The sequence below is a fragment of the Columba livia genome, chromosome 21 (genome assembly GCF_036013475.1).
Source record: "Columba livia isolate bColLiv1 breed racing homer chromosome 21, bColLiv1.pat.W.v2, whole genome shotgun sequence".
NCBI classification, from domain to species: Eukaryota; Metazoa; Chordata; class Aves; order Columbiformes; family Columbidae; genus Columba; species Columba livia.
In genome coordinates this window covers 620,484-679,431 of record NC_088622.1, presented here as the reverse complement: position 1 = coordinate 679,431, position 58,948 = coordinate 620,484, and the positions used below count along the sequence as shown (strand labels likewise).

The window sequence follows — 58,948 nt, the reverse complement described above, 5'->3', positions numbered from 1 at the left end:
GTCTCGTCCCGCACGGGCACCGTCCCGCGCAGCGCCGCGTGGCTCGCCCGGGAGGTTCGGCCCTGCAGAAATCCAAACAATGAGGGAAAAGTGTCAATAAACATATATTTTTTACAGTCCATTATCTTACCCTTGCCAGCTTTTAGACTGTTATTGCACCAAGCCATTAAATCCCCTCCATGAGCGAAACATGCCGTTTGTGTAATACAGCGTAATGGGACCATTAATGCTTTCCCTCCCCCCGCCGCAGAGCATCTCCAGGAGAGGCATTAATATCCACATTCACAAAAACAATCCCTTAGTTCCAGGTTATTTGCACTTAATGCAGTGATATTGCTAAAATCCCCCCTAAAATTAGCACAGATGATTTTAACAAAACCAATAAGACGTATTCATTAATAATCTCTATGATGAATGCATGAATATAAATAGGACATTATATCTATCTAGCAGCTCTTTCAGGAGCAGGAGCACTCATGGTTTCCTGAGGATGGTCATCAGGGATAATTTGCAGGCTGGTGGCCGATCAAGTCACAGCTGACTTGCCCTGAGACACATTTGTTGCTGTAAGACTCGCAACACGCTCTGTGTTCACTGGTATTTCCATTTACTGACCTTCTAGAGTCTATTTTTTAAAAAATAATTAAGCGACATTTCCAGTTCAATAATGTTTTGCTCTATTAGTGGTAGAATCTCAGATGCAGAATTAAAATACCGAAGCGGAACAGTAACTGTGCACGGTCTGGTGAAACCAGCAGCCTCTCTGCGGGCTGCAGCCGCACCGCTGCGGCTGGTGCTGGGGACACGAGCCTTTGCCGAGGGTGCTGAGCATCCCCGCCCTGCCCGGCGGCTCCAGCCCCCGCTCCCCCGGCACCGGCTCCCTGTTCCACGCCGGTAGCTCAGCTCCAACGCGCTGCTGAGCCATTTTTGCTCTTTTGCTGCTCCTTGGGCAGCAGCTGAGGCTGCTGGCAGCGTTGAGGAGGAGAGCGTGAGAAGCAGCGTGCTGGGATTATTAGCAGCCCCCTTCTGAAAGCGGCGTGATTAGCGGGATGACGCGGGGACAGCCACACAGGGCGCAGCATGGGGACGTGCCCGGGGACGCTGGGCTTGAGCGCCACCCGGGCCAAAACCAGCTTGGGAAACCAGGCTTTGGGAAGGGCTGGAAGGAGCTGGAGTAGCTGTGCAGAGCCTGGGGCTGGGAGCAGAGCAGGACCAGAAGGTGACGTCCCCAGTGCTGCTCAGTGTGAGGGGACCAGCCGCCGGTGCCAGCCCTGGCCACGCCAGCTCCAGCATTGCCACTGCAGTGCTGAGCTCATGTTTGTAAATGTTTGGATACTGCTGAGATCTATATTGACAGCAGCAATTAATCCCTCGGTTTATTTGCTGACCTGCTGCATAAGAGGGGTCATATTCCAATCAGCTCCCAAAATACACTGTTATTGTTGGAGGCAGCGACTTCACTTCGTGCCTCATGCCAGCTTTTAGATTTTATTCTTCCAAATCCTGGCACTAAATCGTAACCGCGGGCAGCAGCGAGGCTGGGGCTCGGGTGGGACGGCGGAGCTGGGGAGGCGCTCTGCAGGGGACGGCGCAGGCAGGACAGCCGGGGCAATGACACCCTGTCCCTCCCGGCCCTGCGCCCGCCAGCCCGATCAGCACCATGGGGCTTTGCTCTGCTCCTCCTTCTCCTCCCCCCCCTCCTCCTCCTCCTCCTCCTCGGACCCCCGAGGTGCCAAGAGCGTCCTGGGAGCACAAACCCTCATGTGCCGCTGGTCCCAGCTCTTCTCTGGCTTTTCCTTCCAGCACCATCACTTACACATTTTCTATTACGAATTGATTCCTAATCTCCTTTTAGAGAAAGATCAAACAAGCCCTTATGCCTTTGTTGGCTGCTTCCTTTGCCTACTTTTAAGTCATTACCCTGGTTTTGAAGTCCAATTAAAAGGGACATGTGAATCCCTCCCAGCTGGGTGAAGCAGGTTGGAAGCACAAGACCCCGCAGACCCCGTGTTCCCTGGTCCCTGTCACCTCCTGCCCCTCGTGGGACCCTCCATCCTGCTCACACTGACTGCGCTGCTGCGGGGGGTCAGTGCCCGTGGCCTCGGCTCTTTGTGCTCATGTTCTGTTTCTCCTGACAAGGCTGTCGTTAGCGTTTCCCCTCTGAGCCGTGCTGAGCAGCCTGGGCAGCGGAACGGGGAATTCACAGCACCGTGGTCGGCAGAACTCAGGTCTCGGTTTGCTCCGGTTCAGCCGCGGCACCGGTGCTGCAGATGAGCCCTTTGTGCTTCGTCTGGACATCGTGTTACGAGTGCACAGCAAACCCCTCTGCCGCCCCGCTCCGCAGCAGCAAGCGCTGTGTGTTAGATAACACCCGTGTTTCAACCTTTATCCCCTACTGTATTGTTAAGGCCTGATTCTTAAACAGCAAAGCTGAAACATGCTGGAATTCAGGGGATTTTTATGTACATGCCATCATCTTGAACAATTGACAAGAGCTGGAGAAAGATGATGCTGCTTTTCTCCTGTGGCATCTTGAGGATGAGCTCAGAAAATGAATTGTCTTGCCCAAGACAATGCCCTTGATGCATAATAGCAGAGCCATCTCCGAACAATTGGGGTTTGATTTTTATTTTGGCTTTAACTCAGCTTTCTCAGCACAGGTGTCCAATTTGTTCCTGGCTGTATAAATTCTACCATTTAAATGACTCAGCTGTTGGCACAAATCAACCCGGGAGATATTTCCCTGGCCGGGTTTGTACCTTGTGAAGGCAGAAACATCGCGCCTGTAAACCAGCTGGTGCTGATATATTCACGCCCTGAAGGAGTTTTACTGGAAGAAATTGCATGTGAGGTTAAAACAATAGTGGATTCCTCCAGGCTGTCACCCTGCCTGCCCAAACCCTGCCTGCCCGAACCCTGCCTGGCTAATCCCTGCCTGCCTGAACCCTGCCTGCCCAAACCCTGCCCGCCTGAACCCTGCCTGCCCAAACCCTGCCTGACTAAACCTGGCCTGCCTGAGCCCTGCCTGGCTAAACCTGGCCTGCCTGAACCCTGCCTGGCTAAACCCTGCCTGGCTGAACCTTGCCTGCCTGAACCCTGCCCGGCTAAACCCTGCTTGCCTGCCTGAACCCTGCCTGCCTAAACCTGGCCTGCCTGAGCCCTGCCTGGCTAAACCCTGCCTGCCCAAACCCTGCCTGGCTAAACCCTGCCTGCCTGAACCCTGCCTGGCTAAACCCTACTCTGTGTCAGGGCAGCAGCTGCTGATTTACTGGGGGGCTGGCATTGGGTTAAGTGCAATAATCTGAAGCAGCATTTCTGTAACCTTACGACAAGGGTAATAAAACGGAATGAGATGCACGTTGTTCCCTGGAATTTATCGAACTGAGATCGTCTTTCTCTTTCAGGAAAGGTCATGATACACCTTATTTTATGGCGCACAGCAGATCAAGGGCAGCTGCCCTGGTGCGTGACTGAGTGTCTGCTTAGAAAACTTGTGGGTGCAAGGCGTTGCTTGTGGCGAGTTCACAGTGAGCCGGTGGAGAGCAAGGCCAGGCCCTTGCAGCAGCTCTCGCCTGGTTTTAGCTGGGCTGGCCTTGCACGTCCTGCGGTTCCCGTGTGCCCCGGGCGGATGGCGGGGGCTGCTCTGCCGTGCTGACCTGTGCGGATCGGCGTTCCCCAGCAAACCAGGAGAGGCAAACACTGCACGTCCTTCCTTTTCATCGAAAATATTGACATTTGAGCTCTTGTGTGTTGTTGCTGCTCTCACAGCGTTTGCAAACATCCCATCCAGCCGGCTGGGGACGCACCGCCACCGGGGGAACGGGGGCACCTCGGGGCAGCTGCTGCTCCCCATCGCACCCCCAGAGCCACCAAAGCCTCGTCGGGACCCGCGGCTGCCTGGGCCCCGGGTGCTGTGCAGGTTCAGAGCGTTTCTCGGTGTTTGAGGCTGCAAAGCAAAGCCTGCATTGTATAAAGTAATTAAATGAAGCCATCGGTCTTCCTTCTGAAGTGGCTGGTGCTGGCTGTTCCATTACAGTTTTCACTCTTTGGAATACGACCCGGACAATGCTTACACCATCGCAACGGTTCGCTTCAAGGGTATTAAAAGGAAATCAATTATTTTTAGAAATATAAATATTTTATGAAGCTGCTGCTTCTTCTAATGACGGAATAAAGGAAAATACAGCCATTTTGGTCTTTAGCGATAAAAAGCAGCGCAGCAATCCAATCTCAAAGCCTGCAGCACTTCACCTGAGTCACCTTCTCCAGGCGCCTTAGGAAGGAGCCTGAAACACGATATTCGCTGTTAAATTAAAGATGCTGGAGCCGGCCGCTCGGCCGTGCCCTGGCTCTGCGGGGACACGCTCCGGGACACCATCATGGTGACAGACGCACTTGAACTTGCCACCGTGGGTGGGCTGGGGCACCTCCCCCCACCCCGTGCGCCTGGAAAACGCCGGCATTTAGGTTTTTCTATGGTTATTGTTTATAGCAGATGAGTGAATTCCCAGCCGCTTTTGCTTTGCTCTTACATAATTCAGACCAATCCGCGCGCTGCCCGACGCAACATGCTCTTAACTTCGCTGAGCCCTAAGGCAGCCAATTTATATTCTGCTCTGCTGCTGGGAAAATGAATGGTGTGACGGTGACAAGAGGGAGAAAGAGCTTTAAAGAAAGAGAAGAAGCCAAAGAGAGAGAAAGATAGTTGAAAGAAGCAGAAAGACAGGGAGAGGGGAAGATACAGAACAGCAAAGTGGTTTATAATGGAAGGACTGTAATTTATTTTGACACTAATCATGTATTATTCATTCAGAACAAAAATAAACCTTATTAACCAGGAAAAACAGATCTCCCATCTCCAGCCCACGTTGTGACGAGCGAGTGGCGGCGGTGAGGATGCTGACAGCCGCCGGGCTGGCTCGGTGCCGCAGCCCGCGCCGCGTGCGAGCAGCCCTGGCGCGGGGCTCCCGCGGCGGCACCGGTGCCTCCTGCTCTCGGTCAGCGGGAGGAGAGACGCCTTGGGCTGGCAGGGCGGCCAGATAATGCACTCCTGTTGTTTCCATCCCCGGCCGCTGTCCCTCATCTCTGAGGCTCTCGGCACCCTCGCCAGCCTATAAATAGCCGGGTCGCTCTGTCCGTGCGGTGATGGGCGCAGCAGCACTTGGAAACCCGGAGGAAAACCAGACGTCCCTGTGATGGCAGAGGGCACGGTGACAGCCAGCCTGGACACCGAGCCGGCGGTGCTTCTGCCGGGATGGCACGACGGTCCCACCACGGGGCTGTTCTGGGTGTTTCGGAGCAGCATGGCGCTGCCTGGGGTCAAGGCGGCGGCTCTGCCGAGGGAGGGAGATCAGCCAGGCTGAACTCAGAGCGCAGCTGGGAAATTCATCCTCGCCAGCCGGGGAATCAGGAGCTGTGTGTGCATCCCGCATCTCCCGCGGTTCCTGCCCGCAGGCCGCCTCGCCCTGGGGAAGGAGCAGCTCAGGGGGTTACGAGGGCACAAAGCCAAATGACCTCTGCTGCTCCAGCTTTGGGAAACCCATCGGTGCCAATGGCTCTGCGTGCCTGCGCGGTGAGGAGAGGCACACGCTGTTATTGTGCACTGCTGAAGAAGCTTTTCTTGCCGGTGGCAAACAGCTGCGTCCTACCTGGGTGGTGGGCGATGCCAGCACGGTCACATCTTGCTTCCCCAGTTTGCTTGCTGTGAGGTTCTCGGTGGAAACGTCGCTGTTATTTTGACTGGCAAAGCTCAGAGGATGAGAACTAAATAACCATGTGGCTTCCACACTTTAGACACCAGGATGACAAACCCATGGTCCCCAGGGCTTTCCTGCTGGTGCTGCCCGTGAGCCCCCATGCCGGGACATCACCGCACGTTGCCGGCGTCCCGGCCGGTGCAAACACCGGGGTTTCTCAGGGCCTGTCCCTTCCCCAGCGCAGCGTGACCCGTCACTGACGCTGCTCTCCAGAACACATAAACTGTAGCTCATCAGCTCCCGGCGTCAAACCCGCCCTCCCCGGCTCCTGGCAAGATTTAGAGTGGATTTTGGAGCGTTATTACTGACTTATGAGGCTTTAAATAATATTGGACCCTGCGTATCTTTCAAATCTACTTTCTTTTAATATCCCTGATCAGGTTTTAAGTTCTAAGCCCGGGGATTTATGGGGCTGTCCTCTCCCTAATTCAGAGTCATGCGTGGCTTGCGATTTCAGTGTTTCTGTTCCTGGTTTTTGAAGCAAGTTTTGCTTCACGCTTTGGAGCTTCTGTTGTAACATGAAAAGCAAACACATTTTCAGCAAAGCTTCATTCCTGTCGCATAAGGAGTGCTGGCGAGGGAGCCGCGTGCCCCAGGGATGCTGTTCCCCGCGCCCCGGGATGCGCTGAGCACCGGGAGGTGCCGCGGGGCAGAGCCGGCCCGGGTTTGCAGCACCAGGTTCCCTCGGCAGACGCGGTGGGTTGGGACATGCCCGACCAGCTGCCACACAGCCTGGTGAGGCTTTCGAAGGATCAAACAGCAGCAACGTTTGCTGTGAACACGGTGAGAAGACGTCCCGTCCCGCTGCGGTGCTGGTACACGTGCTCTGCCCCCGCGGGGCCGTCCCAGCCCGGCTCCTCTCCCAGTGCTGGGTTCTGTATTCACCCCCTTGTCTCCAAACACTTGGGGTCACCAGCTGACAAGTTTATTTACCTGTTATAACACAGGACAAATTACGAAGGGGCTCCCTGAAACCCCTTATGCAGGAACAAGAGCAACCAGCGCACGTGGTGAGCAAGCAGCGCTGATGGGGTCAGAGCAGGTACGAGCAACAGGACAACACGCTTCGGGAAGCAACGAATTATAAATAGAGGTATTCAATCTCTGGAAAGCTCACACATTTAATTATCTAGCCAGACCTTCGGGGAAAAGAATTAGAACAATAATTATCAATTTGTTCTTTGTATCCAAGGGCAAATTTAGCGTTTGGAGGACAGAGCTGTTGCTGGGTTCTTTTTCCCCCTGCTCTTTGTGATCCTGATTAGCGAGATGTGCTGTAGTTTCTCGGATAGATGGTTCCCCCTCTCCGGCCAGTGGAGCCGCTGCCTTGGAGCTCTGAGCATGGAGCCGGTTTTGCCCCAGGGGAAGCTGAGGCAGGTTCTTGCTCACCGGCCTTATAAACCACCTTCTGCGCCTGTTTCCATTGCACAGCACATTCCCCGCGCCTCGTCTCATTATTGATTACATTTCCTGTTAATAGCCCCCTGTCATAAACCACATCGACAATAATGAGGCATTTTATGTTGATTGTTGATCTATGGGAATTTCCAGCAACAACATTCTTTATTTATTCAGCAGCCTAATGGTAATTCAATATTGTAGCTATGCAAATTAAGGGTCTATTTTTTTCCTCTTCTGGGCAAGGTGTAATGTTCCAAAGCGGAATTGCTCTGAGCAGAGAGCCCGGAGGGTTTGTGTCCCGGGGCTGCCAGCCCGGCGGTTCCCCGGGGAGGAAGGCGGCTCCTCCTCCTCCTCGGGACACACACGGAGCCGTTTCCCTCTCACCAGCTGTGGCCCTGCAGACCAAGGAGCTCAGCCTGCAGCCCTTAGTGCCGCGCAGTTATCTGCTCCTGGCAGGCCTTAATTTATAGATAATGGACATTTTTTTACAGCTATTATTTGGATACACCAGTTTCCACTTGACCTGTCTGAACAGCCTCTCGATGGATATTCAACCTCTTTCATAAACGGAGCTTATCCTTCAGCTCGAGGGGAGAATGAACATTAACAAGAAATATAAAATGCAATTTGGCCTCTTCACGAGCAGAATAATTGGCGGCCGGGGCTGGATGTACGGGCGGGAGTGGCACAAGGGCCGTGACAACGGTGTCACCCGCTGTCCCCTCCTGCCGGGCCGGTGGCCGGAGCAGGGTCTGCACCCACGGACACTTTGCTGTGCCTGCTGAGCCCCAGCAGCTCCACTTTGGGTCAACTTTGAAAGTGCGGAAGGGGTGAAGATGCCGAAGCTGGCATGGAAAGCCGCTTGGAACGAGCTACAATGCTCAATTTAATTCAGATTGATAACTGCATTAAAGTAGCGGGTTTTCCCTTCCATAATTGAGTTACACCTACAGCATTGAAGTCAGAATGATTTTAATCACCGCCAGCGTTAGGTGCTGTATGCTAAATTCCCGGTGTCAGTGCAACCGCTTGGAAACATCAATTAAAGACGGTGCTTTCGCTGCCTCCCCGTGCGGGTTCGGACGGCGGGACAGGGCTCGGGCTCACTGGTGGCTCCGACCTGCTCGCCATGCCCTCCCGGCCCCGGCCAGGGACGCTGTGACAGTTTGTGGCCTCAGTGACAGTGCCATGGCCTCGGTGACAGCACCATGGCCTCGGGGACAGTGCCGTGGCCTCGGGGACAGCGCTGTGGCCTCGGTTTCCCCACCACCACCTCATTTGGGGCCCAGATACACTACATGAACACGCACAAACACACAGCGTCCCCCAGCTAGTGACAAAAGGCCAGACGCTCTTTCATTTTGACATCAGATAACCTTGATAAATTCTCTTATTAAATTTAATATCTTTGATCAATCACAGTAAAACTTGAGGAGATGAATTATTAAAACGAAGAATTGCTTTGTAGGGTTTATGGCTATTGTGCTACCTAAATTAAAAATGTAGGTGCTGTTATTTAAAAGTAAAAACATTCCCACTGTCCCTAAAGCGCCGTATATCATTTCAGCTGCAGCCAGAGATCTCTGATAAGCAGAAACCACATCACTCTCTTTGCACACGCTAATTAAGCAGCCCCTGCGTTCCTAAGGCTGAATGATGGGCGCGAGGTGACACGCGGTTCCACTGTGTGGCACGGCGGAGCTGGGGGCGGCTCGCGCTGACCAGGGTGCTCCATACAGGATAAAACAGTGGCGCTGGAACAGCACAGACGCTGGCGGGGTCTGCATGCCGGAGGGAGGACAAGGAGGCTGCTCGTGGTCCAAGAGCCTGAGCTCCAGCACCCCCATTGCACATAGCATCCTGCCCGCAGGTGTCACCCTGCCCACAAGCGTCACCCTGCCCACAGGTGTCACCCTGCCCACAGGTGTAACCCTGTCCAGGTGTCACCGTGCCCACAGGTGTCACCCTGCCCACAGGTGTCACCGTGCCCACAGGTGTCACCCTGCCCACAGGTGTCACCCTGCTCGCACCCCAGTGCCGTTTGTCGCGGCCGGTCCCCGTTTGCTGAACTCTCCTCCTCCTCGGAGCGCGGTTGGACAAGGTGTCATTACAGTGATTGGAACTCAGCTCAGTTTCCTGGGTGGCTTGTCTTCGCTCCGTGCTGCTGTCACGCACATGCTTCCATTTCCCGCTTAAGTGCCCCGGTCTTTTCTTGGCTATTATTCTAATTTGATACCATTATATATTTTTTGAGCCTAATTGTACAAAATGTAATGAAAGCAGCGAAGACGTCAGCACCCGCAGTGCAAAAGTGGCCGCGAGCTGCCCTTGAAGAAACGCTGACCGAATGGAGGGAGCTCGTGAAGATGCAGCTTCACAGGCTTGCAAGCTGGCAGATTTACATCTTTTTCCCCCCTAAACTACAGGGAAAGACAACTAGAAAGGGCAAAATCAAATGTTTTCTAAAATAATGTGCTATTAGGTGCACATGGCGCTGCCCTGTCAGGATGAGCTGTGAGGGACCAGCGGGTTTGGGGTGAATCCTGTGTTAGAGGGATGAAGAGCAAAGCGATAGTTCTGCGCAAGGGAGAATGCACCAGCATTTCAGTGTGAGAGGGAAGAAGCCGAGGTGCGGGTGGGCAATCGGAATTACCTGCTGCCGCCTGCCCTGGAGCGTCTGCGGCCCCAGTGCCGGGTTATTTTGGGAGAGAAGCGGCTGAGCGCGTTGGTGGCGGCTCCGGCTGGGCCGCCTGCGGAGGGGCTGGACAGCGGCTCTCGGGAAGGGGAATCTGCTCCCAGCGTCGCTCCAGCGCAGGTGACACCGGCCATGTCACCAGAAATAACGATGGCCCGGCTGCCGGAGCCGGGAGTGCAGCGAGCCGCCGTATTTCAGGCTGCCAGTTAATCAAAGTGAGCTTCTGCACATCTCGCCCATCACAGATTTCCTCCGTAGCCTTAAAACCAGCTCCAAAGTGCCAGGCTGCGGGTGTTTTCCTCTCGCCGCTTCCCCTGCATTGGTTCTTCCCCTCGGGTGGGACATCCCAGGAGGTTTCCCATGCGCTCCCTGGGTACTTTGGGCAGATAACGGAACCCAAAAACCGGGGCTCACCTCCATCAGCGGGGGTGGAAACAGCAGCTGAGCAGCCGGCCCCCGGGAAATATTACTGTTCTATTGACTCCTCCGTTCCTTTGGCACCTCAAATTAATTTAGTATTTGTTTGGACCGTGGTGGGTTTTAACCTATGGTAGCAGCAAGCTTCTGCCAACCCCAAGCAGTTTAATAGCTAAAGCGTTTGATTAAAAAATTTAATAGCCCCAGAATGATGGAACAGCTTCTGTCCACAATATATTAAGCTTCTGGCATTCAGATTTATATGCAGTGTAAACTTCCTTTATATGAAAGCATTTGTTTCCTTCCTACACCCACAGCAGAGCAGACTCTCCTCCAGCTTCATTTGCAGCCCCCGGTTTAATTGCAGGTTTTCTGAAGCTGCCCATGCAGGAGGCAGGTTCCAGCCGCGGTTATTAAAGGAGCAGAAGGAACTGCTGGTTCTGGGCAGTGCGAGCAGTGGCTGCGCAGGATCTGAGCCCCAAACGCGGAGCAGAAGGGCTCTGCGGTGCAGGGGATCCAAGGAACCCCGAAGTGAGCGGCTTTGCAGTGGAAAAGCCACCGGGGAGCCTTGCACCAACATTGATTTCTCGTGTGGCCGGTTGAGCTGCCTCATCCAAGCTGGGCTGAGGGACAGGACCGGTCACCTCTCTGCCATCCCATGGGGTTTCACGGCCATACCCCTCTCTCGGAGCACCTCATAAAAACCTAAATAAACCCTTACCAATGGCACACCCCATAAATCCTCATTACCATTTGCCTTGACCAATCTGCCCAACATTTCTCCTCTCCCCGAGCGTTCCCAAAGTGGCCATAACTCTTCTCCAGGTCAGAGAGTTAATCATATTTTACAGCAGATGGATACGCTCAGTTTATATTGTATTTCTCAGCCTCACGATTTTAGGCAAACGTGGTCTCTTGGTCCCAGCTTTGGCCTGGCAAGAGCTGGGCTGTCCCGGGAGACGCCCAACCCGGGGGGCTCAGCAAGGGGTGCACCCGAGGGGGCGATTCGGGGCGCCGCTCAGGCTCCGCGCCGCAGGAAGGACGTTTTCAGCTGGGCGGGCGCCGCAGAGCTCTCCTCCTCTCCCCCTCTCCTCTTCCAGACAAACTGGCATTTAATTTCTCATCGCTCCTAATCCTCTTACTCCCGCGGACTTGGCGAAGCTGGATTTTGAGCTGTTTCTAGCGATATCATAATGTCAGGCGGAGACGTGGGCTCCAGGCTCTGCTGTGGCACTTAATAGAGGTTTTTGTCACCGCGGAGAAGCTCGGGAGGACGGACGAGCCCCCCCGGCAGCGCGGGCAGCGGGGCCCCCGGGGCCCCCGGGGCCGGCAACACCAGCCGTGTCCTGTTCTACAGTGAAAGGAAATTGCCGATTATCTTCTGTGACACTTTATTAGCGAAGAACAGTTTGTTCTTATACTCTTCTGACTGTCTGCCTTTTTTTTTTAGATGAGGAACTGTGTGAACTATGGTGTAAAACACCTAATGTGCCTTTTTGGGATAATAATTCATGGTATGTGTTCATAAATTCACGTTTTGCTAAAAAGGGGGATAAAAGAAGCAGGAGCTATCAGGTAATTTATACCACTTACTCTGTGCTATTGCTCCCCAGCTGCCCCGATGCTGCTGCTCAGGGATTTGGATCCTGCGCGCAGACGACAGCTGGTTTGCGGTTCTTCATTTGGGCTGCTCAGGCTGCATTAGGTTTTCAAAGCTGAAAAACAATTTGGAAAGCACGTAAGCCCAGTTCTGAGAGCCGGAGGTGAGTATCACATCCTGGGAGTGGAACTGCATTTAGAGCAGGTTTGATGCACTGGCCAGTCGAGGATTACCAACAGAACGGGGAAATCTGCATCCAAACGTTGTTTCTGTCATGACAAATAGGAGTTTCCTGCCCGCTCTCCAGCTGGAGGACAATCTCAGTTCATTTAGAGTTCCAGTTTGTCACTGTGCGAATGATTTGCAGCATTAATCACTCAGCGATAGCAAACGCATTTGTTTCTCCTGAGCGGGTTTTCCTGCCTGCTGAGGATCAGTCGCGGGCCTGTAACTGGGGACCCACAAAAAGGCTGTTTGTTCGTTGCTGGCTTGTCTCAATTAATGGCTATTTCACCCGGGTCTGCAGAGAACACGAGCAGAGAACGGCTGCTGTGCGGGTCCTGCACACACAGGCAGGCAAAGAGAGAAGCTGCCGATGGGCAGGATGATGCCCCGCGGTGCTGGAGGAGAGCAGAGCTCCCCAAACAGCCCCAGCTCTCACCGGGGTTTATGCACCGCGGTGGTTTCAGGTCTCGGTTCCTGGGTTGAGCAGACGGAGGCTCGGGGCTCAGCGGCCGCAGCCCCGCGCTCTGCCAGGCAAACAGCGGGACCGTGTCTGTTTGCTTTCTCTCCTGCTCACTAAATTGAATTATTATCCCCACAATGATATTCTTAAGGTTAAGAGCAAACATATATAAGAACATCGCAGAAAATGTGTCCACTTCAGAGTCGGCAGAATAGCACAATATTTAAAGCTGTCTTAACCGTTTCTCTGTCTTAACAGAAACGTTTTTCATTTCATTAGCACCAAGTGCACTCTTCAAGCTGTTCTTTTAAGATGAATTTCTGTGTGGAATCTGAGGAGCCTCCACTCAAGGCCACAAGATGAAGGCTGCACCCATCCAACGCAGCAGCAGCAGCGCTTGGTGCTCGCTGACGGGCCGGGGATGCTCCAGTGCCCGGTACCCGGGGCGGCACAAGGGGCAGCAGCAGAGCCACCGTAATACACCCGAATCAGGACTTATTGTGCCAGGCAGACATTTCTTCAATACCTCGAGTCAATGACCTCAGTGTTGGTTTTGAACCATTGTTCAATTTGCACTCATTGCAATCTGAAACTCAGCACCGTGATTAATCGTCAGCCCGGAACATCGCAGGGCTGCACAAACGGGGATATGGAGATTAATTAGCAAAGAGTATGTGAGCGCACGGTTCAGCATCACAAGTGATCAGAGCTGCTGCATCCCGAGTTCTGCCCACGCACCCCTGACCTGCACAGCAATGTTCCAGTTCTTCTGCACAAGCTCCGAGCTGCAGGAAGGACGGGATTCAGCTCCTGGGGTGCAAACGGGGTGCAAGGACCTTCACGTCCGTAACATCACAGGGGACTTTTCATCTCCCCCTCATCACCTGAGTCACCCACCAAAGCTGCGCGTGTCCCACACCCAGAAGCATCTGAGCTGCAGCTCCAGCTGTCCCTTGCTCTGGGTAACACGCTCGTGCAACACGAGATGTGTCGCTTTAGCGTTAATTGCAGCTTTCCTTGTGTGCGGGTTTCTGCATCTGCTGAGCTTTGTCAGAAAGAAAAACCACGAGAACTGAGGAATTGCTAAATGAATCAGCGTGGCTGTGTACCTGCCAGAGCTTCCGGGAGCTGTTTTCTCCAAGCAATTAACTCAGATGATGAATTGAGATATGACGATTTAAAAAATAAAAAAAGGAATATATTTGTCGTTTGGATTTGCACTTGAAAGTCTGGAAGTTGTTCCAGGTTTCTTCCACCTTCAAACAAATCCCCCTCGTGTTGTCTGAGCCTGAGGTGCTGGGAGCTGGGGACAAGGGTGTCGAGGGACATGAGCAGCGGGGCTCCAGGTAATGAACGTGAGCTCCCGCTCAGCTTTATTAACCAGATCCATCATGTGCTGGCGCAGCCGGGCGGGTGGTGGGAAATCAATCGGTGAGGGCTGGAGCAATGGGAACAACCTGGAGCTGGGTCCTGCCGCCTCCCTCAGCCCCGCTCGGGAGCCCCGAGCAAACAGCCTGGGGGTCTGCCCAGCAGAGCCCCATTGGTGGAAAATGTCGTTTTACAGGGGTTTGTGGACGCTTTTGGGGAGTGTGGAGCCTTTTCTCCACTCGTAGCCTGGCAGTGGGGATGCAGGTGAGGTTTGCTCTGCTGCAGCATCCCAGATGGACAGAGCTGCAGCATCCCAGATGAACACAGCTGCAGCATCCCGGACGGACACAGCTGCAGCATCCCGGATGGACACAGCTGCAGCATCCCAGACGGACACAGCTGTAGCATCCTGGTCAGACACAGCTGCAGCATCCTGGTCAGACACAGCTGCATCCCTGTGTCCATCCGGGATCCATTTCTGTGTCGCTGCCCCTCAGCTCTGGGACCAATAACCACACCAGAGCCTGAGTTTGTCCTCCCAGCCCACTACAAATCTCAACTCTCTTTATATAATATAAATGATAATGAAAGGTAATGCACAGGCACGATGAGAGCCTGGAGGTGGTGTCAGTCTTGACGACTTTATGAAAGTTTTAATATTCCTCTCACCTCTAGCAAATCTTACGGTCGTTATGATTGGGAAGATGAGGAAACGGGGCGGACGGGATGATCGGCCCCTGCCGGGAGCAGCACCAAGGGCTCAGGTCTCCGCACCCCAGTTTGGCCACCCCGGTGCCCCCAGTTTCTGCACTGGGGCAGCTGAGGGGGCACCTGAGCTCGGCTCAATCCAGCCGCGCTACCAGAGCCTCATCGATTGCTGTGGATGTTAATGATGCCGCTAAAAAACAGTGCAACTGGAATGTATTGATTTGCTGCAAACGTCCGCACCTCCAGCGGCTCGTGCAAGGACGTATTTTGAAATGGAAATGAAACTCTGAGCAAAACCTAATTTGCTTAAAATAACTGTAAAGGTTGAATTGTTTTGTGCTGGAAGAGCAAATAAACAAATGGAAGAAACAGAGTTTGAGTAACGAGTGCAAGCTTCATCTGACACTTTTTAATATAGAATTATAGATGGAACCATCACAGGAGTACACCCTATTTGTATTGTAAAACATGCCGCTTGTTTAAACAATTGCATCACAGCCCTGAGACCCAGCGGTCTGTGCAAGATTATTAATGAGCGCTTCGGCGTGACTTTCTTTTGCGGAATTTCTAATAACTGCTTAATAAATATGTAAATCCGCACCCATCCATTTCAGCGGCGGCTGCCGATAGAGCCGGGCGCTCTGCTCTTCCCTCGCTCCGCTCCGGATGCCGTTGGCAGGGAGAACGGATTGTGCGTGGGGCTCGGCGGGTCCCACATCTCCGGGTGTCACCGTGTCTGCCGTGGGTGACACCATTACCGTGCCACTGAATGCTTGTCCGCGGCCGCAGCTCCAGGCAGTGAGAGGCCGACAATAACAATAATTTGTCGGAGGGCTGTTGATAAACCTGCTTATTGCGAGCCATAAATTTGGCACAGGCACTTTCACCTTTATGTGTCACCCGGGGAGCAATATCCCCCCAGAGCAAAGCGGGGGGAGCCGGGAGGATATACTGTGATCATTCTGCTCCACCAGCCTGGCCAAGGAGCTCGTAAAATTAAGAAATGGTTTCTATTCAGCAAGATAAGGGCTCCATGGTTGCCAAAAATGAAGCACAAAACTGCTGCAGCCTGAGGAGACGATTGCAGCGTAGCGAGCTTTCTTTTCCGTGTCCAATTTACCAAATTCTTGTAAACTACAATTAAAGAAGCAACAGCAATTCCAGATGTCTCGTTAAGCTTTTCCTTAACCCTTAATTTTGTCCAAGGAGGATAATTTGACGTGAGCAGCACGCTGGTTGTGTGCGGGTCCCGCAGAAGGCTCGGCAGCAGCTCCCGCCCCACACTGGGGGCAGAAATGGGGAAACCAGCAGGTTCAGGTGGTTTTTGACCTTTGCTCATTCTCCAATGCTCAGGCTTTGCTGAACGGGCAGCAGGCACCAACGTGGCCGCGCTGGTGTTCCTGTGTCCAGAGGGAATTCAAAGTGTGATTTTGGGGCGGCTGCCGGTGCCCAGGGGGTCGGTGAGTGGCTCAGGGTCCCCCGGGCCCGTGGCCGGGCTGAGCCTTTCACTTTGCAGCGCTTCCAAGTGACTAATCAATTATCCTTTATTAGGTTTATTTCTCTCATTAGTCATTTCTTCAGTGCTTTCAATGTTTCATTAGTCTCCTCTCAAGTTACAGTGGGTTTTGAGAACTGTGTGGAAGAGGATAATTCATTTTATTAGGTCATTTATTTTCTGGGTACATTTTTAAAGGTCAATTAATCCATCTAAATGGAGGAGGAAGTATAGAATCGCATACCATGCCCCCTCCCACAGCGGCCAGGGACATCCCCGTGTTAGTTTACTTGCCCAGGTGGGGAGAGATACATCAATAGGGGTGAGTGCCGGGTATTGGTGTGACATTTGAACAGGGAATTACGCTCCCAGAACCTGCTTGCAGGGCCATGTTAACCGGCTCCTTCCCAGGGATGAAGAGCTGCTGGGTCTGAGGGAGAACAGCCAGCGCCTGCCGATTGTTCGGGATGAGCATCCCGGTCCCCTACCCAGAGCATCCTGGTCCCCTACCCAGAGCATCCCTGCTCCGGGATCCGTCTGGTTTGCCCAGTGCAGATGGATTTAGGCCAGGGATGCTCCCTGGGTGTGTTGGAAGGGTTTATATTCCATCTGAGACTCCACTGGCTCCTCCCATCAGTAACGCTGCCATCGATGAGACTCAATATTGTCATGCAGAGATTCAAACCCATCATTTTACAAATATTTCCACCAAAGCAAGCCATTTATTCCATTCAAGGGCCATGATCATGGTGGAAATTTGGAAGCAGCACGCTGCTGGTCTCGCTCATGCGAATCATCCCCTTGATTTCCAGAGGAGCGGAGCTGGCAGGGTCGTGTGTCGGGCAGGGTGTCACCAATGCCGGGGAGCGGGGGTCCCCAGCCCGTCCCCGCACTGTGCCAGGTGCCGTCACCCCCCGCAGCTCCCCAGCAATAACCAGGGCCCCGGTCCAGCCAGCAGCCGCGGAGCAGCGTTGGCAATGGGGCTCAGCCGAGGAGCCGTCCCACTCAGACACTCCATCATCGCTCCTTAGGGGAACCGGAGACCGGCCCGTTCAGCTGAGGGAGTGAAAGCCAGAAAATCCATTGCTGCCATTGCCCTTCCTGGTTGTATTTACATTTTTATTGATGCCTAGAGTGTCAAACGCCCATTATTTTAACTGGAAAATCCATTGAGCAGTCTAATAAAGCTTCCCTTAAAAAAAGGACGGAAAGCACGAACAGCTTGATGCCTCCACTGAAACATAAAAGGTGCATTTTATTCCAACTGGGAAATACTTGGAAACCTTTGAAAAATCAAACCCTCCACATGCAGGAGCCGGAGAGGAGCCCACGTCCCACCTGCAAAGGGAAGGCACTGGCTCCCACCCCTTCTGGGGGCCAAAAACCTTTGCCAAGGGCTCTTTAAAACACCAAACAGGCCACCAGACAGATATCTGAAGCTGGAACAGCTGAGGGGAGGTTTCTGTAACTGAGAAAAACCCCACAATATTTCTTTCTTCTTCCAGTGCAGGAATGATTTTAAAAACTCTGCGATGCAAGTCAGGTTTCAAACCACTTATTAAATAATACAGAGCAAGAGTTAAAAATTGATGCTAAACTTTATTTTCTTTGGTCCCCTGAGAGGCCACTCGGCTTGTTAGAGCCTGGGATCTGCACCGTTTATTAGGAGCCGCGAGGCCAGCAGCGTGTTAACCCCGTCAAAGCTTACGGGAAATCTCCTCCTTTCATCTCCTTTCCCTTCCCCGACTTTTCCAGTGCAATAAGATGCTTTTTCCAGCACAGCCCCCGGGGGCCGGCAGGGAACCCCTCGCTGGCCGCATCCCCATCTCCTGCCGCCCAGACGGATGCTGGGGACGCGTGGGACGAGCGGCCGGGTGCAAGATCAGCGCCCCTCGGGGTACCCGAACCCCCTGCAAACACCTGCTGGGCTCCCGGGGTCCCAGACAAACTGGAGACACGTCACGAGTCTCCTGCAGCACGATCAGGTTTTAAACAAGCTTAATAAATATTAATAAACCAGAAACAACACAGGCTCTGTTAGAAAAGTAGAAGGTAGCAGATGGTCTGTAGTTAACCATAAGATTATTTTCAGCTGAGGAGCCGGGCTGGTGTAAGACGGGGTGAGCAGCGCTCAGCTCCTCGCAGGGCTCTTGGCCTGGGAGATATGAAGCTTTGATGGACTCCAGCCCATCTGGATGCTGCCACCGCTGCTGTCACTGTCACCAGCGCCCAGGACACCCAGCGCCCTGCCAGCCGGTGACAACCAGCTCGGTGTTTGGGGTGTGCGGCTGCAGAACAGCAGCCCTGACCGTCGGCTGCAGTGACGGGGGGGCGGTCGCCTGTTGGAGCCCCAAGCAGGTAAAAACCGGACCTTCCCCTGCAAGCGGCAGCCGGGGCCGAGGGGTGGGCAGGAGGGTCGGTACGTGGGTGCTGTGGGTGCAAAAAGCAATTAACAGGGAGGGGAAAACCACCTGTGACAACAGAGGGGCCGGGAACCAGCGCGAAGCAGAACGATCTTCAAAGAAGCTGTCGGAGCAAATGAGAGAAGAAAAAGCCGTGAAGCTTTTTAATATTTTGTGCCAGGCTTGGAAGAAAAACCAGTAATGTGAAAAGAAGCATCGTCTGAAGTAGCAGGGGAGCCCGGGGCGCTGGGCGGGGGGCTCCCGGGGGCTGGTAAAGCCCTTGGTGACATCTGGGGCTGCCGAGAAGATGAAAAGGGAGGGAATGCATCGAGGCTTTTCCGAATTTGTTTTCTGTTTTCTTTTAGTGGGGTAAATAATGCAAGAAGAATGGTCTGAGCACCTCCAGTCATCACTGAGGGCCGTCAGGAGGCTGACGGGTTCACTGCGAGCGCGTAGGAGACAAGGAAACAGGAGGGAAGGATGGCGTTTATAAATTGTAGCTGTTAAATCTAAACAGGGGAAACAAAACAGGAGATAATTGAGCTAACCAGCCATGGCAGGAATAAAATTCAGATTTCACCAGTCAGCAAGAAAGTTTTCATAAATAGAAGAACCAACTGTTCAGGTGGAGAACTTAAAGATCTCTGCAGAAGTGAATGATAAAAGAATTGCTTGAATACATTCAGGGCCCATTGTTCGGAAAAGAAAGCAGTAAAGAAAAGCAAAATAGGGCTCCTCAAAGTAATGAGTGGAGCAGATGAGGGAGAACAAAGGGCCGGCAGCTCCCGTATCCAGTTAATTTGTTCCTATCTCATTGAGGAGAGTGAGCAGCGGGCAAGGCAGAACGTGGCTGTTTGATGCTACAGCAAGAGTGCCGTTATTAAAGCTGAGATAAATTACCAAACAGGCTGATAAAGCAGATCAGGCTCCAGAAATTCAGTTCGGAGTGCAAGCGCTTCCTAAGAGGGTTTAACATCTCCGGTGTCCTTGTGATGGATCTCATTTCACCTATTCCCAGTGCCCCTGGCACCGGGGATGCTCCTGTCTGTGCCGCTCAGAGCTGCGCCGGCAGGTTGTGCCCAAGGGTTGTGCTGGTACCGGTGATCCTTGCGAGTCCCTTCCAACTCAGGACAGTCTATGAGTCCCTGCACTCCAGAACGCTGCCCACAGCCTCGCCTACCCCGCTGTTTATTGTTCTGGCCTGCGTTTCTTTCCAATTATGATTCAGTTTATCCCAATTAAATGCCACTTATACTTCAAGGTAGTTATCCAGTCCAATACTCTTAATTAGTTTGTAAAGTGTTCAAAGTCAATTTTAATTATTTCCAGTGGGTTTCAGGGAAATCTCACTTGGATGTTTTGTGCTTTTGCTCCAAGCAGCGGCTCTTCCTTCACCTCCCCACGTGTCGTTCCCTTCCCTGCGGTTCTTCTCGCCCATCGGCAGAGCCTGGCGGAGCCGCGGGGACCCGCTGGGGCTCGGTTTGCGGCAGGGGGTGCCGAAAGGGGCTTCACCGAGGGGTCAGTGCCATGCCATGCCACGCTGTGCGGTGCCACGCCATGCCGTGCCATGCCATGCTGTGCCATGCCGTGCCGTGCCATGCCATGTTGTGCCATGCCATGTTGTGCCATGCCGTGCCGTGCCATGCTGTGCCATGCCGTGCCGTGCCATGCCATGCCGTGCCATGCCATGTTGTGCCATGCCGTGCCGTGCCATGCTGTGCCATGCCATGCTGTGCCATGCCATGCTGTGCCCCAGCCACCCATGCACATAACACGGGAACCTCTTCTCAACGTGCCAGCAAGTGCTGAAGAAGCAGTTACAAACAGCAATGACTCCTTAAAATGATGCAGAACAACCCCCCGAGTGGCCCGCTAAGCGTTACTCAGGCGCAGCCGTGCTCTGCAGCGTCTCTGCGGACGGACGGAGCCACCGGGCAGCGGCACGTTGGGATCCCCGTTGCTCCGGGTGCAGATGAGCAGCCGCCTGGCGCCGACGCCGCTTCACGTGCGGGTCAGTGCCGCTCACTCGCTCTTTGGGGCTGGGAAAGGAGCAGCACAAGCCCTCTTCAGGGTAACAAAACAACAACACCAAAATAAAGGTAAAGCAATTCTTGGCTCTGACTGGAGATGAATCCTCCTTTTGCTCATTATAAAATACCTATTATCTCCCTTTATCTCCTAGCCAACAGTGTTATTTCAGTTTAACAGTGTATGAGAAATGCAAGAAAATACAATAAAAGAGCCGTGGATGCACTATTTAATGTCAGAATGACAGATGCTTCAATTAGGCAGACAGGGCTATTTCTCCCCAAAATAGATAAAGATGAAATTTGTATAAGATCGCACTGTTTGTGTTTACGATACGGTACAGTTACAAGCTTTCAGCACAATAGAAATTAAAATAAAAGCTTCTATTTCAGTGGAGATCCAAACAGATCTGCCAATAATTTCACAGGTGGCCGAGCCGGCTGTGCAGGTGCTGCCGGCGCCGTGTCCAGCCGTCCTGTCCCGGCACCGCCGCGCTCTGCTGGGTGACACGGGGCTTCTCCCGCGTGTCCCGCACCGAGATCACCGGAAGCGGCTCCCTCTGGCGCTCGGGTGCGTTGATGTCCCCTTGGCCACCGCGGTGACCGGCCGGGCTGTGCCAAGGCTGTGCCAAGGCGCTGGTGACACCGGTGATCCAGGGCTCTGTGTGTGTGGTGAGCCCTTGAATCCCTGAAGGTCTCACCTGGCCGGCGCTGCTGCATTCCCGGCGTGTTTGTGCAGTATCTGGGTCAAGGAAGAGTCAACAGGAAAGTTATGTCTGTGTCTACCCTGAAACTATATATATATATATTTTGAATTATGGATTAATTAAAAAAGTCAACACGAGCTACACAGTAAACGCTTTGGCTTTGGCGGCGGATTGAAGAGGAGGGATTGAGGGGGGGATTGTGCGGGGAGATTCCCGGGGTGCCGGAATCAGAGGTGGAGCTGTGCCGGGGCTGCCGGGATGCAGGCGCCGTGCCATGCTGTACCATGCCATGCCATGCTGTGCCGTGCCATGCTGTACCATGATATGCCATGCTGTGCCGTGCCATGGAGCAGGGATGGAGCCAAACCAGGCACGGAGCAGCTTCAGCAACCGTCTTTTCACTCCCACTGTTGCATTTGCAACGCTGAGTTTATTTATGGCTTAGGCCCGGCTTTAATTGTTTCCATCTTGTATGTTTCAGCCATTTAGTGTGTGTCTGGTTTGTCACATAGTGCTGAGGATGTTTTGGTAACTAAGCACTATAAACATTATTTATTATTATATTTCAGCCAAAACAAGCATTACTCTAATTTATTTATTAATCACTTTTCAAATTCAAAGGAAACATCTGTGCAGATTTGCAATTAAGTGGGTTTATGGCTCGAGCGAGATTTCCCTAGAATTTCTATAAATAGATCCAGTGTTTACTCCTCATTGTCTCCATATTTCTGAACAATAATAATCATAATGATAATCCTCCCAGCCTGCTGTAACCAACCTTTGGGCACTCCTGGGTCCCCACCGCTCCTCACCACCACTGTTTCAGTACGGGATATGTGGAGTCTGACAGTGTCCTCGGGGACAAAAGTTATAAATGAGGTGCTATGACTCGGCAGCTTCAACCAGTTCTCAAACTGAACAGATTTGTTAATGATGAAGATGTTAATGCCATCAGTGTTTCAGAGAAGGGGAGGATGGAGCGCAGGAGAGATCTCAGGACACAGGTGGCTCGGTGACGTCTGGGAGATGGTGACACGCTGCCTGTGCTTTACCAGCAGCTCAGCACCTCGACCCGAAGGACGGAGCCCCCGGGCCAGGGGTTCTTGGTGCTGCCCGGCTCTGGTGCAGCCCAGCTCAGCTCAGCTCAGCTCAGCATCTCCTCTCATCTCCCATCCCCGGCTGCATCTCCAAAACTGTCACGCCTGGGAGCTAAACCGCTTCTAATGACGCTGCGAAACAAGCTCCACATTTCAACAATTTCTTCCACTTTGCTTTCAGGTCTATAAATCACCCTCTTTTAGCCGGAATTTCCGTATTCCAGCCCTGCTCTGCTCTGCCAGTCATCTCCTCCGAGCTGAGCTCTAACCTGGTTTGCTCCCCGCAGACACAGGTAATGTGTTTAACCTTTCTTATGAGGCATATTTATTGCTTTCAGGGGCTATCCTTTCCAAATCTCCTCCTAACAGACATTTGTCTTTTTGAGGTTTCCAGCGGTTCCAGTGCGAAGCTGGAGAATCAATACAGCTCACATCGTTTCAGCTTTCCCAGCCGCCAGATCCAGATTGGATTTAAGCCGGGCTCCGTCCCCCGTTCATGCTTTAAGCATCCCAAGATGATGCGCGCCCGCACAGCTTTATTGACTGTGGTGGGGAAACCGTGATTTATCCGCTCTGATCACCGGTTCAATTTGCCCAAAGGACCCACTCCTAGGGACGGTTGTAAGTAGGACTATAAACGTATTTCATACTCTTCTCCTGCAGTGGAAGAGGTAAAATATAGAGCAGACAGCTCTATTATATCAGCTTCTGGTTATTCTCTCTAATATTTATTTCAGGAGTCCTGTGCAAAAACCACTTTGTGCGGGGAGGAGATAAACCTGCTTTTGAACTAATTGCAAATCACTTTTATTGGCAGAGAAGCTGTGCGAGGGAGACTTTCCTAAAGCAACGCTGGGGCTCCGGCAGAGCTGGGGCAGACCCGCGCCTGAGCTGCTCCCCTGGCTTTTGCCTCCCCACACAGGAGCTCGGGCCCATTTCCACAGCATCTTTTAGAAAAGAACGAGGGGATGAGGACCCGTTGCATCAGGAACTGGGCCATTTGTGTCACTCACTGTAATTATTTGCTTGCAGATAATTTCTGCAGAAGTTCTGCTTCCTCCCAGGAGAGGGCAATAGGACTCGCACGCTGTCCTGCTGGGAAGGCTCCCGGCTGGAGGCTCCAGAGATGCCGGTGGGAACAGGGAGCAGAACGGGACCGTATCTTGTATCTGCTGCTCACGGGGCTCCGGCTGCAGGTCCCCGGCGAGAACCGGCCATCCCGCTTCCAACCGCGCTCAGGACACCTGGAAAATCCCGGACTGTGTGCGGTATCAAATCAGTGCAAATTAAAGCAGCTTATTCTCGGGAAATCATCTGCTTCCCAGGAATGAGGGTTGCTGGCGCCCACCCAGCTCGTGGTTAACAAGCAAGCGTTCAATATGTGGCAGCGAGATCGGATGCAAATTATTTGTGCAAAGCCGGAGGATTGCATCTCAGATGAGCTGCTAAAGTGGGAAGTTTTAATAAGTGAAATCCCCTAACATAATTAACCAGTGAGGAGACTGGTCCTGGAAGGTTTAAGGGCCAGGGGTGTTTGGTGCTGGGGGCAGATGCTGGGACCGCAGCCGGTCCCCACTACCCCTGCACACCTTGAAGGGCAGAAAGCCCCGAGCAAAGAGTCTGAACAGCCCTTCCAGAGCCGGTTTAATACAGAATGATTTGGAAGCTGATGACCAGGAGCCCTGTGAAGTGCTGTGGTGGGGGATGAGACCAGTTTGGCTGCAGGTCCCGGCAGGACTGGGGAAGCCGGAGCAGTTCATCGGTTCCCGACTGTCAGCTCCGCACAATTCCCCAGCCAGCGGAGTTCCTTAAAGACCCATATTACAGCAATCATGTTGTCTTCTCTCCTCTGCTCTGGTGACAGTTTCCCCCCGACACTGCCGTTATTGGAAGCTATAGTCATGTCACATCAGGAGTACGGATCGGCTCTCTGGAGAGTCCTTCTTTACTGGGAAGTGGCATCTCTGTCGTGTAGTCCAGAGAGAAATCAATGAGAAACGAGTCGGGGATCAGCAGACGAGGCTGATAACTCTTTCCAGTTACGCCGGCGTGGCTCATTTGGGCTGTTTAAGGGGAGGGGGGGCAGGGGCGCGAAGGAGACGGGGCCGGCGGGACGAACTGGGCACCGGGGCGTTTCCACTCTCGTGTTCCTGCTTCTTCCCATCCCACCCGCTCTCCGCCCGCATTTCCCAGGGACCCGCTTCCCCTGGACCCCAGAGTGTCCCCCGGGACCCCAGCGTGTCCCTCGGGACGTCGGGGGTGAATTCCAGCACACTCAGCAAGTCTTTCCTGCAGCACGAAGGGAAGTACAACAGAAATGGTCCGATTTTCCCCTTCATTGAAACAGTTGAATAGTAGCTTCCAATACATAAGAGAAAGTGGGGATAATGGGTCACGTTTTCATTAGAGCTTCTTAATTGGGCTCTTTTCCTGAAGGTGCAAAATCAATGCTTTCATCTGCACATACCCAATAAGCTATTTGGGTCTCATGTAATAATGCAGACCTGGCCGCGGCGCTGCAGACAGACGGGCAGGGGGTGCAGCCAGACCCCACTGGGGACACACCGGCATGGCCCCCGGCACAGGGGACATGGCACAGGGGACGTGGCACAGGGGACGTGGCACAGGGGACCTGGCACAGGGGACGTGGCACAGGGGACGTGGCACAGGGGACATGGCACGGGGGACCTGGCACAGGGGACGTGGCACAGGGGGCATGGCACAGGGGACCTGGCACAGGGGATGTGGCACAGCGGACATGGCACAGGGGACATGGCACAGGGGACATGGCACGGCATGCCGGCCGGCAGCCCAGCCGGGCAGTGGCCAAAGGCTTCAACACCGGGGAAAACGCAGACAGTTCTGAGCCCAGCACCCTCAGTCAATATCTGCCAATTCCGAAGAAATTGGCCACCTTGAAGTAACTGAAGTGACAAAATAGAGCCGATTAGAAAAATTAAACTCAGACCAGGCTGGAAAAAAGGCCGTTCGGCTCACTGAAAACATTATCTGCTCTAATTGGAACCTTTGTTTAATTTGGCTTTGAAATTGAATTTCTTTCCTTTCCTGGAGAACTGTTATTACCTTAATTCTCTGCTTTGAATAAGACCTTTTACATGGTCAAATACAGTTTGTTTTCGGTGGGGCAGACTCTCCGGTGTGGCCGCGATCGCCCTCCCGCGCCAGCCGCTTGGACGAGCCCCGCGTCCTTTCCTCATGCTGGTGCATCTTCACCCTTTCCATTCCACCTTTGCTCGGGAACTGTTTTATTCACGAAAAGGGTGAAATACCAGGTTTACCCTCATACTGCTCGCGAGGCAGACGTGCGGATTTTCCCCTCTGTGAACCAGCCCGTTTCACCAATTTTAGCCGGCTTGCTGTAGAGCAGCTTATTTGCAGAACAGCAATAGAGGGAAGACAACAGCGTAATGAAGGCATTGCATCCCAATTTCCAAGTGTGGCCAACAAGATCAATCAGGCACTTTGGAAAAATGAAGAACTTTATCTCCAATCAGCCAGCTTTTATCTGCTTAGGAATAAACAAGGCTGAGGAAGCTGGTGGTAGCAACAGCTGCATCATAAATAAGCCTGAAGCCAGACCCTTCTGCTGGAAGTAAATAATTGATCTCAGAAAAATTCTGCTTAGGCAAAGCCATTTCAATTACCTGGCAGATGACGACGAGTGCTGGGAGAGGTTAATGGCTCTAAAATATTTAGAGAGAAGATGTTTGCCTGGGCGCACTGTCATTTGTCTTTCATTTACCCAGCAGAGGGAGGTTATTTGACAAAGCAGGTGACAGGTGTGGCTGTACCTGCCCTCTCTGGTGCGGTTTGTCGGGGTGATCCCCTCAGCAGGAGGGCGGCGAGGGGCACCCGGTTTAGGGGTGGGATGCTGAGACGGCTCTTAGCGCTGGTCACACCAGCCTGCGCCGCGGCTCCTCGGGGCTGCTGGAGCACCACGGGCTGCGCGTTTCCTGAGGATTTATCGCTAAGGCAGCACGAGTCGGGCGCCTCGTGGAGCCGGGGGGGTGAGACGTAACATACAACTGCTGTAAGTGAGGAGCCGCTGTGCGGGGTGCCCAGGGACACCGAAAACCGGGACATTCGGCTGGTGCTGTGATGTTTCTCCCTCACAGAGGGAACCTCAGAGCACCACCAGCTGCAAACCTGCTTTTGGGGTGCAGGGGGGGCCCTCAGCTCACTTCCACTGAATTTTGAAACAATCCATGTGTGAAATAAGGGATCAGTGAAACAACAGCCCGTGGTGAGCACCATGTGCCTGGCTGGCCCTGGGGTGTGTTCCCAGGGACGGGGTCCCCGAGGGGCGCGCAGGAGGGACGCCCGCGCCCCCCGCAGCCTCTATCAAAGCCGCGGTGCTGATCGCCGCAGCGGGTGGCTCAGTGATCGGCTTTGCTTTTGCAAGGGCTTTGATCTTGATACCTCAGCTGTGGGAAATGCGTGGTTCCCTTTGTTTCAGTTAACTCTCCTTTCTTCACTTTCATCCTCATAAATAATTTATTCTTGTTTGTTCTGTTCACTTTCATATTTTTGTTTTCTTCCCCATTAAAATTCTGCTTCCACGGCTTGTGGAGAAACTTTGAAGCTCTCCCTCCTTGTCCCCAACCTTTCTGGGAAACAAATTCCTCCCATTAGGGTCACAGGGAGGGACACACCGAGCCCCCGCGCTCCAGGCTGCGCTTTGCAAGGCGCTGGCCCTGCAAAGCCTCCGTCCCCCGGCACCTTGGGGCCCAAGAGCATCCCTGGGCGCGCAGGCAGCGAGCGTGCCCGGCCGGCACCGGCAGGAACACGGCTCCGTCGAGGACCCGGCCATCAACACGAAGCTATTTCTGGCATTATAACATATTCTGCTTTGGACATGCTGGGTCAATAAGAGCCTTCTCTAAGGAGGGATTGCTTCTCTGATGTTAAAAAGGTTTACATTTTCAAAGCAGAGCCCGGGCTCGGTGCACACGGACGCCCTGGCGCACGGCTGCTGAGAGGGCCTTTCAGAGCCGCGGCATCGCCGGCCCCTGCTGTAACCGGCCGCGGTAGCTGCCCGCTTTTCCACAGACCTCTATTTTTTACCTTTTGTCAATACTTTTTCTCTCCATTGAAAGATGGAGAGAATACAATTTCATTGTATTCACCCTTAATTGAGCCCTCCAAAAATAAACAGGGTGCATCTGCCGTTTCCCATTGTATCCATAATACACAGGTGGCTGTTTCCAGGGCTGGTAGCTCCACCTGTGTTGGCATTAGCCCCAGTGGGCTGGGCTGAGATCCCCCTGATGGCAGCAGGTTCTCCTGCTTTGCTGATCAGACCCGAGGCTTTAAAAGCCCAGGGCTGCAGGTTGGTGGGTTTTCCCTGGGAAGCTCCGTGTCCCTTGTTCGGGGATGTGGGATGGAGGGCACTGTGCTGTTAACATCCCTGTGGAGCGGGGAGGACCAGCCTGCGCGCGGAGGAGAAGATGGACTGTTACCTCTCAGATAAAGAGGTCATCTGCAGCCTTTTATCAGAATCAGAAAGGTAATTACTTGGAGGGGAAGTGAAATGCCTTTGCATTAGGAGGTTTCATTTGTTCTGGGGCGGCAAATTGTGCTGTTGTGGCTGTTATTGCTCTGACAGCAGCACCCAGGGCCCCTGCAAGAAGGGAGGTGCTGCTCCCTGCCCTGGTGAGCGGGGCTTTCCTGTCTCCTCCCGTTACCATCACTATTTACAAGTGGATTCTGGAGAAGTGGGCACATTTTCCAGTTCATGAAGGCTCAGCGTGTGTGCCACCTTGAGCTACCCGGAGCAATAAAGGGGCAATTAGCAGTTATTATCAAACATGCCAATGACAGGACTGACCCCAGAGGATCTAAGAGCATTCTTTAAACTGCTGGCCCCAGCCCTGCGGTCAAGGAAAGGACCCGCGAGTGCTGACCCAGAGTGAACCTTGCCCGTTGTGCGCCGTGAACTCGCGTCTGCAAGGCGGCCTCTGGGGAGATGCTGCTCTGATTGTAGCTCCTGCCTGAAATTTCTGGGTCAGGGTTATTGATTGGGGTGGTTAATTGGGCTGGCTGTGTGGGGCTCAGTGCCACCGAGGTGCCTTCGCAGGCGCGTCCCTGCAGCAGCCACTGGGCTTTGGTGATGCTGCTGGAAGATGCTGCTGCTGGATCGCAGCCTTTGCTCTGTCCCTCTTCCACAAACAGGGGGGTGAGCCCCCTGTCCCGCTCCCACAGCAAAGGGAAGATAACCCTGCCTGAGAGAAGGTACATCCGTCTGTAGGGAAACTTCATCTCCATGACTCTCATGGCAAATATATTTCAAGCTGAAGGGCTTATGGCAATAATAACCCTCGGTTGTGTCTCTTTTTCTTTGCTGCTGTGGGATTAATAACATCCAGAAAACAGTCAAGCCCAGGATAGCACCTTAACCAACATGCATTATGTCAGTTCACACCATGTTACCCTCCCTGCATATTTTCTGTAGTAATCGGATTTGACTACTTCCCTGCAAATTGACAGAGCTCGCAGGTTGGCACACAGGCAGACACTACGCTTGGAATTAAAAATAGTTCTCCGTGTCAGGGCTCATCTCGGTGATCAGCACCGGGCGGCTCTGATCTCAGTCCCGTGCACGGGCAGCGGGTGCGAGCGGGGGTCGGTGGGGGGCGCAGGGATGGGGGGGCTGCTAAATCTGCCCGAGGGACGCGTTGAGAACCCCCGGGTCGCTGCAATGTGCCAAAACCTCCTCTCGATTCGGGGGCTGGGGATCGAGGCTCCTGTTTGGCTGTGACAGGCAAAGAAAAGGCGCTTCCAATAACCAAAATCACAACTGCAAAGTTTTCAAGAAGCTGTGGCTGGTTTGAAGGAAACAGGAATTTCTGAGCCCAGAGAAGGGAGAGAAGACAATAGGTGCAGCTCAGTCAAACAGTAATCACAGGTTGAGAATAACAGCTGAGAAATTTAAAGCTAATTAAAAGTATCTGAGGTTTTTCTAAAACCACTTCTCAAGCAGACAAATGGAAATAACCCACTGGGTGATGAGGTTTGAATTTTGCTAGGAATTGCAGGAGAATAAATTTAGCAAATCACCAAGGAAAGACTAATGCAGCACTGGAGCTACAGCACGCAGTTGGTGAGGGTAATTCTCCAAATTCCTGACAATTATCCATTTCAGGAGACATTTCCACTTATCTCACCTCACGTCAAAACCTTCCTACTGAACCCTGCCTGTGATTAATCCTCGTCCGTGCTCACCTCGCTCTGTTCTCCATTATCGCTTTCCTCTGTTTCTCAGCGTGGTGACGTCCATCCTCACCTGCCTGTCCTTTTCCCTGCTGCTGCTCCATTTAAGGAGGATTAAGTGTTTAATTGCAGAGGTTTTGTTGGCTGGTGCTGCCGTGGCACGGCAGAGCCGTCTGAGGCTCCTGTGGTGCCACGCTCCATGTCCCAGCACCGTGCGGGAGATGCAGGAGCTCAGGAACACAGAGGGGAAATGATGTGACGGCATAATAAGGAAGAGGAGATAATAAAAAAAGGAAATGAAATAAACACAATAAAAAACCGAGCTGCATCTCAATAGACTGTAGGGTTCAATGAGCAAACGCCATGCTTCCTGAATAACACCGAGATGGGAGCACAGGTGATAAGAAGGCGACCAAAGGAAGGAAGGAGGAAAGAAATAGAAAGGAGAAATTACTGAAGGGAGAAACCTGCGGGTGATGTGCTATTTTGCTATGCTAATAAAGAGATGAAAGCAAATGGAACAAGAGCAGAGACTGGCAAAAGTCTTACTTTGGTTGGGAAGAATAAGAGGATAAACGTTTTTAACATTTATGAAGTAGCAAAATAAAGCAAAGAAAGGCTCAGAACATCAGGCTTGTAGATGAGGAAATTAAAGTACATAAAATATTTATTCATTTGTGCTGAGTGGCTGTCAGCCATGCGTGCACTGAGAAATGGTGTGTTTCTAGGCACCGTTTTATTCTTGCTCCTATTTTTCCTCCTCTCCTGAGAGGAACAGGAACGATTTGGTAAATAGTAGCTGAACATTCAGCTCCTCTTCTACATTCCATTAATGTTTCATTTCTTAATACCCTCAAAACAAAAATGGGAAGTTGGTGTAAAACATCATTCTCCTCCCAAATCATGGTGGAAAGGCGTGTGGTTCCAGGACAGCCATCAGGATTATCAGCTGCGATCCGCCTTGAAAGGGGAGCGTGGCGCTGCTGCCACGTGCCAGGCTGGGAGCTGCGGGCACAGCGGTGTGACAGGGTTCCTCATGTCACCAGCTGTCCCGGTCTCAGCCCCAGGGGCTGTTTCTGGAGGATGCTCTTGGCTTCTTGTCCTCCGAACATCTCACCCGACATCCCGGCTGACACGGTGAGTGGATTCATCGGTTCAGGAAACTTATCAGTTACTGTGCTGGAAATTAAAGCAACTTCCTAATTACAGATGTGGCCTCGATGGCTGGAAGCAGCAGCGCGTCCCCGGCCGGAGCGGGTGGCCCCAGGCAGTGCTGTGTCAGCCGCTGGCCTGGTGCTGGTTTGAATTGGTTTGATGGGGATCCCGATGACTCGGCTGCCGTCGCCTGCCACCTGCCAGATGTGTTTATTCTCCCCCAGCAGCATCTAGAATTTACCAGCCCTGAGCTAACTTGCTGCTCCTCCTGTTCAGCAAATGTTTCTTCCCCATCCCAGGCTGCCGTTACCCGTTTACCTGCCTGTTCGTTCGCTCTTTGGTCCTGTGTCAGGCAGCCAGTGGTTTCCAGTGAGGTACTTGGATAATGTAACTGAAAATCAATTCATTGACTTCAGCTGGGATCTGCCAACTTGTACCAGCTGAAAGATTGTCCTTTTTTGTCTTCTGCTGACAATTTTATCTCAGTAAATCTGACCCAGCCTGGAGGAAACGAGGAGGAGCTGATAACCACAACAAGCAGTTTACTGCATGCTCAGATTAGGCAACTTTCATCTCTGATGCAGGATCAGAATTTTCTCAAGGAGAGGGAAAAATAGAGGCAACAATTTCTCAGGATCACCGCTGAGAAATCACTTTAACAGCTTATAATGACACTTTATGGAAGGCGCACACGAGCTCCCGCGTCATCGTGATCGCAATGTTTGTGGCCAGCGGACACTGCCAGTGTCCCCATGAGCATCCTGATGGTGCCCGATGGGGAGGGGGCTGCACCCGGAGCTGCTGCGATGTCACCCCCAGAAACACGCTGCGGGGTCCGCACCGACCGCGGAGATGAGAGGAAACACATATGCGGGGATGGAGCTCCAAATGCATGGGGGTGCAATCGGACGGGGTGGGGGACACACACTTTGCCTCCTGGCTCTGCTGACCCTCTCCCCTGAAGAGCACCTGGCTCTCCTCTGCAGTCTCATTGTTGCCTTCCAAAGCCCTTTGTGTTTCCCTGTGGCCTTCACCATCGGTGTTACACACACAGGCTTTCTGGCAAGCCCTCGCACTTGACTCAGTCGCTGCTTAATTTAATCCTCTAATTTAATCAACACTTCATGGATCAGGTCTTTGTTTAAAAAAAAAAAAAACAAACAAACAGCGAAGCTTCTAGTCTTTTTCTGTTGATTGCTTTCTGCAGGTATTATTAGGTTAATGCAATCAGCGGTGATAAAGCTGCCGTTCCTCTAACAAGAGAGCAGTTTGTTCTGCATGCGGTGGAAGGGAGGGGAGGAAAACGGCTGAAGTTGGGTGCTGGAGACGTGACCGCTGTGGGACCCTTTCTGTTGCAGATGTGACGGGAGGTGCCGGCGAGGACTCGCTCATCTTGTGGAGCATCTGGAGAGGAGGGGAAGGCGCGGGACGTGCTGCAGTCTCAGGACAGAAGGATGGAGGCAGGTAGGAGGATGGAGGGAAGGCGGATGGAGGCAGGTGAGGAGGTTTGGCTGAGGTCGTGCTCTCTCACGGTGGGATGAAGCTGCATCTCCTCGGTGGAGCTCCGGTCGTGCCGGGGCGCTGGCACACGCTCCCGGTGGCCGGGCCGGGCCTCCCCGGCGCTGGCTGCGGAGCACGTGCTTGGCTGGCTCCCGGCTCCGAGAGACGATGCGCTGCTCTCGATAAACACGGACCTTGCAGCTGTTGTTCTGTCTTTAATCAAATTTGTACAGCCTCAGGCCATTCATGGGGAAAAAAAGAGGTTTCCATCTGTAAGAGGAAAGTTTGGCTGTCAAGGGGCGCAAATCCTGATAATGAAGTTATCCTTCCCTGTTGACTATGAATTCTTAAGAATACTCTCAACAAACGATGCGTGTACAATGTTATTTTCAAACTCTATGAGAGGGCTGGTAAATGGTGGCGGTATCTTCCGCTTCCAGGGCTTAGTGACGCAAGTTCTAGTGCTTTGGTTGCATTGCTCTGCGGAAGAAAACTAAGCACAGTAAAGCTGGCGAGGAAATAAGCTCCCAAAGAAACTACAATAAGCACCAGGAGGGCGATGAAAAACAACAGAAACATCTCTACCTTCTTGTTTTTTCGAGAAAGGTCAATTGACTCCCTGCCACCTTGGAGCCCATAACAAAATCGATGATACTTCATCTCTAATTTGATTTTTCCATTCAATAAGGGTGGTAAGCATTAGTGTCACTGTAATTTTACAGAGTACCATTAGATACAGGAGAATATCAAACGTGAAGATTATGTGTGGCATCAGTGACAAAATATTATACCCAGCAATGATTTAGAAGGACATTAATGTCTCAGGCATGCTGTAAGACGTGTCAGGAACTGGACAATAAACTGTCTCGTTCCTCAAGTAATTACTCAGGGGCTGACGTGTGGCTGCTCAGGAGGCAGTGACACCCGCGGAACCGAATCCCCCTCCTGCAGAACCCCTGTTCTCTGGTGGCTCATCCCACGGGGCAGCGATGCAGGGGGATGTGGAACAGAACCCCTGTTCTCTGGTGGCTCATCCCACGGGGCAGCGATGCAGGGGGATATGGAACAGAACCCCCGTTCTCTGGTGGCTCATCCTGCAGGGCAGCAATGTGGGGGGACATGGAACCAAATCCCCCTCCTGCAGAACCCCTATTCTCCGGCGGCTCATCCCGCGGGGCAGCGATGCAGGGGGATGTGGAACAGAACCCCCTATTCTCCGGCGGCTCATCCCGCGGGGCAGCGATGCGGGGAGGACGTGGCGCGGGGAGTGACAGATGCTGCCCATTTGCAGCAGATCGATAAGAGGATCCGTGTAGACCACTGTTATTTTTGTGTTTAATTCACTGAATGAAATGAAACAGGTAAATCACTCAGAAGAGATGTGAGCTGATGTTAATAGGCACATTTGCAGCACCATTGAAAAATGAGTTCTGCAATTACTGACCGGTGCCGTCGCTCGCGCTCCGCGGTGCTGCTGGAGGCGGCTCTCCCTGCGGGGTCCCGGGGCTCTGCTGGGGTGATGCCCGGACCCTGGTGATGCACAGCAAGTGTCCCCTGTCCCGACAAAAGTGCAGGGTGTGCTCAGCTTCTCCTGACCCCACAGGAACGGGGCTGGGCAGCTTCTCCAGGCTCCCTTTAGCAGCACAGAGGAGCCTGCCCAGCCTTGGTGTCCGGGGCAGGGAAGGGAGCAGGTAGTGCCCCATGGATCTGTTAAGCTGTCTCTGCTCCTCCAGCTTCCCCCAAACTCTGTGCTGTGCAGGGTCCAGGGATCCCAGCAAATTTGGTGCTGCAGCTGCTGTAGAGCCGGTTCACCCAGGGCTGGGCTGATAGCAGCGGCTACCCAAAAAGCGCAGCCGCAGAGGGGGCTGAGCTGATGGGGAGGCAGATCCCATGGGGACGTTGGAGCAATGGGCATCTGTCTGCAATGAGAGAGATTGTCAAATGGTCGTGGCTGTTTTGGTGCTCTTGCTATCACCTCTGGCTGTGAGCGAGCCCGCCAGCGGTGCTGCCGGCTTCTGCAGGGCTGGCTGCCTGTGGGCTGAACGTGCGTCGCGGGGGGACGTGGTGAGGGGGCTGCAGGGGCTCCCCTGTATCCCTTCTGCTGAGCAAAGCACCTTGCAGCAGCCCGGGGTGCTGGGGTGGGCACGTGGGTGCTGAGAGCTGCTGCGTCTCGCTTGTGGTGGGGTGGGATGCAGGAGCATCCTCAGCCCTGACCCTTCCAGGCCTCTGCAAGGAAAAGCAGTGCCGAGGTGGACCAGACATTGGGCTGGGCTTTGGCATCTTCCTGGGGTGGCATCCACACAAGGCCATGTCTGTGCCCACGGAGCCCCCTGGAGCAGCCCCTGTGGTGGGAGGTGCAGGAGTCGGCGCTGGGAAGCGCTCCCACCAGCCCGCAGCGCTCCCAGCCCTGTAGAAGGGCAGGATCAGGAACCCGGATGCCACAGCCACCAACCCTTTATTGGGAAGGAGCAGAATTAATCGCTCGGATCAGCAGACTCATTGTGGCTTACTGAAAGCAAAACAAAGCCAATTATTATTCGCAACTTGTCGGGGGGGGGGGGGGAGTTGTGCCTAATCTCATTACGCACAGAGCAGCAAGGCACTGGGGAAATCTCACGGTGCCGATAAAGTGTTTGGCGGCTGCACCAAGCAATTACCGTGAAACCTCTGGGCGCTGGGGGGTGTGCTGGGGGCTCAGCCCCCAGTGGGGCCAGGCAGGGACCCCCGGGAGGCCTCAGCTGAGCAGCTCCTGCCTGCACCGGAGCCCCTTCTTGCCCCCAGTGGTGCCTGGTGAGCAGGGACAATGTCCTTCCTCAAGTCCATCCTGGTGCCTTTTCCCTCACAAACCCCTGTTTGCTGCTCCCTGGTCAATATGCAGCTCTGCAGAAACCTCTGCCAGGAGCCCAGCAGTTTGCTGGGGGCCACGGGACCAGCCCCTGTGGGCAATGTCACCCCCGAGGCCCCAGGCCAGGGACAGTCACCCAGAGGCACCGGGCGCACAGCCCTCCGAGCGCTGCGGAACAGAGACATCCCGTCCCAGGAGGTGGTAAAAGATGTTTATGGGTAGTGGTGCAGACCCTATTGAATGGCGTTACGGGTAGTGGTGCAGACCCTATTGAATGGCGTTACGGGTAGTGGTGCAGACCCTATTGAATGGCGTTACGGGTAGTGGTGCAGACCCTATTGAATGGCGTTACGGGTAGTGGTGCAGACCCTATTGAATGGCGTTAGTGGTGCTGGGGGGCTTGGGGCTTTTTTTTTCATAAATCTTAAATCATTTCGAAGCTCTCACCACTGTCTTAAATTGTAACTCGGCTTTTTAAAAGTTTATCATGCACTAATTCATTCAGCCTGTTCATCTGCATTCTGCTGACGAGGTACGAAATTGCTGCTTTTTCATCCCAGAGAATTCTAACTTGGGCGATTTATGGTGCCTTTTTGAGTTAATCAGGATGTTTCCTAAATTTCCATGGCAATAAGAAGCCATTTTTCCATCAGCACCTGAGGGACGGGCAGGTGTTACTTACACCCTGGTGCAGGGGGTGTTCCTGAAGGACCCGCCATGAGTCGCCGGTGCTTGTGCAGGGGCTGGGGTCCCAGCATTGCTCACCCTGCTCCCCTGGCACCACCTGAGAGCCCCTTTCTTTGCTTTCTTTGGCATTATCAAAAACGCCTGTCTGTTTGTTCCCACCCCGAAGGAGCCCGGAGCCTCGGGCAGGGCTGGGTGCCCCAGCCCCTTGGCAGCACCCATCCGAGGGACCCCCACCCCGGCACATGGCTGGACACCCTTTGTGGCCGCTCCCCAGAGCCCCAATCGCACCATTACGTGCCGAAACGCTGTTATTTCACTCTTCCAGGCACCGCCAGGGCAAGTCACAGGAGGGATTATTTTTGGCTCCGTCCGGCGTAGTTACCTAGCAATTTGCAGGAGGCTCAGTATTACTGGGTAGTCACTCGAGCCGCTTTGCAGTGAGCGATTCATTTGTTGCTTTGGTTCCTTTTACCGCTCACAAATAGTCCAGACGCCAGCTTGGAGTCTTACAAATTTGTTCTCTGTTGGAAAGATTTCAGCCCCGTTGCTTATTTGTGCAATATTTCCTCTGATCGTTGCTTTGGAGCGGCGGCTGCCAGCAGTTCCCACGTCACGCCAGCTCGGTCCGCCAGCACGGTGCGGAGCTTTCCTCTGCCCTGTGCAGGGAAGGGAGAACAGCAAGGTGTGCCGATAGGGATCTTCTGTAGGACGCTGCTTGGAAATGTCTTCTGATATTTTGCTGTCACATTTCTTGGGTTGAAAAGAACTAATGTGCAAACGCCTTCTTGTCCCGGCTTCTCGCTGCGTGCGTTCCCATGCACGCACAGCATCACTGCTTTAATGAGCCGTAAATACTGTTTACATTTGGCTTATTATCTCCAAGGTAATTTATGCTTTTTTGCTCATCTAGGGCATTTACAGGCCTTCTGTTCTCTGCAGAACTTGAAGCGTTGTAATGAAGAATTGTTATTATTCAGCTAAAAAGCAATATTGATTGCTAAAAAGCAAGTGGAGTCACTGCCTTCTGTCTTCCCAGTCTCGAACTGGAAGGGAAAAGCTCCAGGGGAAATCCCAAGTGGTTCGGAACAGGGAAAATAACATCCAGGTGGTAAAGAGCCCTGGTGCTATGGTAAATCTTCAAGGATCTTAATTAGGAGCAAATTAAGAAGAGTTCAGTTTCATGTATAGCATTAACCATGTTACTAAATTATAGCTAAAGAGAGAGAAAACCTGCTCTCGACTTGCCTTTCAGGCCTCTCCTGTGTCTGTCCCAGCGCTGCGGAGGCTCCGGGGCTGCAGCCCGGCTTTGTGCCCGGGGCCCGCGGGTGCCCACCTGCCGCTCTGGGCACACTTTGGCCTGGCCAGGCTGGGGGAGATGGCGCTGGGCGACGCTTCTCCCCACCGCAGGGTCCCTACGTGCTGCCCGCTCCTCATCCTCATCCTCAACCAGCGGCTGCAGCGAGTGCTCAGCGAAGGCCACAGCGGCGCTTCCCTCCCTTAGGCACCGCGGTGACCTCGGGTGCAGAATTACGGGCAGACATCGCAGCACGGATGTGTGCTCAGCGTTTCGCGGGCAGCATTTCATACTGATAAAGCGTTTAGTGCGGGAATCAGCTTGAAGCTGGTCCAGCTTGTGCGTGTTTTTTGAGCAAGGTGCTGCCTCGATGGGTGCGTGCACCCCGGCATCCCGCGGGGCTGGCGGGTGCAGAAGTGAGGGGGTTTTGTCTGCTTGGTTGCAAACTTCTTGCAGCTCGGTGCTCACCCAGGCCCTGCGCTTGCAGGGAGCTGGGCCGGTTCGGGCGGGGGGTCCCTTGGGTCGCAGCGTCCCTCGGGTTGCAGCATCCCTGGGGGGAGCAGCCCGCTCCTGGTGGAGCCTGCCAGCACAAGCGATCAGCAGAGCTGAAGGGCACCCATTTAATCTCATCGACCTCTGGGCTGTGTTTGCTCTGCCGCTTTTGTGCACGATGATGTTATCAGGTGCGGGCGACCAGGGGGAAGGTGTTTATGGAACTTTGCTCCCGCGGCACATAAATGTTTGTTAGCTCCATTATCCTGACCGCTTTGTTCTCCAAAGCGTTGCAGAGGAGACAAAATGAGAGGGATGGCTCTTTCGGAGCTCCTGTGTGCTCTGGATGTTTGCTTTAAATAGAATTAACCATGCAAATTGAATCACGTGAGCGTAAATTAGCGCTCATTTAGCTGGTGCTCTCTGTATCGCTTAACCTACCATTTACCCCAAGACATCTGCTAAGTGCCATTCTTTCAAGTACTTAAACAGCACCTACTGGTACCAAAAAAGCCCCAGCCCCACGGAACAACAAAGCTGCTGGAAAGCCTGTAATTATCATTAAAGGGCCATTGTGCTTGGGGATGACAAAGCCGGCGGTGAGGCTTTCCAGGCTGGATTTCCCGAGCGGAGCCGGGCCCGGGGCTGCGGCGAGCTCGGTGCGGCTCCTCCGAGCCTTGTGCGGCGGGGTGTGCGTTGTCACGGTCATTTGAGCCTTTGTTGTCATAGCTGGGAGGATTAATGCGTGACCCCGGCGGAGCGCACGGGGCGCGGGTCGGGTCCTGCACAGCAGAGCTGGGCTGGGGCGGCATGGCTGGGGCCCGGCCAGCTCCGAGGGGTCCCACGGGTGCTCGGTCCCCTCCTCAGCCACCCCCTCGTGGGAAACATCCCCGCGATGCTCCCGCGCGGTCCCTGTCCCTGCCCGCAGCGTGAGAACTCCATTGTGGCTGCTGCGAATGGCGCCGGACACAATTCCTCCTCCCGAGCGGTTATGCAAATTGTCCCAGCCATAATGACACATTGTCTTGTGTGATCCTGCAAACAGATGGCCTAAAGACAGGCTCAAGATCTGAATTAGTCTCGGGTTCCTGCAATGTAGCTGGGAGCATATGGTCCTCATAGATTCATGGTTTAGCTTTAACAGCAAAGTGAACTATTTCAGATGAATAAAGGAAAAAAAAAAAAAAAAGAGGAGAAAAAACAATATTGTGATGAGTCACGAGTACTTGGGCTCTTCTGAAAAGCTGAAATGGTCCCTCCAAAACCTCGGGCATTCTTCCAGCAGCAGATGAGGTTTCGCTGTTGTTGATCCATAAAGATGTGAGCAGCTCCTCTCCTCTGCGCACACACAGGTTGCTCGGGCAGGTGCCTGTTCCTGGGCACGTCCCAGGATGGCGAATGTCACATCAGCCTGGAGCAAAGGCTCCAGCAGCAGCAGATGGTTCAGCGGGCTGTCAGGCTCCTGCCAGGCCTGGCTGCACCGAACGCGTCCTGCGTGGCACGCAGGGGGGTGTGTTGCACGTGGACGTGCTGAACCCTCGCAGAAGTCGTGCCCGGGTACCAGGGGCCTCACGTGTAGTGGGCAAGGGCAGGAGGATGCTGGTGTCACCTACTGTGCAAAGCTGCCCCATCCCCAGGCATCACACCGGTCTGACAGCAGCGACCTGCAGGGACCCAGCTCAGAAACCCCCTCCAGACCTGGTATTCATGCTACAGCTTCCCAACCAGCCCCGAATGGACCGGCGGTGCTTTATAATTCCATTTGGCACTTTGTTTTATTGGGAGGATTTAGGAACTGTTTTGACAGATAGCTGCTTTTCTCCTGTTTGTCACCTTTGTGCTGCATGTTTTACCAGTTGCTGGTTTCCATCTTGAAACCATCAGGAGAGGCACCTGGTTTGGAAAATGGGCCATCAGATGTTCATTTTTTCATAGTTTTGTAAATCCATGAAGTACTGGGTTTCTTCTCCATTTTATTTCAACCTAAAGATGTTTTTAAGGCAGCTCACCAATGCTGCTTGGGGTTTCTCTGAGGACCAAATGGGAAAGCAATACATATGGTGAAAGTGCTGAGCAACGATGATTAATTCTGTCAGTTAAATATCATACCAGTATTAAACAGGGCAGTGCCATGACTGCCTCCCCTCTGACACCACAAGAATGGATCCTTTCCATCAGCAGCCGAGGTCTTGCTGTAAGCACAGATGCAGCATCTGGATGAAAAGGGACTTTTTGTTGTCGTTTTTAATTTTTCTTTTAGAGCTGTACTATTTCTGATCAGTCTGGTCCTGATATTTGCCTGGATCGAGTTCTTTCAGTAACCTGGATAAGGGAACGGTGGACGCTTGCAGGAGGGACTTTGGTGCCTGTGCCGCCACCCCATGGGAAGCAGAGGAGCTGTGCTGGGCTGCCCCAGCGCTCCTGCGCCTTCTGCAGTTCCCCCCTCTACAAAAACATTAAGTAGATGTTCCAGATGATTTATTTTTCTTTTCCATGTTTTGCACTAGTGTAAAGCAGCTCAGCAGGTCTGCTGGGTTTCCCTGGTACAAGGGCACTCTCACGCTGGGCGGAGGATAGAGCCAAGGTTCAGTGTCTCCATGAGAATAAACAGCTCCAGACACGTGGGGACCCCGGGGGCTTCAGGCAGGGGAGGACAGAAGCGCCGTGTGCTTTGGACTGGACGTGAAGCCGGGTGCTGAGCGGCGGGTCCGTCAGCCCTGGCTGCTGCTGTGTTGCCGTAGTGTCACCTTTTCTCATGGGAGCGGACGCAGAGCTCGCTGCTGGCCCCGCGTTAGGCGTTAGGATGCTCTTGGAGGAAGATCAAACTGTTGCATGGGATGTGAGTGACTTTTCATTTCCTTTTAATTACAAAGCAGATTTGTAATTAATTGATCCAGGCATTTTCTTGAAGAGGGATGAAAGTAAGAGGATGATGCAGTTCCAAAATCAGGACAGATGAAATGCCATGGCAGATGATATTTAATGCTGTGAGCGGCCTCACCAGCCTCCAGCGGAGCTCTGGTCCCTGTGCCATGGGGGCTGGTGGCTACTGACCAGGAAATGCCACAGGGTTTGTGTGTCCTGCTCACTCGTGTCCCACAAACGCTGGCTGGAGAGGGGTTTCTGACACCCCCAGCCTGGCAGCGCTGCTGCATCTTCAGTTTCCATGGCGACAGCAGGATGCTGTGTGGTGGAGCTGGGTACCGGTGCTCACCGCGGGCTCCTGCAGCACCGCCGGGGCTGCTGGTTCCTGTGGGTGAGGGTGGCACGAGCAGCCAGAGGAACCTGTGGGATGCAGGTACAGGGCACCGTGTGTGGCAGGGGGACACCTGCAACCCTGCAGGGAAGCACAACACACATAGATAAGGGCAGGGAGAGGCAGGTTACACTTTTTCCACCGGTCTCAGGAAGTCTGCAGGTGGCTGATGCTCATCTGTTGTCTTAATTCTAGTATCTTTTCACCCATGGGTGAGGACGGGCAGGGCCAGCGTGGCACCCAGCACCACCCCCGTGGCCGGGGCTCCCCGTGCTCCCGCTCCCTTCCACAGATGTGCTTTTCTATTTCTGCAGTTTGTGTCTTTTCTGTGTGCTGTAACTCACTGCCCTTTGCTCTGGCTGTGATCTGCTGTGTGTTGTATTCTGTCCGCATCGCCACCCCGGTGACAGGGCATCGCCACCCCGGTGACAGGGCATCGCCACCCCGGTGACAGGGCATCGCCTCCCCTGCCCGGGAGCCCTTTCCTGGCCCGTTTTGGGGCTGGCTGCTCGCAGCAGGGCTCCGCGGCCCCACCACCTCCCCTCCCAGCTCTGGCACCTCGGCAGCTTTCCCACACACATAATCAATGCACCTCGTTCCCTTTTTGACAACCCCGCAGCCGACAAAAGGGAATAAAATGTGAAATGCCACACAAATGGTATCCCCAAAGAGCGGTAAAGTGCTAAACCACCGCTCCTTGTGACGATGAAATGAGATGAGGTTTTTGTCTTTAGACAAATAACCCTAGTTAACAAAGGAATATTCAAACACTGTAACAGAGGTGACTCCTCAGAGGCAGCGGGAGGTGCCTGCGCTGCTCCCCGGCTCTTCACACCCACTGGTGTCAATGCCCAGGGCAGGAGCCTCTGGCGCAGCACAGGGCCCGGGACCGGCACAGCGATTGCAGAGGAAATTTGGGGCCGTCCTGGGCTGTGCTGTGCGATGGAGCCGCCGGCGCGGCGCGCAGCTCTGTCTCCCTGGCGATGGTTGCCATGCGATGGCTGCGCTGGTGCTGCCGCCGTCAGCCCAACGCGTGGCTCTTCCCAAGGGAACGCTCCATGTCCGTCCCCGGGGAGGCTCCGCGGAGCCCCATGATGTGACGGCTGGGACAGACGTGTCCCCGTGATGGGGACGGATGTGTCCCTGTGATGGGGACAGGCCGGTGGTGTGAGCCCGCGGCAGCTGGGTATGGCAGCAGGAGCAAACAGTGCGTTCCCCAAACCGCGTCCCTGTCCTCCCCTTCCAGGGCGCATCCCAGGTCCAAACCCACGTCCTGCCGTGGAACACAGCCATCGGTCACAGCCCCGCAGCAGAGGCAGTTTTCCAAACAGAATGTGGCCAGGAGGCCATTGATAACCTATATTTTGGTGGTTATTTGATGCCCAAGATGCAGTTTGTCTCCGTTGTCTCACAGCCCCTTCTGTGCTCCCGAGTTTGAGGCACAAACAAATCTAGAGTAGCGTTTTCTGTCTCCCCAGCAAGCAATTACAGTTATGCTGTAGGATAACTCTGCTGTTTTAAAAATACATCCTCTATAGCAATGCAAGTTTCTTATTTTAAATCCAAATGCAAGAAGGTAGCAGAAAAACAGTGGGAAGAGGCAACACCCCCAGATGAACAAGTGCTTTGTCTTTTGACAGGCCGTGCCTGGTTCAACTCGGAGCCGTGTGCCCGTTCATGCCGCTAACGCCGTAAGGGACAACACGGGGGTGCCGAGACTCCCCCCTGCACAGGGTTCAACGGGGGCTGTGTGCGGAGGGGTCCTGGCTTGGAAAAGCATCTGATCACGCGTTGAAAATTATCCTGCAAGAGCTGTTCTCTTGTAATCCACCAGGATTTGGGGTTCGCCATCAGGACGGGCTCAGTTGTTCACGGGGGTCGGTGGCTTCACCTGCTGCCCGCGGCGATTCCCCGGTTGCCCCAGCAGGAATCGCCTGGTGTTGCCTCATTTACTCACGTCTAATTTTTGTATCCGCTTTTCCACATGAACAATAGCGGTGAATCGAGCGTCAGTCATCAGACAGACATAATTGGATTTGGAAAGTGTTATATTGTGAATTAAGTTGACTGATGGGGAAGTGTCAGTTTTATTAACAATCTTCCTTCAGATGATAATTTTATATCTATAAGGATGAATTACAAAAGCGTACTTGAAGGCATCAGTTCAAAACGATGAAGTCGTTTTAATAAAGGCTGACTCTTTCTTTCATGCACTTGTTTTTAAATATTTTATCTCCTTGTGGGAAGCTATATCCAATTAAGAGCCAAAACCGGTGTAAAAATGCCACATAATCACGCGATTCGTTTGCATCTGGAGCCCGGGCACGCGGAGCTGCCGGCCGGGCAAGCGCTGGCCAGGGAGCGGCTGGCACCGCGCAGCTTCGCATCCCGTTCTGCTCTTATTAACGAGAGCAGAGCGTGGGTTTCCCTTGGCAAACCGAAACACCTTTGCCCTGGGGAAGCTCCCGCTGGCGTGGCCATGCAGGGAAGCCCCGGAGTGGAGGAATCGCCACCCACCACTCGTTGGTGATGGATTCCAGCTCCATCCCACAACGCTGCCAGATCAAAACACATTTTGCTTCGTTTCCCACCTCTGAACAACTTTTGTTGGGGTGTTGTGTGTTGTCCCCATAGCTGCGGGGAGAAGAGAAGGGGCTGAATTCTCAGGGTGGGAAGAGCTGGACAAGTTGTTGTGCTTCACACAAATGATCTTTAAGAGGAATTCACTGCAATACAGTGCTTAAATAAACCCGAGGATTATACCAGCATGAAAAACTTGGAGTTTTGCAGTGAAAACCTGTTTCTGTTGAGTATTGTGCTAAACAGCTGTGTCAGACCCAGGGAAGAGCGAGTGATGCTCCAGGACACCAGCCCGGGATGCAGCTGCCGCCCGAACCGCCCGGCGCCGGGAGGGGGCAGGAGGTGTTGGCGTCTCCCCGCGTCCTCCTCCAGATGCCTATTTATGTTTTATATCTATTTATACTTATTTACAAATAGTTATGTATAATTTTTATTTAGATAATATATTTTTACACTTTATATAAATAAATAATGTATGTTTCCATTTGCCTTGAGAGATGAATGGAGGGAGCCAAGTGCTGAGTTTGCTGATGACGAGATTACCCGGGGCTGCCGGAGGGCGGGCGCTGGTACCTGAGCCAGGATGAGCCCCCGTGCTGCGGAGACCTGTCCTGACCCCCTCTCAGATAACGGGGGCTGCTATCGGATGTGCCCACCGCTTTTCCCCCTCACTAAAGGGATCCCGGGTTTCAAAGCAGAATTAGAATTCCGGTTGCTCTTTGGTGCAGATCTGAATCTGCTGCTGGAATGGTTCTGCGCTGCAATGGTTTGAAGTCAGATGCTTTAGCAGCACAGAGAGCGTGAGGCCGGATTTGCATGTGAAATGAATCATGCCTGATGTGATTAAAAATGCCATAAAGGTTGAATTTAAGCCTTTTTTTGCTACTTACTATTAAAGTTTTTCAGTAATTTTCCACCCCCTCAGATAAGCATCGTTCAGATGAACCGGAGAGAAACTTTCTTTGCGATTCATTTCTGAGGGGTCTGGGGGGAATTCTTCACTTTTCAGTGAAAAAGGAAAGCTAAAAAGGTTTTTTCCACCAGATAAGTATTTTTGTAGGAGCTGAGATTGTGGGAAACACGAGGGCAGCTTTTCATCTTGTGAATTGTCGGTGGTAACTGATGAGCAAAGGGAGAAGGGGCGGGCAGGGTGCGATGGGCGTGCGGAGCAGCTCTGGGCATGGCGAGCAAACAGGAGGTCAAACTGGGTTTGTGTTGATCCAAGTCAGCGTTTCAGCATCAGCTGGCACCTCTGTGTCCATCCCACCAGCATCCCCATCCCACCCGCATCCCCATCCCACCCATATCCCCATCTCACCCATATCTTCATCCACCTGCATACTCATCCCACTTTCATCCTCATCCCACCCATATCCCCATCCCACTCATATCTCCATCCACCTGCATCCTCATCTCACCTGCGTCCCCATCCCACCCGTATCCCCATCCCACCCATATCTCCATCCACCTGCATCCTCATCCCACCTGTATCGCCATCCCACCCATATCTTCATCCACCTGCATCCCCATCCCACCAGTATCTCCATCCCTCTGCATCCCCATCCCACCTGTATCTCCATCCCTCCGCATCCCCATCCCACCGCATCCCTGTGCCCACGGACACAGCCGTCAGTCCCTGAGGACAGATTATTTGCATGATTAAAAAAGAGGGGGAGGAACATCACAGGCAGCAAACCACATTCCTTAACTGTGCTCTTATGAAACAGATGCGTGTCAGCGTATGTCTCAATACGAGCGTCTATAGCAATGACAGCAGAATCCGTCAGTGGCTGGAAGGAAAAAGGAGATATCTCTCCATCTATGTAGATGCGGGGCTGAAAGCGTATTTGTATGGAAATGTGGTTTTTCTAAATGCACGCTAACTTACCAGTTGCTACAGGAGATATTGTATATTCATAGCGGGAAAGCTTTTCACCAGAACAGGAGTTTTCCAAAGCACTTTGCATGATTTTTGCCTTTTTCTCCAAGTGTCGGAGTTTGACTAACACACTGAAAATTAAAAAATAATTGAAACAGATCATAGGCGACGCAGCAGGGGCATTATTTTCCGGTGAGTGGCAAGGGAGCGGCGGAGCGGTAATGCGCGCCTTTTGTAGCCTTGTCACTTTGATGAATTCTTTAGTACCATCAGAGCAGCGCGGGGGGACTCGGGCTTTAATCCGCCTCTCCCGCCGGGGAGGTGCCAGCTGGAGTCAGGGAGCCTCGTTCCGCAGAGGATCCTCCGTGTTTTCTGCTAATCAGCAATATACTTTTGCCTTGTAAACACAAATTGGACACGGGAAGGCGGCATTAGGAGTGTTGGGTTTGTGCCTGTGCTTTTTCCCCAGGCGCGGAGCCTGTGGCTGGTTGCAGAGGAAAGGCCCAGTAAAGGCTCCTGCAAACCCAGCACAGCCCACAAGGCTCAAAAAATTATACATATATATAAGTAGTGAAGTGTGGGGCAGCTGAGCAGGGTGATCGCTGCAATCAAAGGTTTACTTCCTAATTAACAAGGATGCTATTCCGCAACCCATGCCTTTACCTCAAATGCGAACATTTGTCCGCTCTGGGCTGCCCAAGGCCAAGTTCACCTCAGATGTGACGTTCCTGGTGTTCCTGAGCGCTGGGCTGGAGCTGGCGGCCCCGGGGTGTCTGTGGGCGCGCATGGTGGGGCTGATCCCGCTCTGCTCGGGGGGCGGCTGGGAACAGCTTCCCAGGGAAAATAAAAACAACTCATGGCTCAGAATCGTATCTGCCAGCGAACATTTCCATACCACATCTGCTGCTTTGAATTAGGACCTGAATATTCATCTCCAAAATGTATAATTTATACTTACAGCAGACAATTCATAATTTAAGTGTTATTGCTCTAAATTAAGCATAACATTTAAGCTGGCTGCGGACCAGATAACGAAAACCAAGACAGCATGAAGGAGGGGAGGCGCTCCTGCCGCAGGGCCCCGCTGAGCCGCGGTACCCGTGTCCTGCTCAGGCAGGGATGCTCCGGGCAGGGATGCTCTGGGCAGGGATGATCCGGACAGGGGATGATCTGGGCAGGGATGCTCCGGGCAGGGGATGATCTGGACAGGGGATGATCTGGGCAGGGATGCTCCGGGCAGGGATGCTCCGGACAGGGGTGCTCTGGGCAGGGATGCTCTGGACAGGGGATGCTCCGGACAGGGATGCTCTGGGCAGCGATGCTCCGGGCAGGGATGCTCTGGGCAGTGGATGCTCTGGACAGGGATGCTCTGGGCAGGGATGCTCCGGGCAGGGATGCCCCGGCCGGAGCAGAGTGGGACCCGCGGTGCGACGCCCCCGCCTCGCCTCCTGTGACGGCACCCGGAGAGAAACGCAAAAAATTCAGAAATGAAAAAGGAAAATTAAACATGAAAATTTAATTAAATCACCCTTTGATCACTCTCTGTGGAATGGACTTAGTTCAGAAGATTATTTGTTGGAGAGCAATAATAGCTTCTAATTAGGATAGGATTCAATGTGAAATGAGGTTTTTATTATTTTTTTTTAAATCAACTCGTTTTTCCCCTGCACAAATCAACAAGACTCTGCACACATTCCCAGCCAAATATTATTAAAGTTGTATTTTATAGCCCAGTTACTTGCCATTGTTTACCCGTCTGAAATTTCTGGTATAAATTCAAATTGGAAATATAATCAAAGCGGTCGATGGAGAAGCAGTTTGTGCTTTAATTGCAAAAAGCGGGTGTGGGGCGCACTGTGTGCTCCCACGGGACGCGGGGCTGGAGAAGAGCGTTTGTCCCCGGCGCTTTGTCCGTCCTTCCCGCGGCACGGCTGGGGTGCTGTGTCCCGTCCCTGTCCCCACTGTCCCGATGAGCTGGGGACAGCGGAGCAGGTGGCACGAACCCTCCCAACAGGTGACACACGGGGACCCTGGTGGCCGCCATCGTCACGTGCCAGGCCCTGGCTCCCGCGCTGTAAACCCCTGCAAGCGGCCGCCTCGGCGCTGGGAACGAGGCCCTTAAAGATTTGCATATATCATAATAAATGTGAGTCATAACCAGCCAGCATTTAAAATGCTCACCGAAAGAAGGAACCAAATATCCCCATTAGAGCTTTTATCCCCTGCTATTTCGTATCACAATAAAATGTCAAAAGGAAAAGAGAAGCAGATTTCTGATATTATTACTTTGAACTTTTCTTGGCTGTACTCCCCTGCAGCATGACATTTACCGAGGAGAGGGGAGAGAGAAGAGCCTGGAATATCTCCTTCATCATCTTTATTTCAGCCCGTGGCATCGAGTGGCTGGACCCCATGTCCCACCTGTACAGGAGCGCTGAGGGGATGACATGGGGACATGGGGACCTTGTCTGTCCCTGGCACCCACTGGGGACCCGGTGCCTCCGGCTGCTCTGCCTGGGTGCAAAAAGAAGCACTGGGGAACATTTATATTATTATTATTATTATTATTATTATTATTATTATTGTAATCACCACCACTATCAATAGCAACATTAATATTAATATAACAACACATGGTATAGTACAGTAATATAATAACAGCAACATTGAGCGCTTTTCAAGGCACCAGCCGGTGATCCCGGTGGGTCTGGCCCAGCAGTGCCGCTGCGGTTGGGCTTTGCTGTGGGATTTACACCGCGGCGCAAAGGTGCCTCCTGGGGACTGCAAATGAAGTGGTTTGTAAAAAAATTATGGGTCATTAAAAGTTCACAGTGGAAGGAAAGGCGTGAATAGACGGCGTGAATAGACGTCATTAAAAAGTTAGAAGAATGAAGTGTTTCTTCCATCAAAAGCTTTTATGAGTCCACTTAAGAAATCCATTTTAACTGTATTTTAATTTCATTTATGGACCTAATAAAGTCAAAGAGTGTCAGGGAGTCACAGAGGTGGGGCACTAACACCTGGTGTGACTTCTATTTTGGAAAAAACCCACTTTTTGCCACGGCCTGAGCTCCCGGGGGCTTTGCTGGCGCTGAGTGGGGTGCCCGGGGTGTCCGCTGCCTCGGCAGAGCCGGGGACGCTGGGTGACACCCGCTGCCTTTGGTGGCCTATGGTGGAAGAACTGAATGGCTGAGGAAGAGCTGAATATCAAACTGGAAAGCTGAGCCTGTGGAGCAGGGTGAGGAGCTGCTCTGGGCTGGAAGGGACCCTGCAGCCCCCAAAGGTGGAGCCCTGAGCCCTGCGTGGGGATGCGGGAGCTTTGGGGTTCCGTGGGTCCCAGCTCTCTGCTCCTGGGTCCAGGGCGGCTCTCCCCGCTGCTCCCCAGCCCAAGGGCTCGTTTTCCATCCGCTCACCAGGAACATTCCAACCCGGCTGCACTGCCAGGCTGCAGAGATCTCCAGAGCTCGTCTCCCCCCCTGCACTCCGGCCAGCAGAGGCGATCGAACAAAGTCTTAGTTTCACATCCCATTCTCATTCTCCGTTTGCTGGGGCACTGGTTCATTTTGCAAACCCGAAGGCAGCGCCTGCCGAGCGCTCGAGCGCCCGCGCTGCTCTGCGCTTCCCCTTCGCTGCAGCCGGACCGCGGCGAGCTTTTCTGAAAGGGAACACAGAGAGGGCGAGGGGCCGGGTGAAGCGAGGCTATTTAATTAATAAATCAATCTAGCATGGTGAGGGAGAGCGGGAATTAAGATGCTGGGGCATTACTTGGCAGGGTTTGCTCTTTCTTCCCCTGCCAGCTCTCACCTCCCGCAGCCGCGGAGCCGGTCGGTGCCGCCGGGGCTGTGGGGCCGCGGGGCCGATTCCAACAGGTCCTGCCAAATTTGGGGATCCCTGGGCCATTTCTGTTCCCTTGGGAGCACACAATGTTCTAACTGGTTTTCACTGTATTTTGTGTAACTCCTGGAATGGGGTCCCCCTGTTCCAGCAGCTGCACCGCGGCTGCTTTGCCCTTGGCCCGGCTGCTGGTGCTGCTGCGCCGAGCTTGATCCGTGCAAGTGAATCCAATTGAGCAGCTTCATCTCTTGTGTTTAATTTTCATATGAACATAGGGGGGTTATACCTGGCACAGCAAGAGGCCAGAGGCTGGACGGGGAGTTTCTAACAGGCAGGAGCATTAATGACCTTACAGGAGGTGCCTGGAAAATGAAGTTCTTGCAGAAACGCTCTGTCCTGGGGCTCTGGGCAGATTTTGGGGTGATTAAAAGAAATAAACCCCAAAGCTCCCGGCACTGGAAGATCTCGTGTGATCAGGATGCAGTTCTAAGCGAGGCCACGGCAGAGGGATGTGCTGACCTGCTCCCTGGAAAGGCAGGAGCGCTGCCCAGGAGATGCTGCGCGTGCGGCTCCGGCTTTGCCCAAATGATGCAAATCCTGCAAAACCGAGACCCGGAGCTGGACTGTCAAAGGGCCACACTGAACCACGGCAGCTGCGGCAGCACCGGGGGGTCCTGCCAGCCCTGGGGGTCCTGCCGTGCCGGGGCGGCAGGTCGGGGAGGGAGCAGCGGCTGCGCTCACAGCGCGGGAGGGAAGGTGTTGTTATGGTAACAGATGCCTTGTATTCTCCAAAGGAAGCACCATTTGGGTTTAATAGGGGGAAATGCAGGGAAGGAGAAAAGGCTAATATTTCAAAAAAATTTAATGAGACATGAATTGTACACCCTTGTTCTCGGGAGTGCGTGATGGCTCAAGAGGGAGGACGAGGGGCGTTTATGACCCGGCTCACGCGCCGAGCGGCGCTGCCAGCTCTGCCGAGGAGCCAAACCCCAGGGCACCCGCTCGGCTCCTCTGGGGCTGGCAAACCGGCTCAGCCAGGATGCCCCAGGAGATTCTATGTGCTCTAAAGCCTCAGCTTCTGCCAAAAGATGCTGCTTGTTTGACAGCACCACGGGGAAGCCAGAGCCAAGGCACCCTGTGCAGGAAAGCCTGGCCATGGGGAGCACGCGAGCGATGCTGGGGGCTGCTCCAGCTGGTGCAGATGCATCCCTCCCGCTGGTCCTGGATCATCTCTCCCTCTGGTCCTGGATCATCCCTCCTGCTGGTCCTGGATCATCCCTCCTGCTGGTCCTGGTGCATCCTTCCCATTGGTCCCGGAGCATCCCTCCCGCTGGTCCCGGAGCATCCCTCCCGCATGGCACAGCCATGGCACCGTGCTTGTGCAGCCCACACCAGACTGGGCTCCCCGAACATCCCTCACCTTCATCTCCCACCTGGCTCTTGCCTTCATCTTCTCTACCCGGCAGTGATGTTTGCCAAGGAAAGGCATTGGTTTGATAAGGAACACAATAATTAGGAATGTGCCAGAAACCAGGTATTAATAGAAGTGCTATTAGAGAATTTATGGATGATTTAAGATGCAGCCCATTCTCCTAGTGAATGCCTCGTCTGTTTAAGAGCAGTAATTGCCTATTATCTAGCAGCTTCTGATGTGCTTGGCTCGTGCTGGCATGACGCGTGAAGATGCAGCACATATTTAAAGAGCTAATGCCAATTCAAAGGACCTGCTTGTAATTTTAAACACAGGAATCCAATAAAATTCAAATGGCAGCCGGGAGGTGAAAAAGCAAACGGCACGGGCCAGGCACCAAATCAATATGCAGGTAAGTGCCCCAGAGCACAGAGCTGGGCGCAGCCCTTGGTAGCTGCTTAAGCTGCACAAGACAGTTCTGCTTATCTTTAAAGCGGGTACATTTTACCCCTCCCTTGCTATATGCCACTTATTTTGTGCCCTGTAGCAAAGACAGTTTCATTGATCAAACAGAAACCAGTTAATGGCTAAAGGAACGTGAAAAATAATGTAACATCGAGTAAGGCTGAGAGCGTCCTGCTTGTTTATCTGCACATATGTCTTTTGAAATACACCGGTTTGCTTTTTTTCACAATCCTGTGGAGCCTTTTCGCTCTTTGAAGTGCACTAATCTACCGGAGAAGCCTTAATTTCTGTATCGGGGTAAGCGGCTCCTTTGCTGCTGCTCTGAGCACCAGGGCCCTGTCCCGAGCGAGAGGAGCAGATGCTGAGCATCCAGCCAGGCTTTGGTCCTGCTCCGAAACCCACCACCATGGTCCACCGACCACCACGGTCCACTGACCACCACGGTGCACCACTGACCATCATGGTCCACAGACCACCACAGTCCACCAACCATCACGGTGCACTGACCATCACGGTGCACTGACCACCACAGTCCACAGACCACCACGGTGCACTGACCACCACGGTGCACCAACCACCACGGTGCACTGACCACGACGGTGCACCAACCACCACGGTGCACCAACCACCACGGTGCACTGACCACGACGGTGCACCAACCACCACGGTGCACCAACCACCACGGTGCACTGACCACAACGGTGCACCAACCACCACGGTGCACCAACCACCACGGTGCACTGATCACCACGGTGCACTGACCACCGCGGCAGAGGGTTTTCATATCTGCAGGAAGGAATCCTTCAGTGGCAAGAAGCTTTCTTGGCGGCGGAGGGAAAGTTCCTGCTGTTTAGCTTGCAGGGCTCCCGCTCTCTCTGCGTGGAATAAATGCCTTTTGAAATCCAGCCACGGGAGCCGGGAAGCGCGTTCAACTGTCTTCTTGGCAGCTTTTAATTTATAGCATGTGCACTTTGACGTGTTGATCTTCGTGATTGCACAAGGAATTGAATTTTATTCCGATTTATTTGTTCTACTTTGTGCCTCCTGTTACTTATCACTGCAGCATCGCAGGCTGCGGGTGGGTTTTGTTCAGCCATTCCAATTAAAGCCTGCAAAGTGCAAATACACACAAGAGCAGCTGGAAATACGACACGCAAAAAGCAAACAGGCAAACAAGCCAAGGCCCACGGTGACTGCAAACCCCAGCCATTCTGGTGCGAGCTTCACCAAGAGGAATTTCAGCGGTAGAGTTGGCTCTGTGCGTTTTCCAGGAGCCAGCCCTGCCTTCCCGCCGCCCTGCCGCGAGCCCACAGCAGCAACAGCGCCCGGTGCCGTGTCAAGAGCGCCAAATGGGTGTGCGTGATCCATGTGAGATGTTCTCCTGGCTGCAGTGTCCGCTCTGCGGCCCCGGACATTTCCTGCTCAGGTTATTATCTCCCGGCTCCCCTGGCCCCTGCAGTCTCGGTTATTTAGAGCCTCATTTTCGGAGGGCTGAGCACCAGCAATTCCAGCTGACTTCAATCTCCTTGTCTGCAAGAAAGGGGACAATGACGGCGACCTCCTTTACACAGCACTGGGAGATTTGCTGATCCGCAGCTGCACCCAGGGGGTCAGGATTAGTCATAACGATCCAGAGTGGAGATAAAAGGGCTTTGCACTGTTTTATAGCGGTCCCTTCCTGGCCGCTGTGTGATGTTGTCCCCTCCGAGCAGCACCCGCCGTGTCCCCGCTGCCCTGGCCCAGCCGCAGCGCGGTGATCCCGGCTGTGTCCCCGGCAGCTCAGACGGGCTCCTCCTGGGGCCAGAAGCACCCAGAGCCCGTCATTTCCCTTGGTATCATTAATTGCCCTCGGTGCTATGGGAAAAAAAGGCCTTCATGTTTAATTGGAGTGTGTCTGGCTTTAATTCCGCCCAGCAGTTCTCGCAATACTCTGTACCTGGAGCCCCGCAGCGCTGGCCCTCCCATGCGAGTCCCTGCGCAAAGGGTCCAGGTCGTCCCACACTCTTCTTCTAACAAGCTCAATAGACTGAGCTCTTTCATTTCCTCTGGGGGAGGGATTATCCAGCCCTCAACTCGTTTTTGCCTGCGTTCTCTCCATGAAGAACCTGCCTGCCTTTTGTGGAGCGTTTGCTCTGTTTGTGTTGCCATCAGGCAGGATTTTCTTTTCTCCTTTTTTTAAAGACAGGCCTATGTTCTCCTCACAGGTGGCACTATAGAAATCCATAAATAAATAACAATACTGTTGAAGGGCTCTGGCGGGTCATGCCATCAGAGCTGTTTCTGCGGAGCGTTCGGGTGTTCTCCCCCAGCACCGCGCACAGCATCGCGCACAGCACCGCCCGCTCCGCCTGCCCCGCGGGGACCCCGCGGCTCCCGCCGCCACAGTGTCATCTCACTCCCCCAGCCTCCCGCGGCGCCCAGAAGTGACAATGACATGGCAATCAATGGCAATGATCTCCCAAGTAGCCCAGCTGATAAACACGCTCTCCAGGCTGCTGCGAGCATGTCTGAGCTGCTCGCTCTGAATAAATTGGGTTTGATGTACACAACGCGAGGTGTATATACTGCTAGATTTATTCCTTCAATTCCAGTCGCTGCCGAGCCCCTGCTGCTGCGGGGGTGGGCGGGAGCGCTGACGAGCTCCCTAACGAGCTGCGGGGACACGGCCGCACTGGGCAGCTCCTGCCACCACGGGGACAAGGGTCACATCTCCGCTCCCTGCGGTTCAGGACCGAAGGGCTGGTCCCCATGTGCTGAGCACACCTCTGCCATGGGGAGGGAGCCTGAGCCAAAACAGCTGAGACACGTTATCCCATCTAGTTACAGTCAGCCATTGCAGGGCAAACATTTGCACTCACTTTAGCAAAAATTGGGCTTTAATGACTCCCTTGAGGCTGCAGTACAAAGCAGCAGCAGTGGGAACACTGGTTTTCCCTGATAACCAGGCTGGTTACCCTGATGGCAAAGCCTGGACCCAGGTCTGTGAGCTGGGGCTGTGGGAGAGGTTGGGATGGAGATGGAGATGGGGATGGAGCTGGGATGAGGTTGGAGCTGGGGCTGGTTCCCGGCAGGGGCTGGTTGGAGATGGGTTTTGCACCAAGGTAGCGATGCCGCTGGGCTTGTTTGCCTGAACGCTTTGTTTGTGTTTGCTTTGTTTATGGAGTATGTGTGAAAAATGAATATAAAGGTGCTAATCAGGTTTGGTCCTGAATGTGAATCTGCTGCAAATATAAACTGAATAGCAAGTGGAGGGGAAGGTTTTATTGGAAAACAGGTTTTCAGCTCAGCCAGAGGCTGTAACTCACGCCTGGGTCTGAAAACCTCGGTAGGTTTCATGGTCTGAAGGCTGAGCGGAGCTTTGCATAAAAACACGCTGTTTGCAAAGGGGAGGCGAGAAACCCCGGCTCCCCGTCCCCCAGGTCCTCTGTGCAGGTATCCGTCAGCTCCTTTGTTTGGTTGCTTTAATTGAGCTTGCTATTTATAGCTGATTATTGGAACCAGGTCGAACTCATCTCGGTGCATTTCCATAAGGAGACAGGCAGTGAGTCACCGCGAGTCCCTCCTGTCCCCAGCCGGTCCCTGTGCTCGCTGGGGGACGCCCGCCTGGCCCCACCGCTCTCTCCTGCCACCCACCCAACCAGAACGCCTCTTAAACCTCAGGTCAGCCTTTGATTTGCAGTTCTGTTCTGCAGAAAATACACATTAGCCTTTTGATCCCCAAAGTGGGCTTTTGAGCAGGAGCTGCAGTAAAGTCCCCGGGATGGGGATGCTGAGCTGCGTAACTGCGCTCCTGGTGACATAATGAACGGCTGCCGCCAGCACTCTCACTGGGTTCCCGCACACTTCAGCTGCTGTTTAACACAATCATTTTCTTTCGCTGGCTATAAATATGTTTGAATTCTCTGACCTCGTGAGCCGCATTGTTCTTGGAGCAGAGTGATTTCTTCCTCTGTGGCTCGTAGCTTGGCTCTGGCCTTGGAGCTGCCCCGGCAAGTGCGTGAAGCCCAATTCACAAAGCAAAAGAGAAGAGGGCAGCAGACCCCAAGGGGGCAGAGCGCCCTCCGCCCCAGCCCTCGCTGCCACCGTGGGGCTGGGTGACAATTAGCAAACGACGTGCCCGTGTTCATCGCTGTCATGGCGCCAAGAGCCCAGAGGAGCCCATCCGACCCCTGATGCCACCCAGGGGTTGCAGATGTGTTGCTGCACCGCTGCTTGCACCTTCCTGCGCTCCCCAGGGCAGCTTGTCTGTCTGTCCGGCAGCTGACACACGTCGGTGGGGCAGAAACCCCCAGCGCTGCCTGCAGCCAGCTCCGCGCCTCCCTCCAGCCGCAGCAATTTGCTTGCATAAATAATTAACAATCCAGTCCCCTATGACTTGCTCCTCATATTCACTGCTAATCCCAGCGTTTTGTTGAAAACCTGTTCCTTATTAATCGCTTCTGTTTTACAGTAGCTCTTAGCTGTACAGTCACTTATTAACAAACCCTTTCCTGTTCCGATGTTCTGCTGGCAGTGACCTTGTCCCCAAACCCCTCTCTGCTGCTCTTCCCTGTGAAACGGCTGCGCCGCAACAGTGCTGGACTGGAAAGAATTTACTGCTTAAATGATTTGTCTAGATTCAGTACAGAAAGTCTTTTGAGGAGATTCATCAGCTAATAAAGAAAATTGATTCTGGAAGCCAAAGTCAATACAGGGTTAGAGAAACAGCACCCCCCTCCCTGGGCTCCCTTCCAGAAGCCTGCGCTGCCACATCTGGCTGGCGCTGCCACATCTGGCTGGTGCTGCCACGCACCTCCCCAGCGCTGCCTGTCCCGGATCAAGGGGATCTGCCTCCCACCCGCCGGCACCCGGGCGCCTCTTTTCCGAACTGGAGCCAGCAGCAGGGCAGCAATGCCCCGTCCCCAGCCCGGGTGTCCTCTGCCCAGCCTGCTCTGCTTTTGGGGGAATATTTTCCCTTTGCGTGATCTGGAAGACAAATACCATGAAATTTAAGAAATAGAAGCACCCAAAAAATGGCTCGAACTGGCTGTCTGAAAGGGAGGAGGGACCTGATGCCGTGACTGGGGCCATGGAGCAGACTGGGCACCTTTCTTGGCAGCCCATAGGAGATGAAAAATAGCCAAAGGAAAGAAAGAGAAAAGAATATTTGGCAGAAACATTCAGCCATATGGCTGATTTGTACTTCATGTGTGTTTCTCCATATGTTGTACGTACATGTGTTTGCTTACCCCATGTGCACTTTGCGTGCCAGCGATAGTCTCAAACCCATCAAAATTAGCTTGTAAAAGACTGAGGAGCTCTAGGCACGCGTTCCTTCCCCTGGCCGTTCCTCAGAGCCGTTAATCCAAACCACCTTGATCGCCTTGAAAAATTAAAGCTGCCTCTGCCCTGCCGCGGCTTTCCCGCTTGCCGTGGCGCTGGACCGCGGGCTCCGGCAGGTAATTTACTGCCAGCCCGGTGACATTTGCTGGGAAGGGAACACTCACTGTCTTCATCGCCTCTGCTGGAACCCGTGTACCCATCAATAATTCAGGTGCCCTCGGAGCCACCCCCAGCAGCTCCCTCTCTGCTTAATGGGAAAGCAGGTTTGTGCCCGGCTCGCCAGCGATGCCGAGCACCGACGGTGACCGAAGCAGCTTCCAGCATCGCGGGGCTGCTGCTCTCCGAACCAGGGAGGTGAAGATGCGTGTAAAACTGGGAACACAGAGAAAAAATATCTCCCAAGTCATTGCAATCATCAGAACCGAAGGAATATCTGCAGGTGCCAAGCCTGCTCCCCCAGCGTGATCTAAACTGAAAATTCAGAACCATTTCCTGGTACAAATTGTCTGAGCGGGACGAAACAATCAATGGGAGATATAATCTGCGACTGGTCTCTGCAGCCAAAAACATCTCATCTGTGAACACAAACTCGTTAGGAGTGTGATTAATGGGGTGTGCAGGCAGGAGCCGGGGGTAGGAGCTGCCTGTGAGCTCTGCCCTCTGCTTAACCTGTGCGAGCGTGCGGAGCAGCGGCAAACCTGCTCTCCCAAAACCGCGCCGGCTGCCCTGAGCACCGCGCGCTTTGCTTTGCCAACAGCTTTTCCTCCCTCGCTGGAGGGAAGAACCTCTGCCCTCGCTGGAGCTGGGGGGAACATCCAAACCGCTCTGTTGGCAGGAGAAGCAACGCCCGGCTGGTAAAGGCAGAAACGGCCTGGGAAGAGCAGGACCAGCTGTGGAAAGACGCGGAAAGGGGAGAAACGGGTTTGCGGTTCCTGGGTGCCGGGTGCGGGCTCTGCCCAGGACAGCGTCCCCGCAGCCCCACGGTCCCCGTGCGGTCCCTGAAGCGCAGCCCTTTCTGGCAATGCCCAAATCTGTATTCAGGAGAGACCTCATTTGGTTTCTCCTCTGAATTGTCTGCTTGATTAGACTTATCAAAAGCGCACGTTGAGGAACAAAGATCCTTTTGCTGCTGCGACCTGACACCAGCGTAAGAAATGACCCAAAGGCTCTCAGCTTCCTCATCAAACAGGCCCTGAGAAGCAAAAAGTGAGGAAGATTTTAGGAATATGGTTCAAACAGCGAGAGGAATTAATTCTGGAGATGCCACAGAAATGATGGCCCATAAAGTTAATGAGATATTGCTGAAGAAAGGGTAAACAATTAGGACTATTAGCTGCAAAGATAAACCAAGACCTATTGCCCTCAGAAACACTGAAACTAATTAAATCGAAAATTACAACACGGGAGTACAAAAACAAAAGCAAATAAATTGAGAGAAAGAATTAAGTGGCTTAATATCACGATGATAATATTATTAGCAATAGGAAGCGGGGATGGTCTGATTAAAGCTGTTTGTTCTCGTGCTGTCACCGAAAGCGGGTGGCGAGGGGCAGGGGGGACCCGCGGCTCCGGGTCTGTCTGTGGTGCTGTCCCAGCGCTGTGACCCCCGGGGGGTGGCTGTGTCATCCTGGTCCCACTGTGCCGGGAGGGAGCTCGGGCTCCTCTGCCCACAAACCTGCCCACAAACTCTGCCCTCGCCTGCCACGGCCACGAGAGACCTCCAGGAGAGTCATTAGCGCTCCAATAATTGGTTCCGTTTAAAGGGATTAGAGCCAAATGAACTTTGTGGTTTGCCACCCAGAAATAATCCTGTTTGAAGTGGACGGACTCTCCTGCGGTGTCCAAGGAGACGGTGAGAGGGCGACGTGCTGCTCCAGCGGATTCTCGACGGCGGGGGCTCCTGCTCCTTCCTCCAGGGACCTCGCGGAACGAACCTCGTGGGGCTGACGCATCAGCTGCGGCTTCAGCTGGCGTGATGGACCAGGGAACAAAACCCAGGCTGGGAACAATAAGAGATGCGTCGGGCAGGGATTTGTGCACCGAGGAGGAGGCTCTGGCGTAAGCCCTGGGCTGAACCTGGGATCGCTCAGGTCAGTGCAAGGCTCCAGAGGATGAAACAGGCATTTCTACTTTACTCCTGTGCTTTTACCTCTTCTGGCCAAGTTATTTACAGGTGGAAGGTGATATGGAGCTGTGTTATTCTATTGCCACCCCAGCAGCTCCTGGGTGCTGCAGGAGCCGGCGCTGGGCTGTGCCCACCTGCACCGGGACAGATGAGGGACTTTGCAGCCGGGAGATAACCTGTCTGGGGACATGATAACCCATCCAGGGAGATAACCTGTCCGGGGCAATAACCCGTCTGGGGAGATAACCCATCCAGGGTGATAACCTGTCTAGGGCAATAACCCGTCCGCTGGGCTAGCGTTCACCTGCGAGGGGCGCGTGTGGCAGGGCAGGGTGGCTCTGCAAGGGCCGACCAAGCACCCGCTGCCCTCTGGGAACAGAAAACTGATAATGTGCCCCTGGGCTGGCCTCCTTTTTTGTCTGTTTTCATCACCAAGTTCTCTAATGATTCAGGAAACACATCAGCAACGTGCAGGGTTTGGCCTTTGGTTTTCCTTTCCTACACCGTCTTCACCT

The 58,948-nt window shown here is 53.5% G+C and overlaps 1 long non-coding RNA gene across 1 annotated transcript; it reads left to right on the top strand.

The window, feature by feature from the left end:
* The first annotated feature begins 27,722 nt into the window (after positions 1–27,722).
* Positions 27,723–43,763, top strand: LOC135575957 (uncharacterized). The gene is made up of 3 exons (XR_010467456.1): positions 27,723–27,885; positions 32,102–32,207; positions 42,458–43,763. It is a non-coding gene; the product is annotated as an uncharacterized LOC135575957 (long non-coding RNA).
* Positions 43,764–58,948: the final 15,185 nt, after the last annotated feature.